The sequence below is a fragment of the Anopheles merus genome, chromosome 2R (genome assembly GCF_017562075.2).
Source record: "Anopheles merus strain MAF chromosome 2R, AmerM5.1, whole genome shotgun sequence".
In the NCBI taxonomy this organism is placed as follows: domain Eukaryota; kingdom Metazoa; phylum Arthropoda; class Insecta; order Diptera; family Culicidae; genus Anopheles; species Anopheles merus.
In genome coordinates, this window is record NC_054082.1 from 57,422,343 (window position 1) to 57,483,778 (window position 61,436).

Sequence of the window (61,436 nt, forward strand, 5' to 3'; positions counted from 1 at the left end):
AAAACATCTGCTACAGTCTCGACAAGTTGGTCATGAACATAACCGCAAAGTTTGGCAATAGTTGACACACGACGCACATATTTTAGGTCAGATTCGTCCTTATTCTGCGGCAACGATCGAAGTTTCTGCCGCTGGAATAGCAAATAATCCCTTGAACCAAAATACTCCTCAAGGCGATAAATTGCATTGGAATATGGCTGGGTAAGGGCATCAGGCCCGCCTTTATTAGATGTGTTGTCCAAGATGTCAAGCAATTTTGAGCCTGCTTTCATTTTAAAAATGTTTGCCTTCGTCGACTCTTCCTTTATGCCTGCTAATGCCATACCCGATTCGAGGATCTCACGCCATCTATTGAAGGAAATTTTGTCAATTTCCTCCTCTCCGTCTAAGGCTTTACATTCCCCAAATTGTAGCGAAGTAAATGAAAGCGAGGGAAATGCTGAAGCTTCCTCTATTCCTGGTTTGGACGAACACACGCTATGCTCGTCGTCATCCTCCACCAACCAACCGGAATCCCGCAAGTTTCTTGGCATAATTGCAACTTTTTAAATGTTATCTCCGTAGTTTAATTGTCAAGCCGTAATTAAACAATATGCAAGTAGATTAACAACGCGACTTTTGTGTAATCAGGAACCTTTGTTCAGTTAACACGTTGATTCACGTTGCCGCCATTTCATCGCGTCGCTTGACATTACTCACACCATCAAGTGTGATCTCCCTTCAGAAACGGTGGAAACTGCTGAACCGGTTCGCTGATGATAAACTTAACCCTTACCACCGTGTGTAACATGAACGTGGGCTAACCCTACACATTGTAACGATCATCATTATTTGATTATTTATTATTATAATTATAAACTGAAGTATTACTTATTTTTGTTGTATATATACATACATATATATATATATTATTTTTTTTATTAATTCCTATTGAAATGTGTCTTAATATTTACGATTGCATCAATCCTATTGAAGGATATGCTTTAACACTTATAATACTGTTGCATCGATTTTCGTTGAAATGTGCATTAATGTGGTCTATTCCATCGATCCTCACGAAGGATTGCTTCGATACGTATACTGTCACACTTTTTTTTAAATTTTTTTTAATTTGCATCGATTCTTGTTGGAATGTGCTTTAATGTGGTCTATTGCATCGATCCTCATGGAGGATGTGCCTTAACATTTAATTACATTTTTTTTTGTGCAACATCAATTCCTGGTGGAATGTGCTTTAATGTGGTCTATTGCATCGGTCCTCTTGAAGGATATGCCTTAACTCTTCATCTCCGTTTATTAATATTATTATTATTATTATTATTATTATTATTATTATTATTATTACTATTATTATTTTTATTTTTTTTTACATCGATTCCTGGTGGAATGTGCTTTAATGTGGTCTATTACATCGATCCTCTTGGAGGATGTGCCTTAACATTTAATTTCTTTTTTTTTTGTGTAACATCAATTCCTGGTGGAATGTGCTTTAATGTGGTCTATTGCATCGATCCTCTTGGAGGGTGTGCCTTAACATTCAATTTCATTTTTTTATTACATCGATTCCTGGTGGAATGTGCTTTAATATGGTCTATTGCATCAGTCCTCTTGAAGGATGTGCCTCAACATTTAATTTCCATTTTTTTGTTACATCGATTACTGGTGGATTGTGCTTTCATGTGGTCTATAGCATCAATTCATACAAGTATGAACGTTTTATAAGTAAGATTTTGCGTCAGCACTATAAGGCACTGAGTAGGAAAATTATTATGTAAATGCCTTTATTAATTTAATTTTTAAAATTATGCATGTTATAATTATTAATAATAAGTTAACTTATTGATTGATTTATTTATTTATAAATTTATTATTTAACTCATTTTATTTTATTTTGTTTTATTTTACATATCGTTTTATTTATTTTATTTCTTATAAACATTTTAAGAAATAATTTATTATTTTATTTATGAAGTATTTGTTGACGCTTCGCTTGGATGTCAAATGATAACTTGACGAAAGTGAGTTTCGTCAAGTGAGAATGAGCACGGTAGGAAATGATGAGTAGCGGGTGAGTTGCCACTCGCGTGAGTGGCAATCATAGAAAAATTATAAATAGGGCAACATAATGAATACACTTTCTCTTGCACTTTGGAAATTCAACACACAGCGGTAAATATTCAGCCCACGCAAAATCATCCGAAACATACGCGATTGTTCATGGTGCCGTGACCAGGATTGTGCGAATATCTGGTTTTTAAATCGCAAGTTTCGATAATTGCATCGGGGTTTCGTTTTACCGCTTGTGCCACACACTTTTTGGATTGCCGCAAACTTACAGCTGATTTTGCCGCATCACGCAAGTCACTGTAATCGCAAACACCCACATCCACTAACATAATGGCCACACCGCCCGTTGTTTTGGCGTCCCGGCGGACTGTTTTATTGGGAATTCTCTCGCGATACGAGAAATTCATTAAGGATTTCGTCCCTGAACGGGATCAAGTAGAGGTGGAAATACGCGTTAAAAGGTTCGATAAGCTGTGTGCGGATTTGGAAGCTGTGCAGCAACAATTGGAAGATTCTGCCGACACTCCGGAAGAAGTGTCGCAAAATGCTACACTCAGAGAAAGTTTTGAGGATAGATTAATTCTTGTGCAATCCCAGCTGCAAGCAAGGTTACCAAAAGAGCAGTTTCAAAATGCCCAATCGAGTACCGGAGCGAATCCGTTAAAGGGCATCAAACTTCCTACCATTGCGCTGCCTGAATTCACGGGGGACTATATGCAATGGTTGACATTCCGCGATACGTTTGAGTGCTTAATTCATAATAATATGGATTTACCGGCCATTCAAAAATTTCACTATTTGCGCGCCGCGGTTAAAGGAGAAGCTGCTCAAGTGATAGAATCAATCACCATAAGCGCAGCTAATTATGATTTAGCATGGAACACTCTAACGGAGCGATACTCGAATGAATACCTCCTGAAAAAACGCCATTTGCAAGCAATGTTTGCCATCCCAGCTGTACAGAAGGAAAGCGTTGCAACATTGCACCACCTTGTAGATGAATTTGAGAGACACACAAAGATTTTGCAACACTTAGGAGAAGAAACAAATACATGGGGTAGCATTCTCGAGCATTTGCTATGCACTAAACTTCCGATAATTACTTTACGCGATTGGGAGGAGCAAGCCTCAAGCAATAACGATCCCAGTTACGACAGTTTGATTTCGTTCTTGCACCGTCGTATGCGTGTATTGGAGACGTTGCTTGTCAACAACTGTCATACGTCTCAGGGTAACGACCTAGCTCCCGTACGGAGAATGACCGTTCTTCGCCAAGCCAGTTTTGCTTCCACATCGCATGAAATGCCGAATTGCATGCTATGCAACTCCGCGCACAACCTTCTGAAATGTCCGCGTTTCGAGCGGATGGACCCGAAGGAACGCCATCGGTTTGCTATGACCTCGCGTTTGTGCTTAAATTGTTTACGCGATAATCATATGGCTCGAGATTGTCCATCACAGTACAAATGCCGTTACTGTAATGCCGCACACCACACAAAATTGCACTACGCACATAACAGCCAAGCTTCCACTACACCACAGCATCACGCTCACCATAACCCAAATTTCACTGCACCTCAGCAACACACACACAACACCACTAGCGATCACACAGCCACAAACAATACACAACGCACATTTGCAGCAGCATTGCAGCATGCACCCGAACAAGTCATACTGCAAACTGCTATGATAAATATCATAGACGATTTCGGAATAGCACATCCTGCGCGGGCGCTGTTGGACAGCGCATCGCAACCGAATCTAATAAGCGATCGACTCGCTCATCGCTTACGGCTGAAGAAAAGTAATGTGAACATTACCGTCATTGGAGCAGGACAAGCTACAAAGACAGTACGGGAGTCCGTACAGGCACAGATTGTCTCTCGATCCAGTTCGTTCACTGTGAACACTGAGTTGTTGATTGTTGACAATTTGATTGCAAATCTACCAACGCGCGACATAGACATCAGCGATTGGAAGATACCACCTGGTTTCGCTTTAGCAGACCCTCTGTTCAACAAAGCTGCTCCTGTAGACCTCATTCTTGGTGCTCGTCATTACCACACTTTCTTTGAGAATGCAACTCAGTTCCGTCCTGCACCTCATCAGCCCGTGATGATAGACAGCGTTTTCGGCTGGGTAATGACTGGTCCAACTGGCAGTGACAATTCTTCACCTAAAACCGATCCCACCGCATCATATACAATCGTCTGTATGGCATCCTTGGAGGATTCGTTACAAAGATTTTGGCAATTAGAAAATTTAACCATGAATGATGGATACTCACCAGACGAACGACATTGTGAATCGTTCTATAAGCATACCACCAAACGTGACGATAGTGGTAGATATATTGTTCGCCTACCGAAACAGCCCGACTTTGATGCAAAGCTCGGCCTTTCTAGACCTCAGGCCATTCGTCGTTTTGAGCTTCTCGAGCGGAGATTGGAACGAGATCCAGCACTTCGAGAAGCGTACCAAGACTTTATGAAGGAGTACTTAGCACTGGGTCACATGTCTCCTATAAGCACTGATTGTGATGATACAGCTGCTTATTATTTACCACACCATCCAGTTTTTAAAGCGTCAAGTACCACCACAAAGGTCAGAGTAGTTTTTGATGGCTCGGCTAAAACGTCAACTGGCTTTTCGCTGAATGAAACTCTGCGGGTTGGACCCATAGTTCAGGATGAACTCATCGATATTATTTTGCGTTTCCGCACCTATAAGATTGCTGTCGTAGCTGATATCGCCAAAATGTATCGACAAATTGTGCTGCATCCGGATGATCGACGATTGGTTCGCATTTTCTTCCGTTTCTCACCGCAATCGCCGATTGAATTGTACGAGCTGAATACTGTGACATATGGTTTGTCTCCATCATCGTTCTTGGCCACTCGTACATTGCTGCAGCTTGCGGAAGATGAAGGTGCTGACTTTCCACTAGCTTCACCCGCACTGAGACACAATTTTTATGTAGACGACTTCATTGGCGGAGCTAACAGCGTGAGTGAAGCTCGCGAGCTTCGTCAGCAACTTTCCGAGTTACTCTCCAAGGGCGGGTTTGAACTCCGGAAGTGGACATCCAACTGTTTAGGCGTACTAAGTGGTTTACCAGCAGAGCATATCGGTACACAGTCATCACTGCAGTTTGTGCCGAACGAGACTGTGAAGGCACTTGGTATCGCATGGAAGCCCGAACTAGATGTTTTGTGCTTTGAGTCGACTGCAATAATGGAAACCGCCAACCTCACCATGCGATCCATATTGTCAAACATTGCTCGAATGTTTGATCCACTTGGATTGATCGCTCCAGTCATCATACGCGCGAAATTGCTAATGCAGGAGTTGTGGCTGCAGAAAATCGGATGGGACGATCCGGTCCCTGTACACATCTGTAACAAATGGAAATCGGTTACTGACGACTGGAAGGATTTGGAAAGCTTCAAAAGCAAACGGTATGTGCTCTTACCTAACTCTAAAATACAGTTCCATACATTTGCAGACGCGTCAGAAGTTGCTTATGGTGCCTGCATTTATGCGCGCTGTGAGGACCAGCAGGGACGAGTACGAGTCAGCCTGCTCGCGTCGAAATCGCGTGTAGCTCCACTAAAACGAGTTACATTACCAAGATTGGAGCTCTGCGCGGCCGTGTTAGGAGCACATCTTCATCATCGTGTTAGACGCGCTATGGGAATCGACACAACCGAATCGTTTTTCTGGTCGGATTCGACGGTAACGCTAAACTGGATAGCGTCTCCACCCAACACCTGGAAAACATTCGTGGCGAATCGTGTTGCTGAGATCCAGAACTATTCGCACCCTCGTCAATGGAAACACATTCCCGGTTCATCGAATCCCGCCGATCTGGTGTCTCGAGGGATGTCAGCAGCTGAAATGCTAAAAGGATCGATTTGGAGCTGTGGTCCTGAATGGTTGGCGCTATCCCCCTCCAAATGGCCAATGTCAAATCCATCACTGACTGCTGAAACGGATATGGAAATTCGTCAGGTGAGTGCTGTAGTTGCAAGTATACAAACCACTCACCATTGGTTCAATTTGTCGTCGTCCTACACCAAATTGGTACATATAATTGCATACTGCACACGTTTCATACACAACACAAAACACAAGACACGTACACTACAGTCATCACAAGTTACCTCAGCAGCATTACCGATCACCCCTGAGGCTATAGAAGCAGCTAAAATCGTGCTTTGTAAACTGGCACAAGAGCACGAGTTTTCATCAGAGATCCAACTGCTGAAAAAGGGAGAAATGGTACGAAAACAATCACCTCTACGGCGATTGAATCCGTTTCTCGACAACGATGGAATATTACGAGTAGGAGGCCGCTTGAAACTTGCACAGCTACCGTACCAGTTCAAGCATCCCATCCTGCTTCCCAAAAACCATCAGCTGGCTCATCTCATCGCGGTGCACATACATGAGAAGCTGATGCATGGCGGGGGAAGACTACTACTTTCCCGGATACGTGAGGAATATTGGCCACTCGATGGACGTCGGCTAGTAAAAAACGTAGTGAGGAATTGCTTTCGTTGCATTCGTCAGGATCCGCAGCTGACACAACAACAAACTGGTCAACTCCCGTATGAACGCATCACCCCGAGCCGGCCGTTTTCCATAACTGGAGTGGATTATGCCGGCCCGCTGTATCTGAAACCCGCACACAAGAGAGCCGCTGCCGCTAAATGCTACTTGTGTGTGTTTGTGTGTTTTTCAACGAAGGCAGTGCATTTGGAGCTGGTGGGCGATCTCTCCACGGCAGGCTTCTTGGCCGCATTACATCGCTTCACATCCCGGCGAGGATTACCATCGGACATATACTCCGATAACGGAAAAAACTTTGAAGGTGCGGCACACGAACTTAATGAATTGTTTGATATGTTACAGAACGAACAGCACCAAAACGTCATCGCATCCAACTGTTCGGACAGGGGCATAACTTGGCACTTTACCCCACCTAAGGCCCCACATTTTGGTGGATTGTGGGAAGCAGCGGTTAAGACGGCCAAACGACATCTCTACAGGCAGCTAGGCAGTTCGAGGCTGTCTTACGAGGGATACAGCACCATTCTGCAGCAAATAGAAGCGGCAATGAACTCGCGTCCTTTGTTGCCAATGACGGATGACCCCAATGATTTGGCAGCGCTTACGCCGGCGCACTTCCTGATCGGTTCTTCTATGCATGCTGTCCCGGTTCCCGACTACACACGACTGAAACCATACACGTTAGACGAATTGCAGAGCTGGCAATTGCTTGTGCAACGCTTTTGGAAGCATTGGACAACCGAATATCTGCAGGAAATGCAGAAGGATAATAAGGTAGTGAATCGTAGCGAAATAGTACCTGGCAGACTGGTCATCCTTGCGGACGATTCGCTCCCTATCACCCTCGCATCATCGATGTACACCCAGGAGAAGATCAGCTTACGCGTGTAGTGAAGTTGAAAACGGCAAAAGGAATAGTTACGCGTCCAGTAGCTAAAATTTGCTTGTTGCCTGTTGCGAAGCCTTCCGATTAGCAGCACGTGTAGTTTGTTTTTGTTCATGACATTCTGTCATGGGGGGGAGTATGTTGACGCTTCGCTTGGATGTCAAATGATAACTTGACGAAAGTGAGTTTCGTCAAGTGAGAATGAGCACGGTAGGAAATGATGAGTAGCGGGTGAGTTGCCACTCGCGTGAGTGGCAATCATAGAAAAATTATAAATAGGGCAACATAATGAATACACTTTCTCTTGCACTTTGGAAATTCAACACACAGCGGTAAATATTCAGCCCACGCAAAATCATCCGAAACATACGCGATTGTTCAGTATTATTTATTATTTTGTGTTTTATTTTGTTCATTGTTCCTAATTTATGTCTTGTTTTACTATGATAGTAAATACTACTTGTATTTAATGCTCATTAATCACTTACAACGTGTTCCTCAAGTATCTTTTTTTTATTTTTTTTTTATTTTTTTTTTTGTAACAGACCCCTTCAGGAACGTCTAAATCGTTTATATTGTTCAACACTTGCTAGTGTGCGTATCTTCTTCATTGATATAAACTATGTCACTGACACATACGCACCCGTTCATCCATATTCTCACTTGTTTTGGAAAATACGCAATACCCACAATAACCGACCAAATCCTTATATTTACCATGCGTAGATTCGTCCAACTGCGCCATTGTCGTGATCTGGCCAAGCAACCATCCTTTAAAGCAACCTTTCGGATTCAAGAAATTAAGGAACACACGGTGTCATGCTCTTCCGTTGATTAATCCAACACGACTGACGTTTATTCGCATTTCCTGTCATCTCGAATGATCTTTCACGCTCGTCCTATCTCTCTCTATCTATCACTTCCTTGTCTATCCTAAACCCTACAATATATATATATATATATATATATATATATATATATATATATATATATATATATATATATATATATATATAATATATATATATATATATATATATATATATATATATATATATATATATATATATATATATAACACAATAATAGTAGCAACAATAGTAATTAGAAGATAGCTTTGTTCTTGCAGCCACATTCGCGTTAAATGTTAGGTGCATCTTCGTGTGGAAGTACATGCAATAATAATAATAGGATTTAAGTGAATTAATTACTGGCGAGTTTATTTATGTTTTTAATCTTGTGATGTTCAATTTAACTTTTTTTTATCATGCTTATTTATACAATTTTAATGTGTTATCGTTAAGTAATTATTCTATAATTTTAGTACAGGCGGTCCCCGAGATACACGGTACCTCTTATACGCGGATTCGGAGATACGCGGTTTTCTAAATTTGACAATTCTTTGAGCAAATTGTACTGATTTGACACATCAAATGTAAATTGCCAAATAATTTCCGTTTTGATCGAATGTTAAAAATAATTTCAAATTGTTTAAAACTGTTATATTCAGTCAGAACCATATCAAATAATTCATAAAGTGACTAAAACCGCCTCCTACTTTCAAAATTACACGAAAATTAGTGATATTTTAGCTGGAAATCACGAGATTCGACTTACGCGGAAATTCGAGTTACGCGGTAATTTGCGGCCGTTTTTGGTCCCCATTAGCCGTGTATCTCGGGGACCGCCTGTATTTGGTCAATTTAATCATAGAGCGTCAATTTAATGTCTCAATCTTCCAGTAAATCAGAGTAAATGAACTGAGCCCGAGTGTTCAGCAGTCGTTAGTCTGAGAATATTCGATAGCCATTTATCAATAACGGCAACCGCCGTCGGCTAGTTTATTGTAACACCTCCTAGAGGAATTACGGGAGGGGGAATGTCGCGGACAGCGGTAATTAGGCTGCACCAAAAGGGTATGCAATCTGCATCACAACCAACAACAACAACAAATGTTAACAGCGTAGGACGTAGGATCAAGGGCCAAAGGCTTACCAACCAACAACAACAACAAATGTCAATAGCGTAGGGCGTAGGGCCAAAGGGCCAAGGGCTTAGCGATCGCTAGAGCAGCATGTACCAGCAGGATGCATACCTTTTTTAAAAATTTGTAAAAAACAAGGTTTTAAATCCCCACGGGTAAAAATAAATGAATTATATTAGTCCCGATTATTAAACACAAACGGAAATGACACAAGACAAGTGCGTCAAGACAAACGGAAAATAGGTATGCATTTTGAAACCGTTCTTGTGACAGACAAGTTTCGTTAAATTTTTTCTTTCGTTAAAGCTGTGTCGATATGTCAAAATGTTCAAAATCAAAACAAAAAACGTAAACAAGTTTATTTAAGACCCGATCGTTTATCAAGCTAACAATCCTTGTTTAAAACATCGGAATGATTTTATCCCACTTCGTAAGTGACGATAGCGGCAGTGAAGAAGAAACAACGGTAGATCTGGCAAAACAGCGCCGACTGCTTCGAAGTGTTTTCGACCCGTTACAGCTTTATAACCAAGCGTGAGTTAAGCATACGGATCATTTGTGCAAAACGTGTTATACATGTTTCATTTCGTGGTTGTTAATTTCAGATTTAAGAAAAAAATTCGTGTGTCGAAGGAAATTTTCCTTGACATTCTGGCGGAGATCGAGCCCTCCGAGTATTTGTTATTACTAAAAGTGTATGCAGTATTAGATGTGATAATTTCATGTGCGTATGCTGTTGGTTGTTGAAGCAGCCACTCACTGAAGAAGTTGCTGGAATCCAATGCTGTTGAACACACACCAGGTGCGTGAGCCCTTCATCTTTCGACTACCATCGAAGAACAACAGAGGAAGGAAATAACAGCAGCTTCTTAACCCAAAACAGCAGCACGTTACCAGTATCTCCAGCTTATCGCCATTTGATGGATATGGCAGTACACATATTTTTATTTAAAATGATAAAATTTGATTAATTCTGAAATAAAATACTTATATTTTGTCGTGAAAGCAACAGCAAAAACTCTGTTTTTGTATTTTGTCGGTCAAACAATCTGAGATTGGCGCCTTTCCGTGACAAAAAGCTGACGGAAAGCAATTTGACAATTATGGATTTCCGTTTGTGTTTCATAATACATATCTTGGCAGTATGCTTGTGAGTTTGTGTTTCGTCAAATTTTTTTTCCAACACACAACACAAACGGATGTCATAATACAAATCTTCCGATATTGACAACTTGTCTTTACAATTCGTGTTTAATAATCGGGGCTATTAACTGGAGAAAACACGAACAAAACAACAACACTGCAGCTACGCCCTGCAACGGCTGTGGTGGGCCGCATCCAAGAAGCCTTTGCCGCTTTCGCAACGCCCTATGCCATACATCATATATAAATTTTCGTTAACGCTGACGCTCGATGTCACACTTTGCGTTACGCTGTTTCTATCTCGCCCGTTCTGCCTTCGCTGCCGTATAACACCATCACGCTCGCACGACCGCACGACGAATACCCCTACCATCGTGAGCACGACCAACGCTGCAGGGGTGCTCAACCGTTTCCTCGCTTTCCGAACTCGACCGAGCAGTGCGCACACTATCGACTCGCCCTTGCGAGCCCCTGCCAGCGCATGCGCGTACGAGCGAGCGAGCGAGCGAGCGAACGATCGAGTTGGCTACGCGATATGATATATTTTTTGACAAAACGAATATCGTTTATTAATACGGTTATAGGTTTCGTACCCGCGTTTCGAGTGCGATTTACACTTTTTAAGTTGATTTCCAGTGTTTTTAGTTTAGTTTGAGTATTAGGTTAATTTCTTTAGGTGCGCATGGTGAAGTATAGTGTAGTGTAGTTTAGAAAAGTGTGTGTATTGTAGTGTAGTTTAGTACGCAGGGCAGTGTAGATTTAGTGTAAGGAGATTATTTTCGTAACGTACGTTTCGTGTACGTTTTGTGGTTCAATTTGTTGTTCCTGCGTGGAACGTGTGTTCCTGTGTTCCTGTGTTTCTGTGTTCCGGCGTTTTCTTGCAATTCTGTTTTTGCTACGATATGGAGCATAATGAGGAAAGTGTGGGCAACGGTTGCCCTATGATTGACATCATGTCAGGTATAATATTTCCTACTTTCTTTTATTCACAGCACTTATCTAAAATTCTTTTTTTTTGTTTTACAATTTTCAACAGCCCCAGTTACAGAACCCTATCCACAAACCATGCAGCCCTCCGTAAGTGATATAGTCTCACAGAATCTCACTCCACCGGAAGAAACTCCGAACGAAAAGAAAGCAAGGCTTCAAAGGAAGCGACAGGCGTTGTACAGGGCCAAGAAGCGCCTCCCGGGTGCAGCTCCTACGCTGGCAGCTGTACAGGACGACCAACAGGCTGTACCTTCAACTTTGGCCGGGTCATCCTTATCAGCAGCTTCTGCAATCCTGCAACAACAACAACGAAGGAATACAGACGACGAATTGCTCAATGAAATCGCTGGACGATACTCCACCCCACCGGATGAAACACCACCCGAGAAGAAGGCAAGGCTCGCCAGAAAGCGACAAGCGCTGTACAGGGCCAAGAAGCGCCTCGCGGGAGCAGCTCCTACGGCGGCAGCTGTACAGGACGACCAACAGGCTGTACCGTCTACTTCGGCCGGGACATCCTTATCAGGAGCTCCAGCAATCTTGCAACAACAACAACTACGAAGGAATATTGACGATGATTTGCTCAATGAAATCGCTGGACGGTACTCCACCCCACCGGATGAAACACCACCCGAGAAGAAGGCAAGGCTCGCCAGAAAGCGACAGGCACTGTACAATGCCAGGAAGCGCATGGTGCAAACTCCGAATGTCGCAACTGTGGTCAACCGCGCCCCAGCACCAGCATCAGCACCAGTACCAGCACCAGCACCAACACCAGCATTGGTAGACCCAACTGCAGCAGTTGCTATCCGAGTGCCAATACATCAGCAGCTACAAACATACGTGCGCCATCTTCGCGACCATGAAGCAGATCAGCAGCGACAATTCATAGCCCGGCGTCGTATGACCGGCCATCTGAGAGTAGCACATGGGAACCATGAGTCGTACAGTTGTCCCTCGCTTCATACGCTTGCACCACGCGTGCCTTGCAATTTCTGTTCCGCTCTCAAGTGGCCTGGAGAGCCGCCCAGTGTGTGCTGCAACAGTGGACAAGTTGTGCTTCCACCGTTTCCCGAACCGCCAGCAGAGTTGCGCCAACTATTTGACGTGCCGCAATTTCTGCTCAACATCCGGCGATACAATAATGCGTTTACCTTCACCTCTATCGGTGCCTCAATACGAGGAAATGACCCAGTACGCCAGGATCTACGAGTCGGTCACGGTGGAATTTACAACTATCGCATACAAGGTGCGCTTTGCCATCGAATCGGTTCGCTCGCTGTGCTTCCAGGACGTCCACCATGCTACGCACAGCTGTACTTTTATGATTCAAGCTCGGAGGGTCAGTACGACGAAATGCTGAACGCTCGCGTATACCAGGCATCGATCAACGGCGTTACAATGCACCGACTGCAGATGAAGTTGGTGGCGTGTTCGTGTGCGATGATACTACCGGAGCCACGGAACATACACGCGATATTGTGCTGCAGCATCGTGCCACAGGATACTTGCAGCCTGTGTTTGATACCAACCAGTTGGCAGATGCACTCCAATACCCGATTCTGTTTCCGCGGGGTGAAACCGGTTGGACTTACGGTATGCCAAAGGTACAGCGCCGAACCAGACAGCAGCAACAACCAAGCAGACCAACAAGTTCGAGCAACGGAGCGGCGCACATAGATGAAAATGATGATGCTGCTGAGGATCCTAATCCTGAGTTGGATGGAGCAGAGCGTTCAGCAAATCAAATAACGCCACGCGAATATGCCGCATATCGCATAGCCTGGCGGGAAAACGCTCAAACGCTTATGCATCGTGCCGGACGATTGTTTCAGCAGTACTGTGTAGACCAGTACTGTAAGATAGAGATGCAGCGGTTGAAATATTTGCGAGAGCACCAGGCACAACTTCGCACTGAGGCGTACACGGGCTTTATGGATCTTGCCGGCGCTGAAGGTACCCTCGCGGATCTTCATCCCGATAATTTGCCTAATGTGGCTGTGGAAATCCCTGTAGTGCAAGAACCACCTGTTGCACCCCGTCGTTCCATCATCGATCCGCCCTCGAACCTGTCGCGTACGGGCACGCGTGTTATTCTCGGACCATCATTTGTCGGTAGCAATCGATATATGCGAGCGCAATATCAAGACGCAATGGCTATTGTTCGAGCTTTGGGTAAACCGGACCTGTTTATCACCGTCACGTGCAATCCGAAGTGGCCGGAAATCACACAGTGCCTACTTCCACGTCAGCAGGCCCCGGATCGACCCGATGTTATCGTACGTGTCTTTCGGTTAAAGCTGAAAGCCATACTGAATGACCTGCAATGCCTGCAACCAAAACGATCACGTAAACGACGGGACAATCAATTGAACTTCCATGCTGGAAGGTGGAGCTTTACTTCATGCACCACGTTCCATGCGCACCTGACTTTGACTAAACACCCCACATTTCCAGGCTCTCCAGCAATCTTTCCTTGGAATGCCATGAGGCTTTCAATTTCCACGAGGAACGAGGTGGCATGCTCCAGTTGTTTCTGTGCAGCCTGGAGTTTCCGTGCGTAGCACTGTAACCGGGCCTCTTAAGCTAGTGTAACAAAAAAGGTCACATTTCGCAGGTTTGCCGAGTAGGAAACACACCACGCGAACGATCGAACATTGATCAGGTTGCGGATTTCAACATCGATTCCATACAATCCATTAACACGATACGCAACTCAGCTCCCGCCGCCAAATTGATGATCGATATAAAAATTGATGGAAAACGCACCAGCATGGAACTCGACACGGGAGCACCGTGTGGGATTATGGGGGAGACCACGTTACGGTCACTAAAAACAAACTATTCTTTTCTTCCTACAGATAGGCAGTTCACCAGCTACACCGGTCACCGCATCCATTGTCTGGGCCGATTGCCCGTAAACGTGTCTGTTGGCACGGTAACCCGTCGGTTAAACCTGTACATAGTAGCGGGACAAACAGACGCCCTCTTCGGTCGTGAGTGGATCGCCCAATTCGTTGATCAGATAGACCTTGGCAAAATGATACCTCCAAACACACATGTCAACGCTGTTACTAACTCGAAGCTCACGATAGAACACGAAACCCAGTTGAATTCGTTGCTCGACAGTTTCCGTTCCGTGTTTAGCGACGTTCCAGGTAAATTGACCGGACCACCAGCATCAGTGCATCTCAAACCTGATGCATCGCCAATTTTTGCTAAAGCCCGAGATGTGCCATTGGCGTTACGCGATAAGTACGCAGCAGAAATCGAAAAAAAACTCAAATTAGGGTTTTACGAAAAGGTGGAATTTTCCGAGTGGGCTTCGCCGACCCACGTTGTGGCTAAAAAAAATGGTAATATCCGAATTACTGGCAATTATAAACCCACAGTAAACCCATGAATGATTATTGACGAACATTCTATACCCAGAGTGGAAAACATTTTCAACCGTATGAAGGGAGCCACACTTTTCTGCCACTTAGACATAACCGATGCGTACACGCACTTGACAATCGATGAAGAGTTTCGTAAAATCCTCACCCTAAATACCACCACGCACGGACTCATACGTCCGACACGAGCTGTGTATGGCGCGGCAAATATCCCTGCTATTTGGTAGCGCCGAATGGAAACAGTAATACACGGCTTAACCAACGTAGTGAGTTTCTACGATGACATTATTGTTTTTCGCTGCCGATTTCGAAGCACTGCTAGTAGCCCTCGCTTCCACATTAAGTCGATTGCAACAGAGTGGTCTAAAACTAAATCGATCAAAATGCCTGTTTGCGGTACGATCCCTTGAGTGTTTGGGACACTGCATCGACCAAGAAGGTTTGCACAAGTCTACAAAACATGTTGAAGCCATACGAGATGCACCAAGACCATCGACACCAGAAAAATTTGCAACTTTTTGTAGGCAAAGCAACCTATTACTCGGCATTCATTCCGAATCTCTCTGCGAGAACACAACTGCTGCGTGACATGTTACAAACAAGCAACTTTGAATGGTCACCAGAAGCAGATGAATCATACCGAGATGTGAAAGAAACATTAACTTCGCCACAGGTCCTCATGCAATACGATCCAACCTTACCGCTAATTCTAGCTACAGATGCGAGCAAAATCGGATTAGGTGCAGTTCTTTCTCACCGTCTGAGTAACGGAACAGAACGTCCAATCGCCTACGCGAGCTGCAGTTTGTCATCAACCGAGCAACGCTATCCGGTCATTGATAAAGAAGCTTTGGCAATCGTGTGGGCCATTAAGATTTTTTTTCACTACTTTTACGCACGCAAGTTCATACTGATCACAGACCATAAACCGCTGACTCAAATTTTTCATCCGGAAAAATCATTACCAACCCTATGCATCAGTCGGATGGCGAATTATGCCGACTATTTGTCACACTTCAATTTTACAATTGAATACAGACCAACAAACCAAAATGAAAATGCCGACTATTGTTCCCGTATCCCAAGTACATCTACGCTATCTGATGTCAATTGCCTTTCTCTTCATGAAGGAGGAAATGCCCAAGATGAGTTTGAGAGCTTTGTCTTGCACCAGATCCAACAGCTGCCAGTACGAGCAGAACACATCGCGCACGAGACACGCATCTTACAGGAGCTCGAAATGGGCCGAAGTCTTGCACACACCGGATACAAAGCACCAGAAGCTAAGTATACCTTGGTAGCTGGCTGCCTGTTATTTGAACACCGGTTATTTGATAACCTGTTATTTGATGGATTTGATGTTTTGGCTGGCTGTTATTTGATAACCAATCCCAACCATCCTCCGCCCAGCGATCCTGAACGACCTACATACTGGGCATATTGGTATCGTAAAGATGAAATCGTTGGCACGTTCCTATGTCTACTGGCCAGGGATAGATATGGAAATCGAGCGAACCGCCAAATCGTGTGTACTATGCGCACAACAAGCGACAGCACCACCGAAGTTCAGTAGTCACCATTGGGAGTACCCATCCAACCCTTGGGAGAGAATACACATCGACTACGCTGGACCCGTATCAGGAGCGATGTTATTGCTGGTGGTTGACGCGTATAGCAAGTGGGTCGAAGTAAAAATAACGCACTCCACAACATCTTCCGCCACCATTGATCTGCTAGATGGACTGTTTGCTACGTATGGTGCGCCAGTAACAGTAGTGTCGGATAACGGAACCCAATTTACATCCGCCGAGTTTAAATCGTTCCTTCAAAGAAGTGGCGTAAAATTTCATAAACTATCCGCACCGTACCACCCGGCGACGAATGGACAAGCTGAACGCTACGTCCAGACAGTGAAGCGTGCATTGAAAGCGATGGGAACATCAAGCCATAACCTACAGGCAAACCTCAATCTCTTCTTACAACAATATCGCAAAGCACCTCATAACGAAACAGGAGAATCACCAGCGAATCTGTTCCTGGGTCGAAACATCAGAACACGCTTAGATCTAGTTCGACCGCAAAACACACACGCTAGACTCACTGAAAAGCAACATATGGAATTCAAAGCAAATTATCGCTCTTTCTTGCCGGGACAACAAATCTATTGCTTATCTGGTAACTCGCAAATGGATAAGTGGATACCGGCAACGGTGCATGCTCGCTTAGGAGACCTACATTACGATGTTTTATATCAAGGAAAACATCTGAAGCGACATGTAGACCAGATCAGATCTTTCCTGAGCAACAATCAGCCCACCAAAATGACGAACGAACCGGAGACAACCCGAGCAGGTAGAGAAAATCAACACAGGCACTACTACGGCAACACCCAACCGACACAACTACGATCCAGCGGAGAAGATTCACCAGACATGTCCACCGATGGAACCGAGTCATCCAGCACAGAGTACGCAACAGCGATTAGCAGCCCCGAACCAATTGCTAGAAAAACTCCACCAGTATTACGTCGCAGCGACAGAGCACGCCGCCCACCTCTGAGGTACTCGCCGTAGTTCTTCGTTAAGAAGGGAGGAAATGTTATGTATGGTCCAACCTGCTGTTGGGTTTTATTGCGCTACCTCGCCAACCGCGTTTTGACGTCTGTCAATTTCAGGCGCGCCTTCGGGTTAAGCTTCGCTTCCCGCTGCGCAAAATCGAGCAGTTTTTGAGCTCGGTTTTTGAATCGGATTTTGATCAAATTATACTCAAATTTGGATCCCGCTGCGCAAAGCGACGGAAGAAATTATGGCGTTTGGAGAATTTTATCATGCCTTCCTTTTCTCTCCAACGGCAAATTTGTCAAGCAGCTCGTCGAGCTGCCCGTCCCTGGCTCCGCCTCATACCCCTCGCCTGAGCGCGATATCGAAGGTTTGGAAGTGTTGGTGCGTCAGACGACCAATCGCTGTCAGCCGTCGTCCGTGCTTTTTCCCACCATAGCGCTATCTCTTTCTCGCGTGTGGTCAATGCTCATGAGTTGCTGTGGCGCTTAAAAAAGCCGTTAACAAACATTGCGGCGATGAAGTTGCATTTTCACAAATCAAACCAAAAAAGCGCAATAAGTTCAATTGCTGCAATGTAAAAATGACTACGGAATCGCTAGCGCACGATAGAGGGTTTGCTGTGAAACGCGCAGAACCCTAATTCGCATTAACACATTCAGCCCGGCGCTGATTTTCATCAACTTTTCATTCCGCCGATGTCTAGAACGCAAGCTGATTGTGAAACCGGCATATTGGAAAGTTTACTGGCAGTCCCTGGTGCCTGCCATCGAACTGAACGTGTTAAGCATTAAGCATAACTTTGTTACACTAAGCCTTTTTGCTTTCGTATGGTGTAGATTACACAGATATGCTGAGCCGTCTGCGCAAGGGTGTGAGTGAGCGTGTGTGTGTCAAAACTGTCGCCAAATGTGTTTTCTTCCGGAATGTTATGATCGATCGAAGGAAGGTGTTCATGACAGTGGCGGAGTGGGGGAATCGGGGGTGCCCTAGGCGGAAAGACGAGTTGAGGCCCCTGTAAATGGTAGCTGATGATCGGGAGGAGGGGGTACTGGCATACGGCTGTTATGAGATTGAACATTATACTTAAATTGCCGGCGGGGGGGGGGGGGGGATTGGCGATGGAACCCCTACGATCACCGGTCACATGTCCTAAAATTGTTGCCGGCGAAGGGGGGGGGGGGTGCAGAAGGTTTTCCATCGACGGGGCCCCAACGACCATCTTTCCGGGGGCCCTTGTCGCTAATACTCTGTCCACTTGTACACATACGGCATACTACAGCCTAGAGATCATCAGCGACCGCCTAGTCCGCCTACCGTTAGGTCCGACGCTGGTTCATGACGGTGTTTTTTTGTTGTGGAGGTGCATCCTTCCTCCTGCCTGCAGCGTATGCATCGAGCAGGAGGCAGTGTGGCAGTATGCAAGTTGCACGCTGGATAGGAGCGGGCCCGCGGCACCGCCGTCATTCCTCACATCTGCATGCCCGTCGTGGGTTCTAACCGCGTATGAACCGTCCGCCGTAGCAAGGGCTGACTATCCGGCTACGTGGTACTCAAGTCCTGAAAAGGCCGGCATGATCGCGTAGACTATTACGCCAATACAGGGTTTCGAATCAAATAATGGACTACTTGATCCACTCGATGGAATGTTTCAAATGGTTAGGGGATGTATGCAACGTTGCTATGGAGGTTTGCAAGCATATAGGGGAATATATCACATGCTTAGGAGAAGTGTACAAAACAGCTATGGAGATTTGCATCCAGCTATGGAGCGCTCGGTTGTAGCGTTGTAGAAATTAATCTCAATTTAAAAAAAAAGCACCGCGTGATGATTTAAATGTTTGGGGTGATTAAACACATGTTTTAGGATCATTATAAGGAAATAGTGGTTAATCCGTAATAATATTTATTTGGACTAAATTTTCACTACGTCCTATCCGATTCAACACCCTATTCTACTATTTCTTTACATCATCAACATTTTCATACGTATTTAACAGTAATAATTCTTGAGGGTATTGTCAAAGTTTTAAAAGAAATCGTTTGACATGGTCTTTACTATTTTCTGGAATTTCATGCTGGCTCTTAGTTGGTTCTAAATTTAACGCGTGTGATTAAAGAACGGGGTAATTTGATTACTAGGTAGGAGAACTCTGATGAACATTATTTAAATATTCATGTTTAAATATGAGGAAAAATGTTGCCGCAAAGAAGAAATAGTAGAGTGGAGAATGTAGCACAGAAGAATGTTTAAATAGCAAATTCAATTTAAAATTAATTGTTATGTTACATGACAATACCAGAAACATGTGTTTAATCTACAGCGCTAGTTTAATTTCTACAGCGCTACAACCGAGCGCTCCATAGTTGGATGTAAAACTCCATAGCTGTTTTTTACACTTCTCCTAAGCGTTTGACATATTCCCCTATATGCTTGCAAACCTCCATAGCAACGTTGCAAACATCCCCTAACCCTTTGAAAAATTCCACCGAGTAGATCAAGTAGTCCATTATATGATTCGAAACCCTATAATAATAATAATAAGAAGAAGTGCGTGCTTGCGCGACTTCGGGGGTGCGTGCTCGCGAGCGCGATTTCGTGGGTGCGTGCTGGCGTGCGCGCTTTCATGCTCGCGGGCGCGCGTACGTGCGTGTGTGTGCGTGCGTGCGTGCTGGCGAACGCGCGTTCATGCATGTGTGCGCGTGTGTGTGTGTGCGCGAGTTTGTGCGCGCGAGTTTGTGCGCGCGTATTTGTGTGTGAGTTTGCGCGCGCGTGTTTGTGTGTTTGTGTGCGTGCGTTTGGAAACCTCAAAACTATTTGATTCTGATGCGTACATTTTCATCCGCTGCGGTTACAAAGTCCATGCATTTTCGATCTCGCTACCTGAGAGACAACACAACCATTGGCATTGGCATCTTTGCGATCGGCTCTGCTGTTGGGGGTATTAAAAAGACGCACGATCTAAGCAAACGTGCGTGTGATATATTGCACATTTATTTCTAATTCAGCTAGCGGACGCAACTGGAAACAAAACTTGAATTGAATTCATACAAAAGAGGATTCTGGATTTGTTTATTACGGTGCGCATATGGTGCTGCACCAGTCCGTCCAGAATCGGGCGTCTTGTTGGCTTGTCGGTATCGTGACGCCGATTGATCAGCAATGCCTTGGAATGGGTTCGGATCGGTAGGTTCATGTTTTGGTCGAGTGCATTCCGTGTATTTGCCTCGTCACAGCGGTAGTCCGGCAGCAACAAAGTCAAGACAAACTCTTACCCGGGTGCGGACTGCTACGCTAAGTTCTTTTATTATTATTATTATTATTATTATTATTATTATTATTATTATTATTATTATTATTATTATTATTATTATTATTGGCGTAATAGCCAACGCGATCATGCCGGCCTTTTCAGGACTTGAGTACCACGTAGCCGGATAGTCAGCCCTTGCTACGGCGGACGGTTCATACGCGGTTAGAACCCACGACGGGCATGCAGATGTGCGGAATGATGGTGGTGTCGCGGGCCCGCTCCTATCCAGCGTGCAACTTGCATACTGCCACACTGTCTCCTGCTCGATGCATACGCTGCAGGCAGGGGGAAGGATGCACCTCCACGATAAAAAAAACACGGCCATGAACCAGCGGCAGACCTAACGATAGGCGGACTAGGCGGTCGCCGAAGATCTCTAGTCTGTAGTATGCCGTATGTCTACAAGTGGACAGATTATTAGCGACAAGGGCCCCCGGAAAGATGGTCTTTAGGGCTCCGTGGCTGGAGAAAACCATTTGCACCTCCCCTCCTCCCATGGCGACTACAATTTTAGGGCCTGTGACCCATGATCATAGGGGTCCCATGGCCACCCCCCTTCCCGCCGGCAATTTAAGTATACTGTTCAATCTCCCAACAGCTGTGTGCCACTACCCCCTCCTCCCTCTCATCAGTTACCATTGACAGGGGCCTCAATTCGTCTTTCGGCCTTTCATGAACACCTTCCTTTCTTTGACCGATGGATCATAAAATTTCGGAAAAAACACATTTGGCGACAGTTTTGCACACACACGCACGCTCATACCCTTGCGCAGACGGCTCAGCATATCTGTGTAATCTACAACATACGAAAGCAAAAAGGCTTAGTGTAATAAAGTTATGCTTAATGCTTAACACGTTCAGATCGATGGCAGGCCCCACTGCCTGCCAGTGAACTTTCCAGCCTGTGTTCTAGGTGCTAGTGGAAAGGAAAGTTGATGAAAATCAGCGCCGGGATGAACGTGTTAATGCGAATTAGGATTCAGCGCGTTTCACAGCAAACCCTCCAGCGTTAGCTAGCGATTCCGTAGTCATTTTTACATTGCAGCAATTGAACTTATTGCGCTTTTTTGGTTTGATTTGTGAAAATGCAACTTCATCGCCGCAATGTTTGTTAACGGCTTTTTTGATCGCCACAGCAACTCATGAGCATTGACCACACGCGAGAAAGAGATAGCGCTATGGTGGGAAAAAGCACGGACGACGGCTGACAGCGATTGGCCGTCTGACGCACCAACACATCCAAACCTTCGATATCGCGCTCAGGCGAGGGGTATGAGGCGGAGCCAGGGACGGGCAGCTCGACGAGCTGCTTGACAAATTTGCCGTTGGAGAGAAAAGGAAGGCATGATAAAATTCTCCGAACGCCATAATTTCTTCCGTCGCTTTGCGCAGCGGGAATCACTTAGGGGAGTTTTGCAATCGATTAGGGCAGGTATGTCAAACAGGCGGCCCGCGGGCCGCATGCGGCCCGCGTCGATTCTGAATGCGGCCCGAGAGAATATTTTGAGAAGTGCTGAAATCAAAACCAAAATCACTGCAAACCAAAAATCTGTTATTACTATTTGTCGAGGTGTATTAAATTTTCGAGAGAAGAACAATCAAACAAATTTGAAAACTTCGCAGCAACTAGTGATTGATTGTCGGAATAGCTCCACGGCTCAAAACCATTTCCGATCTTAGCTATTCCGGCTCCGATTCCGGCAAAATCCAACCAACAGTTCCACTCGGTAAGCAGCGGTCGGCAAACGTTTGATGCCAAGGGCCAAATTTAGTAAATGATCATAAGCCGCGGGCGAGGAAATGAAGTTTGTTTTGCACTTATCATCTTGCCACTCTCATCAAAATATTTTAGAAGAAAAAAAATTATATCGATTGTTGATATTGTTGTTTTTTTCTTTAATTATGGCATCAAAATAAAGTTGAAACTTGATATTTACAATTTTTGAATCAAATTGCAAAGATTCATCAGTTAAGTATCAGTAAAAGAGTGCGCAAAAGTGTGATCAGTCAAAACAAAAAAGCAAGAGTAATATATCTTATTGATAACCTCCGAAAAAGTAAATTAGCTAATTATCATAATACTCCACGAATAAGTAATTCTGAGTCAGAATAATTGATATCAGATCACTCACAAATAGATTATATCGTTGTTCTCGTAAAAAAGCAATAGTTTGTTTTCAATCGTGGAAAGTTTTTTCTTACTCCAACTGATTGTTAGCCAAAGATAAAGAATGCGAAAATTCCTTTTCGTTTCTTATTTATTAATTTGCTATCACCAGGGATGTGCCTGCAATGTTAATATTATATAGTAAAAATGTAACCTCGAATTCGACCATAATGATGATTCCTTTTATCCATATTATGATAATCGAAGTTGGAAGAGTTTGACGGTATGAAATGAGATACTCCTCAAAGATGATCATTAATATATGTACGGATAGGTTCTTCCCATGTTTCATAATTAGAAAACCAATTCGGGTGCCAGATTGAACGTTGTGGCGGGCCGGACTTTGCCGACCGCTGGTCTAGAGTCATTCGGAACCGTTGGAGAAATCGGTTGTCGCGGCTAGTCTGCAGTCAGAAATGGCTCCGGTCGGTCCTATCGATCTCAATGCCTCTGACTGCCGAGTAAAGGCTTTAGTCGGCTCCGAATTGCTCCGATCAGATCTGCTGTGTATGTTACATCTTTGATGTTCGATTGGAGCCACTTCTGTTTTTTTGTTTTTGATAAAAGGATTTAGATTAAGGATCAAAATAAACGAAATACCGTAGTCCTGTAATACATGGCTTATTAATAGATTAGCTCACACATTCCATACTGTAATTCGCGAATCATTTCCCTTCAAGTGTCAAAAAAATATTTGCCGATCTTTTTGGGATCACGCACCACGAATCTGCGTCTGATAAAATTATCGTAATTTAATAAGATTTTTCATAAAAAACGGGTTCTTGCTAAAAGAAATGAATATACCAAGCTCTTGATCTGTCGAAAAATTGCGGTCAAATATTTTCGTTATTCATCCAGCGATTAATAGCTCGGATTGCTTGAATAAGATTCGCTACACGATGCTAGACTTACCCTACCTCTGTGAAAAAGTGTGTTTGACAGATATTTTCTAGTAGAACTGCCGTGTGAGAACGATACTAATGAAAAATATCCTATTTTAATAATAAGAATAAAAAAAATTATATATGACTTTTAAAGTACATTAAACATTTTTTCACATCAAAAAGCACATAGAAAAATAACATCGCAAATTTGTTTATGACTAACGATTCCAGATTTGAAGCGAGGAGTACAAAAAGTCAATTTGTCTAATAATAATGATCTTATACAGTATTTTATATGAATGTTGGGGAATATTTTTTATTCTCAACTTTGCGGCCCGCGAATCACTGAAAATTTGTACTTGCGGCCCTCCGATGAAATGAGTTTGACACAGCTGGATTAGGGGAATGTTGCAAGCGTACTGTGGAGCTGTCATCAGACTGTGGGTGCCGCTAAAAAACCTTAAAAAATATTTTCGTCAATCTTACTAACTTATCACGTTTAATTATGGCTCCGCTGCAGGATTTATTTAGTTTATCATGTGTACAGCAGAATCCCACACGAAAACAACTCCAAACGATGTTTAAAAAAAACATCATCGGTACCAATTCGTAGCTTTTTACACCGGCACCCACAGTCTGATGACAGCTCCACAGTACGATTGCAACATTCCCCTAATCCAGGTATGTCAAACTGGCGGCCCGCGGGCCGCATGCGGCCCGCATCGATTCTGAATGCGGCCCACGAGAATATTTTGAGAATTACTAAAAGCACTGCAGACAATAAATCTGTTACTACTATTAGTTAAAGTGTATTTAATTTTCCAGAGCAGAACAATCCTTTTTTGGTATATTTTTCGAAACTAACATGAATGTACCGATAACATCTCATAAACTTAGTCTACACAATCGTACATATCAATCGAGACCCTTAAGAGTCATTGAATCGAATGCAAGCTCAATCGTATTATGTTTCGATTAAATTCTGAATATTGGGGCCCTTCACGATTCTAGTCAGTTTTTTGTATGGAGTTTGACAGTTGAAGGCTGAAATTATGTAATCACTCCATACAAAACCACAAACAAAAATAGCCTGCAATTTTCAGTCTAGAATATTCTAGCCTCAAAGCTAGAACTAGATTCGAGTACCTGCTCGAAAACACGGTGTTGTTTACATTTACCCCAAGGAGCATTAAAGAGATCACGTGGTGGAATCTAGAATCAAAGTGTATGTAGTCCAGGTGGTCTCATAGTATGTTTTTTAAAACCAAATTTGAATATCACTTTTTGACAGGATGGGTGAAATCTTTTGTTCAAACAAGCTTTCTTGAGGCTTTACGAATACTCAAAACACTCTTAATATTTTCATTCAGAAGCAGAAGCGATAAAAATCAGCCTTCTAAATTCATACACCTTGGGATAAGCCCACATATATATTATACTCACTTAGATAGCTGCTCGAAAACTGCTATACAATGCAAACAGCTGACAGGCTGAAATTTCAGGCAGAAATTTCGTGCGGTGCCGTTCGAAGCCAATAGAGCAGTTTAGAGCCATTCGAAACCGTTGGAGTCATCGGTTGTCCCACCGAATTTGACAATCTCCATGCCCCTGCCGAGTATAGGATTCATTCGGCTCCGAATTTTTTCCTACCTTAGAATGTTACATCATTGATGTTCGTTTGGAGCCACTTCTGTTTTTTGTCATAATCATGCCACCATAAATGTTAATAAAAGTGATTGTTGCCAAGTTGGAATTATTTGTAACCAACATTCTACAAGACGAATTAATGTACTTTCCAACCTCCCCAAAAATCAAAAACCAAAATTATATGATTACGCTTAAGCCTAAAGGATTTCGACCAAGGATAAAAACAATCGAAATGCCGAAGCCTTGCAATACAAAGCTTATTAATAGATAAGCTCACACAGTCCTCAATTCGCGAATCATCTCTCTTCAAGTGTCAAAAACAGATTTGCCGATCTGTATGGGATCACACACGAATCTTCGTCAGATAAAATTATCGTAATTTAAAAAAAGTTGTTCGTAAAATACGGGTTGTTATAAGAAATGAATATGTCACCAGAATACTTGGAACTTGGAAATTAGCGAAAAATAATGTTTAAACACGTTTCATTACAATTTTCTCTTGATCTGTCAATACATTGCAAGTGTAAACAGTTTAAAATTAGGTTACTTATACTTATCTCGGGTGCAATAATCTAATCTACAAGAACTGCAATAAAATAGGAATTACAGCGAACAGAACGGCACCTCCTACGACACACAAAAAACGATAGAAAGCCCTCGTGTACGATAAAAGCAACAATTGTGAAAAATAAAGCTGTTTACACAAGCAAATATTTTTGTTATTCATCCAGCGATGGATAGCTTGGATTGCTTGAAAAAGATTCACCACAGGCTGCTAGACTTCCCCTACTTCAGTGAAAAAGTGTGTTTGACAGATATTTTCTAGCAGAACTACCATAAGAGAACGCGAGTAATGAAAAATATCCTATTTTAATAATAATATTGAAAGTACATTAAATTTTTTTTCTAGTATAAAAAGAGCACATATAAAAATAACATCGCGAATTTGTACATAACAAACCATTCCAGATAAGAAGCGAAGAGTACAAAAAGTTAATTTGATTAACAATAAAAATCTAAAAAAGTATTTTACATAAATATTGGGGTATATTTTTCATTCTCAACATTGCGGCCCGCGAATCACTGAAAATTTGTACTTGCGGCCCTCTGATGAAATGAGTTTGACACAGCTGCCCTAATCGATTGCAAAACTCCCCTAAGTGATTGAAAACATCCACAGCTTGCTTGCAACATTCCCTTACCGATTTGCAACATTCCCCTAAGTGATTGAACTATTCCCTTATATGATTCGAAACCCTGTAATCAAAAAAGAGTGGTGTTTCCTACCCATCTACAACAGTACGTACCCTAGTCTCGAAGGGAGTACTGTAGCAGCCCACTGTGCAGTACGCGTGGCTCGTACGCAGAGTACGAGCTGTCATCAAGAGAGCTGTCAGAATTCCTTTGCGTGAACGACCATCTTGTTTGGCGCCCATTTGTAGAGCAGACCGATTTGTGAAAAGCAAAAATAAAGATAATTGAACTAAACGCTAAACGGTTAATACAAATTTCCTTCTTAATGTACTTTTAGACACGGCACCAATCTGCACCTCTGGGTTACCGTCTAGCCCTCTTCTGCAAATACCAGCATCGGTCAGCAGCCCGGATGCCACCACAGCCGAGCCTAGCCGCACTCCTGGCCTATCGTCTGACCATCCAATGCAAACATCAGCATCGGCCATTAATCCGGACGCCACCTCCAGCCGTGGCGCTGCCGCCTCGTACGTTGCGAATCCAGCAATCCCGGAGCAATTTTAATACAGGAACCACACCGGCCTTCTAGACTTAGAAGACCGCCCAGTAGGTTCGGTGTTTATAGATGTTGTTTTTAAAAAAGGGGAGATGTCGGATGCATTACAAAGCGGGGCACTCAGATTCGCTCTCCGCGAGAGCGATCTCTCGTCGGCTGACGAGCACGAGTGCCCACCGTCCCGGTACCGATGGAGATCGTTCTCTCGGTACCGATCGGCATAAGAGGGAACATACGGAGAGGTCGAGAGAGATTAGAGGAGATTAGGGGGCATTCGGGTCCGCGACGCGTTTGGAGCAACAGCTCACTATCCTCCCGCGTATCAATGTAATAGTCGAAATAGGAATAAATATATTATAATATAATAGAACACAAAAAACTTATTAAATGTTGTATAATTTTACAAGAAAATTAAAACACAAAAAACACTTTATATTTCGAAAATTACAACAAGAAACCCGGATTTGTTCATTTGTAAACTAACCACTATGATCAAAACGACAGTTGTCAACAAAGCATCCATAGCATACTACGATATTTGGTACACCGATGGTTAGTTGTACCAATTATGGACATACGGAAAAAAAGGCATATTTTCGATGAAATTTAGGTAGATTTTAATGTGTAGTCGTTAAATAACTAAGTAATTTGCACCAAAATGATGATTTTGAAATAAAATTTTGGTTAGGTGCTTGAAAATCGCTCTTAGCAAAATGGTGAAAGATACCAAAAATCTTGGAAAACACAATTAAAAAGGGTGATATTTAACAAACGGAAGTGAGCAGTATGGAACTAATAAAGCACAAATGTGTCAAAATGTTCATATTTGTAATGAAAAATCCTTCCGTGGTTTTAGAATGCACATAGACTGTTTTAGACCAAAAATAGTGTTCGTTATAGCCATAATTGATGCTATAGCCACAATTGGTACACCCTAAATTTACAAAATCGAATCTTTTGAAGCGGTGCTTATTACCATTATTGTGGGGATAAATAAAACACCAAAGCCTCACCAAGCACCATATGTCCAAAGCATCTGCCCATTTTGCCCCAAGCGTAACTGCCCATTTTGCCCCACGTGAAGCATTTTTGTATTTTTGTTATATTAGTAAAAAAACGCATCAATCGCCTTGCATTCTTTAGACAAATTGTAAAGAAATATCATATCTTTGAAAATATATCATGAAAAACTTCAACGCATCTCTGTGACACTGGTTTAAGCTTATTTTCGAGGTGACTAAACCTTTTTTTGCATTTATCTTTGTTATTTGTTATGTAAGGGTTATGAAACTTACATGGTGTTCATAAAACACTCTAATGAATACATTTTGAGCATTAGAGTGAAATAGAGTGGAAAAATGATAAAATTCACCTATGACCAGGAACGCCGTACCGAGTTCATGCTTTTCACCACCGCTCTGGTAGATCATGCAATCACTGCGATACGGGCGCTCCATCACTCCTTTCCACCGCACCTCTTGAAGTGCTACTATTCCGAAGCCACGGGCCCTCACCTCGTCCGCAAGAATGCGGGTACTTCCAGGTGCTGTGAGGGACCTGCAGTTCCATGTTCCGAGTTTCCAATCGTTAGCCTTGTTCGGTTGCGTGGGTCGGTATCGTTTAGTCCGGTTCGACATCTCTTGCTTACTTTTCGTTGCATTTGGGGTTTTCTAGGGTTGGCTTGCAAGGCCTCTCCTCCAACCTCCTGTATCGTCGGAGGGCCTGCGCATCCTTGATTAATTTCCCTTATGATGCCAGGACAGAAAACTGTAAAGCCACTTCAAACCCACGTGGGTTAGTGGTGGTCGATTCAGTCGTTAATTCACCAAATTTTAGAACAATCGAAGCTGTCAGATCCGATCATATGTATTGACCTTGCCCGCGCTTGGCCCACCTTTTCCAAACATGTTGACGAGGAAAAGATGGATCAAAGGCTGGTTAGGGTAAATATGCTTAATAGGATTTTAACGCATCAATTAACACATCATAACATTTTAACTCATTCACTTACATCACAGCATAACGTCGGCAATATTATAAATCTATAAACTGTGCACTGACCAGCGAAATTAATGAGTCCATTTGCAAGTAAACAAACACACACAAATATGTTTTACAACAAACGAACTTTAACCCACACGTTTAATTGCTTCCTTTACACAATTAAACACATTTTGGAGTGAAACATGTGGAGCAAATGAATTACCCGTGTATAAAAACTAATTTCAACAACATTGAAGTGAGCGCTGCTGTGACCGTGTGGCTTAACCCACCAAACTGACAGTGGTTTGGATTTGTTGCATGTAACTGAATTTTTAGAACAGGAAATTGATGGCGTTTTTGGTATCTTGGTTATTTGGGAAGCCACTACAATTACAAAAAAGTGCAATAATAATAATAATGATTATAAATATACTGCTTGATCAAGGAAGGGTTGTTGTTATACTTAGTTGGTATAATGCAATTTCGAAATAATCTAACGATGCGTTTTTCAATGCAGCTTAAACATGTTGTATTCATTATTATTCTCATAAAGTTCGCAAAAACCATACACATTGTTGTTGGGATTGATATTTACTCTAAGCATAACACATTTATTGAATATAGTGTCTTCTGTCTAACGTAATGTTTAAATTTCAGCGAGAAGTTTCAAACTGTTCTTCATGTGATAAAATATAGATGGTCCGTAAATAGGCAATGTTTTGAGCTATTATTGATATAAATAGGTTTATTTTGTTCTCTCTTGTCCTGTTTTTTGTTCATTTTCGATAGTTGCTCCACATTAAGGGATTCGTTGAAGTGACTGTAGGTGAATTTAGTTTTTTTTATCTAGAAAAATCGCAAGGTTACCTAATGCTGTATACATAATGTAACTCCATCCTAAACGAGATTAAGTCCAGCAGTTTTATCGAACGAAAACTGGTTAAACTGTTAAGATTACTGGATTATTGGCTTTAATTGATGATTTCAATAACACAATATCTTCAATGCAAAAAGATACAGAAAAGCAGTAAATAGATCAGGATCATATCGTAGGCAGTATTTTTGTAGTTTAACTGGATGAGATAAACATGATGCTGCGGGTTGCTTTTGACCAATCTCAGGACTTCATGTCTAAATATTTGTTGGTAGCTGTTCATCTCGAAAATGTTGAATCCTGCCAATCAACCTGTAAAGATTCTGTTGTGTTTATTCAAACAAACTTGATAACAATATCGACTATAATTTAAAATGGGAAGTTTGGTAGATGTATATTACCTCCTGTTCATCCTGCCCAAATATTGCCGGGTTAAGATATCCACCACGCTTTCCGAATCTGCAAGACAAAGATGACAAAGGTAGTTTAAGTTATTAAACACCGATTTGCCTTGGTGATGGGTAAGCTAATAATTTCGAATGGTGTAATTTGAGCAGATCTTAAATGTTTGTCAGTTGTCATTGGTGTGCCTAGCAGGCCGCATAAAATTATATCCAAACTAGCAGCGATAAAAATGAGTTTAGTTAAAGGACATTACAAAGAAAAGAACATTTTTGTATGGTTCGGGCTTGGTGACAGCGGCTCACCTGGGTCTAGCGTCAGTCGAGTGTGCTCTGTCGATAGCTTCTAAGATGAAATATCCAATAATTTTATCAAGTCCCGAGTGAACACCATTAATATTGGGAGGGAGTTCACTTCGTATTAACCTACAAGAAAACACAAAGACACACACAGAAATTTGAGAGAAAAACTGGCACGAGCTTAACAGAACATGGAACCCGGAATGAAACATAGAAATATAAATTAACAAGTGTGCTCATTTTAGAAATAAAACAGATTCAGATTTGAAAGTGAATCAAACGAACATATCTCAGGAAATACAGGCGGCTCCCGAGATACACGGTAAATGGGGACCGTAAACGGCCGCAAAATACCGCGTATCTCGAATTTCCGCGTCAGTCGAGTTTCATGATTTCCAGGCTAAATATAACTAATTTTCGTGTAACTTTGCAAGCAGGGGATTAATTAATTATTTAATATGATTCTGTCTGAATTTAACAGTTTTAAACCTTTTGAATTAGTTTTAAACATTCCATTAAAAGCGAAATTATATGGTAGGGTAACTGTACCAGTTTTCGGCAGGCTAGTGCAGCAGTTTCACAAAAATTGCTCACACATCAATATTTTTCATTATTTTTCTTGAAAGTGTTGTTATTCTGGTTGATAAAATATCATAGTATGTTACAATATTTTTATTTGCCGTTTCAAAGCCCTTTTTCATAAATATTCGTGAAAATGCAAACATTGATTTTGCTCCTATTTTCGGCAGTTTGTTCCTATTTTCGGCAGGCTGTGTTCCTATTTTCGGCAGCGCGAACACGGGTCAGAAAATGGTTGTATCAATGTGAATATGTACATAAAAATGTTTAAAGCAATTTAACAATCTTACTTTCCTAAGATTGGTGTTAAAAAGCACTTTAATTATCAATTTTATGTGGCTTATTTTGGCCCGTTTTGACAGCCATTTTGATGCGTTGTTTAAACAGAGCAGCCATTGACAGTTTGATGGTTATAGCGTACGGTGCGAACTGGCTTACAAATATTTATTTTTCTCTTAAGTTAGTGCATTGTTTGTCGTAAAATTGGTGATATTTGGTACAAGAAAGGTCATATTATGTGTCGTCATACGCATTGTAGTGTTCTGATCAATTTTAAAAGGAATATTCAGCCAAATTCAAAGTGTGTTATTGTTCCGAGTTTCGGCAGGAGCCCACAACATTGAGCTGTCAAAAATGAACATTTACTGTGTACCTATTTTCGGCAGCATTTAAAGTGAAAAATAACCTGTTTATCGTGATTTTAAAATTCCGAACAAGTTAGAATAAATTAAATAAGCATAAAATCTTAAATATACACCACTTTTTCATTGTTTTACTGTTCTGATTCTCTTAATCACAAAACCTGCCGAACGATTGGCTGACAGCAAAGCTGCCGAGAAAAGCACAATTTATTTGATATTTTGGAAAATACGTAATGAAATGGTGTGAAACTTCGTATGTGAATATCAAATAAGTACACTTTCACTACAAAATTATATTTTGTGAAATTTTTTACCGCATTTGTGCAGAATTTCACGTTTTTAGTTACCCTGCCGAAAATAGGTACACTGCCGAAAACTGGTACAGTTACCCTATTTGACAATTGATGTGTCAAATCAGTACAATTTGCTCAAAGAACTGTCAAATTTAGAAAACCACGTATAAGAGGTATCGTGTATCTCGGGGACTATCTGTACACAGGATTACCTTTAAATTTACGCCAGGATAGATTTATTTCATTAGCGCAATAAGCATTGACTTATTATTAACATCGATTTATTTAACTGTATCTGAAATTTATTACTTTTGATAAACCAGATTTTCTCCAAACATTTCCTATGGAAAAAATCAAGTTCCCTAAATACATACTATTGCATGTGAATGTGCATAAGCATGTTTGTAGTTTAAAGCGCGTGTTTAAGTTGATATTAACATTTATAATCAAGTGTACATTCGTACTGTTCCAACGACAAACATTACTAACGTGCGTTACAGGAAGTTGACGACATGCTTCCGTATTCCGTTTTGTGTTTTCTAGAGATTAAGCTAAGTAACTACTGTCTTTCTTATCGCATCAGTCAGCAACAAGCGGTACACACATGGCCTATTATTTGATCTTAAGAAACTTAATTTAAGTTACTGGATAAGATCGTTTGGTCTTTAGATATCTTGGAAACCCTGTGCTGTGTAGTCGACGTATACTCGTGTAGTGCGCTGCATTTTGTGAATGTAGTATTGTGCTCTCTGATTACTGTACCTATTTTAGTTAGGCCAAATCTCGAACCATCGCAGTTGAGGCAGTGACTGAATGCCATACTATAATCAACAATCAGAAAGATGGGTCTTGAAGATATCTCTTCCCCGGTGTTTACCATCGATAGCAACAAAGTATCAATGCCGGATATTGCATTAAAGACTTATACTTTTGACGAAGTGATAGATATTATAGGTTGGTAGTTTGAGGTAGAATAAAATTTCTAAAAATAAAAACTGTTGTTTCTTCTTTTGATGGAATGACAGGTTTTGGTAAAACCACATTGCAGATCTTTATAGCCTCTTCAATAATAATGATGGCAGTCTTGAATGAAACAATGGGTATTTCAATAGTAATTCCGGCGGCACAGTGCGATCTTAATCTATCGGCCACTGATAAAGGCATATTGACTGGAGTAAGTTTTGCTGGTAAGTATTCGACTGTTAATCGAATGAATGCGTTTTACAATCCGTTGTTAAACAATCCGTGTTTATGTGAAGGCTTATTTATGTTTATGGTTTTTATTAAGGCGAGGATAGCTGAAGGAGTGAAGGATAGCTAATTTCTACTTGAGTTTGGTTTTAATTTTTAATTATGTGCATTTGCCTAATACTGATACGAGCACTTGTCTAGTTAGCCCTTTTTTATTCAGAAGGAACGGTTCAAAAAGGAATAATTGTTTAAGCAGTGGCGGGTTTAACGGTGGGCGGACTGGACGGCCGCCAAGGGCCCCGGCGGTTTAGGGGGTCCGGTTAGTGTAAACTTTCGACATTGGCTCAATTACACCCTGACTGACTGACTACTGACTGATATAGCTAATGTTCCTATCGTTATAGTTGTGCATATAGCCTTTTTATACTTAAATAATACTGATTTTTTAATGTTACACAAAATTAGCTTTTGTTTTTCATCATAAACCAAAGCTCTGAATGAAAAATGAGCTCGATGGCATCGTCCATCGATATAAGAAAGTCTATTTTACGAACACATCAAATCTTGGCACTTTCAACACACTTGTTCGAACACAAATTCACAATTTCAAGCGTATCGAGTACTAATCGCGCGACTTTTTAGTCGATTTCTTATAGATTCACCTGGAAATGATGTTTCCTATCGTTATAAATGTTGATGTTGCCATTTTATACTTAAAAATACCTACATTTTTCAAAATTACGTTATAAAAAATTTGCCTTTATTTTTCAACAAAACAAAGCATTGAATGTAAAATGGGTTCGACACCATCGTCCATCGATAGAAGAACGCCTAATTTACGAACAGACAGATTCTTGACGCATTCAACACACTTGGCCATACACAAATGCACAATTTAAGGCGTATCGAGTACTAGTCGAGCAGATATGGAAAAATAATTTCGAGTAAATGTCACTTTGGTTGGGACATGTTGTACAAAAGTCCTACACTGCGCTTAACTTAACTCGTTTAACGCTCAACGAGCTGTTGATTTGTTCGAGCATATAATTGACTCTTTCAGCAAGATATTGAATTGTTTGGATGTATGTGTTGACATGTTCGGAGATGCTATTGTGCAGTCAATTGTTTCGTTTTCGCTCAGTGCCGAAACGTGTAATTTTCATAAAATTCTTAAAAGTAGTAAATAATCAGTTCTGTTGGCAGTATTGTAGCAATACCTTGCTGATACGGGTGTGGATCCGAAGCCTCTACACCCCCTACTCCTACTCAATACGTCCCCGTCGTATAGAACGGTAACATGTCTCCCAATTTTCCAAGCTTGGGTATACGGGGAAACCCAACCCCTTGGGCGGATAGGTTGCATGGCTAAATTGAGAGAGGGGGTAGATGATTGATCTTCATGACTGGGAGCGTCTGTTTTCCATGTCAGGCTTCCCACCAGCGTATGCCTTTTCCCGAAGGGCTGCGCTGGCTCCTTCCATCTTGGCTCGCTCCAGGACTCTAAAAGCCAGCGAGCGTAGGCCCTACGACGAGACTGGAGGTTAGCGGAGCGGCCTTGCAAGCCAACCTCGTAAAAACTTCACTGCAACGAATAATCGACAAGAAAAAGTACTGTATCGGACCAATCGATCAAGACCCACGCTAGGAAAAAGGACTTACGATTGGAAGCTCGGGACATGGAACTGCAAAACCCTCTCATCGGATGTAAAGACCCGAATTACGTTCGATGAGGTTTGGGCATGCGGTTTCGAAACAGTAGCACTGCATGAGGTGTGCTGGAAAGGCGTGACGGTGCGCCAGTACCACTCGCACTCCATCTTGCTAGCGAAACTTGACTTGCTTGGTCTCTCAAACCCTATGATAATGTGACATAGCTCGTAACTTACAGATTGTCAATATTCTGTGAAGTTAGGCCCGTACATGTCAAGTCCAGTGCATGCATCTTCTGGAGTTCCGCAGGGCAGCAACCTGGATCCTTTGCTGTTCCTTCTTTTCATCAATGACGCGACGTTGATCTTTCCGGCTGATAATCATCTACTGTACGCAGATGACGCGAATTTTTTTCATATTATTCGTGAACCAGAAGACCACGCCCGACTGCAAACTTCTTTGCATGAGTTCCAGTGTTGGTGCAACCGTAATGCTTTATCCCTTTGCACAGATAAATGCGAAGTTATCACTTTCAGTCGTTCTCGCTGCCCATCATTGTATGAATATGCGCTTGATGGACAGTCTTTGGCGCGAAAACAATGTGTTAAAGATCTAGGCGTTTTGCTCGATACAAAACTATCATTTAGGGATCAGCTGGATCACGTAGTAGCCAGCAGCAATAAAGTGCTAGGACTAGTTATCAATATGACTCGCGAGCTTAACGATATACCTTGCACTTATCCGGTCGTTGATGGAATATGCAAATATCGTATGGTGCAGCGCAAAATTACACGATTTGCACTTCGCTCATGGAACCAAAGGCTCGATTACCGGACTGGGTGTTTATTACTCGGGGTACCTACCCTAAGTGAGCGAATACGAAAAGCCAGGTTGTCGTTCATCACGGGACTTCTCGACGGCCGTATTGAGTCTCCGTCACTACTGGCTGCCATCAACCTGTACGTTCCTGCCAGGCCGCTCCAAACTCGGGCAATGGTGGCCCTCGACGACCATAGAACACAATTTGGCTCCTCTGATCCGTTCCTTCTCATGTGCCGTGCTTTCAACGCCGTCAGCGACGCTTTTGACCCGAGGATTTCGCCAACTGAGTTTAATGATCGTGTTTCTGTGTTAAATTTTGTTCCATAGTGCACATTTTTATGTTCTATGTTATTGTAATCCATTATAAAACACACATTGTAAAACATTGCTAGAATGGTTCGAGAGGTCCATCGATAGACTGTACTATACTGTCCATCGATAGACAAATAAACATAAACCTAAATTACACGATCTACCAGATCGGTGAAAAGATGCGCGAGCTCGGTACCGCGTTCATGGTGCTGGGTGCGATGCAACAGAAAGTGATCGAGTGGTGACCGATCAGCGAACGCATGTGCAGGCTAAAGATTCGTGGCAGATTCTTCGACCTGAGCATTATAAATGTGCACAGTCCGCGCCTTGGGAGTATCGATGACGAGAAGGAGGTCTTCTATACGCAGTTGGAGAGGGAGTACGACCGCTGCCCTAAACATGACGTGAAGGTCGTCATCGGAGATTTTAATGCTCAGGTCGGACAGGAGAAGGCATATAAACCAACAATCGGAAGTTTCAGCGTCCAACAGCTGACAAACGACAACGGCCGCAGGCTGATAAACTTTGCCTCTTCCAAGCACATGAGCATCCGCTGCACCTTCAGCATGCACTCCGTCTTATTTACACCTGGAGACACCCGAGGGGTGATCCAAAGTCCCAAATCGACCACGTTCTGATTGACGGAAGGCACTTCTCGAATATTATCGACGTTAAAACGTATAGAGGCGCAAACGTCGACTCGGACCATTTCCTGGTCATGGTAAAGCTGCGTCAGAAACTCTCCGTGGTTAACAACCGACGGAGTCAGCCCACCCTAATTCTCAACCCGGACCGGTTGAAGTGTGCTGATGTGGTGGAGGGATATACGACAGCACTCGGGGAAGCGCTATCGGCCGACAACAACATCGCTGCGATGCCCCTCGCAGGGGCGTAGAGAGAAAAAGGAATGGTTCGACGAAGAGTGCAGACGAGCACCATCCCAGAAGAATGCAGCGCGCGCCCGCGTGCTACGACACGAAACCCGTCAGAACATGGAGATCTACAGACGACTGAGGAAACAGCAAACCCTACTCTTCCAGGCCAAACAGTGCCGTTTTGAAGAGTCAGATGAACAGCTGATGGAGCAGCTTTCTCAGTCGGGGGACACCCGCTTGTTTTATAGGAGATTGAAGGAGGCACGGAGCGGGTTTGCTCCTAAATCCGCAATGTGCCGGGATGCGGAAGGAAATCTCCTGACGGACGAGCGAAGGGTGATCCAATGGTGGAAACGCTACTACGAAGGACACCTGAATGGATCAGAGACCAGAGAGGCTGGCGCAAGTGGCAGAACAAGACAACCACCAAAGTCATTCACCCAGTAAACAAAAAGGGCAACAGGCTGGACTGCTCGAACTTTCGAGCCATCACAGTTCTTAATGCCGCCTACAAGATACTGTCCCAGATCCTGTTCTGTAGACTTGCGCCCGTTGCTACAAATTTTGTCGGCAGCTACCAAGCTGGGATTGTTGGAGGCAAATCGACCACGGACCAAATTTTTACTCTACGGCAGATCCACCAAAAGTGCCGAAAGCGACAGATCCAGTTCATCGACTTCAAGCCGGCCTACGCCACCATAGACCGGAACGAGCTATGGAGCGTAATGCAGAGGTACCACTTCCCTTGGAAGTTGATCCGGCTGTTAGAGACCACCATGAATGGGGTGCAGTGCGGAACGTCGGAATCGTTCGAATCTCACAGGGGTCTGAGGCAAGGTGACGGACTCTCCTGTCTGCTCTAGAACATCGCTCTAGAAGGTGTCATTCGAAGCGCGGGGCTAGACAACGACATCCGTGGCACGATCCTCTACCGGTCTCTCCAATTTCTGGGCTTCGCGTATGACATCGACATCATCTGCAGGACAACAGCGAAGGTGTGTGAGGCGTTCACCCGACTCAAACGTGAAGCAGCAAGTATTGGATTGAAAATCAATGCGACAAAGACGAAGTACCTGCTTGCCAGAGACTCAGATCATCTGGGAAGCAATGTATTAGTTGTCGACGACAATCTCGAGATAGTAAAGGAGTTCTGCTATCTTGGAAAGGTCGTTACTTCGGACAACGACAATAGCAGCAAAATCCGGAGACAAATTGTGCAGGGGAATCGTGCATACTATGAGCTTCACCGACTGCTGAGTTCAAGAAGACTTCGAGCCCCCACGAAATGAGAGATTTATCGCACATTGTTTTGCCCGGTGGTCTTCACTTCCCAGTGGACACTAATCCTGGACCATCCGAGCGAAGGATGCAAACGCTCTGGGCGTGTTTGAGTGACACATCCTTCGGACCATCTTTGGCGGTGTATTCGAGCAGTGTATTGGAGCGTGGAGGAGAAGGATGAACCAAGATCTTGCTGAGCTGTACGGCGAACCGAACATCCTGACGGTGGTGAAGGCTGGCAGGATACGATGGCTGGAGCCATTGGCTTTCCTTCATTTGTGAAAATAACCTGAATGGTTTCATAATATTTCCCATTTGTTGGTTCTGCCTGAATATTATTTGGATCTGGATGGCTTATATGAAAAATATTTTTGTTTTCTATGGGAACACTAGGGGTTTTAGTAGCAATATCTAGTGTTCCATGACTTAGTTTTTTTTGCTGTTGGTTCTGGTATAATTGTTGCTGTATTTTATCGTTGTGATATAGGTTATGCTGTGGTATTTGCTGAGTGTTATTGTTTTGGTATTGACTACGTTGTGGTTTTTGCAAATAATTACTTTGATGGTGATTACGTTGGAAGGATGGATTATTTGGGTAGTTTATGTGTTGTGATGAGTGTTGATTATATGAGGTGCCATATGAAGTGAATCGTTTAACCGGTTGAGAAAAGTTTCTTGAATTGTTAGGATAATAAGTAGTACTGTTGTGTTGAGGATGGAAATTACCCTTATCTACCCGTAAATTGTTAAATCTAGTTTCATCGCAGCGTGTTACTCTATCTCTTTTGTAAAAACTACCATGTTGACTATTTCTACTTTGCATCGGTTGTTGAACGTTATTATCTATAAAACTTTCCTCCCAGTTGGGTTGATAATTGGTGTGTATATCATGTGTGAGGAAGCTATGTGAGGAAATTTGATTTCGGTTTAATCTTTCCTCAATCTTCCGAATGTGCTCAATTTGCACCATCTCCTCTTCGAGGTAATCTAACAACTCGTCAAATTCGAGATGCTTGTTGGTTCGAGCCAGTGTTTTAAGTTCCTGATTAGTAAGCCCAGCTAAGAAATGAATTTTTAAACTTTTAATAGCATATGAATCTTCTGCGTTTTTTGTATAGTTGTTCATGATATGCTCTTTTAATTTTAGAACTCTTTCCTTATATGCTGTGAAAGGTTCATTGAACTCTTGCTGCAGCGTTTCCACTTGTTGGAAAATGGCCTCCACGTTAACTTTTTCACCGAATTGCTTTATCAAATTTGTCTTCACATTATCCCAACTTTCATCAACAATGCGATTCAACAAACTTGCAGCCTTTCCTTTAAGTTTAAACATTACCACTTGAATAAGCTCTTCCTCTGACTCCCCCTCAAGGATTCGCTTCGCAAAAAAGTCGATTTTAAATAAAAATCCTTCCAAATCTTTCGCTTCCCCGTGGAAGTCCGGAATGCACATCATTGCTCTTTCTGTTGGGAACGCGTACTCCATATTTGTTAATGTGTTATTCAAAGCTTTTTCAATCTCAATACTTTGATTAAAAAATTCTGCCTTGAGTATTTGAAGTCGTTGCTTGTAACAATAATCTTTATTTATGTTTGATTCACTTATGGCAGTTGAATTGAAATTGTGCAAAGTGCGAATTTTGTTAATATTATCCGAACTATTGTTAATTCGAACAGCTCTATTCCTTAGTGCCAGCACCCTGTCGTTCATTCCCGTGCCAATACTCTTATAAAAATGCTCTATACGCTACAATTATTTAACTTATTTAAACTACTTTTAAATTTATTGTAAACATAAAAATAACGTGAATATTTAAAATAAACAAAAAAATATGTTTAATAAAAAAATTTGAAAATCCAAATAAAATTTCACTATGTGTTAATCACTATTTTAATCACTAACTAATCAATCACTAAATTTAACCATAACTACGCTGCGATTTACCTTTCACCAATTTACCACCTAGCCACTTGAATTTTAGCACCAGCCAGAAAATCACCATGCAAATTTTTGCTTTACCGCTGTCACCAGATGAACTAAACTACATCTTATATTAATAAAAGAAACTAGATTTTAAATGTTACACCGTGTTATTGCCAACTTTTATTCAACTTTCTAGCTTCCCGTCTACAGAGTTAATGATCTTCGTCTTCCAAATTTGCCACCACTTGACCTCTCTCCCGAGGAGGAATGACCGGACGACCCCCCTTCTTCTGCTTCTTCACAATTGCTCTATTTTGACAAGCTTTCGTCGATCCTAGCGTTGTCCTCCGCGCGATCACTAACGCGCCGCTATGCCTTATCCTAGCGTTGCGCTTTATAGCGTGAGCGGAACCAGTGGCGCGTTAAACGGTGGGCGGACTGGGCGGCCGCCAGGGGCCTCGGCGATCTAGGGGGCCCCGTCATTCTGGATGTTCGACTTCGTATCGATTCTATGGTATTCACATCTCAAGCCTGAGATCGTGGAGCGTGCCTGCTTTTAACGAAAAACCTTAAATTTTCACGCGGGGTCCTACTCAACTTTTGTGGACATCTGACAAATAGGGGAAATCGGGAAGGGGTGGTATTCATATGTCCGAAAAGGAACTGGATCATGTTAATATTAAAATGATGTTTTATCACTATTTACATACAACTTTTTGCGTGAAGACAAAATAAAAAACCGTTACAGCTATACTGAAGCCAAAACTCAAAGGTGGTTTACGGGGCCCCAACGATTATGTGGACTCTTCGATGAAGGGACCCCGTCGGTAAGGGCCCCGTCGGTAAGGAGGCCCCATCAATAAGGGGCCCCGTCTATAAGGGGCCCCGTCCATTTGGTGTCTTGGTGTGGATGGTCCGTGCACGAGCTCACCAAAAAAAAAAAAACGCGGAGACACTTGCTGCTAAAATCCAATGCACGGAACACAGAACAGCGCTGCGTTTAACCACAAAGAAAACCCGTTGATACAGCCACAATCACAAATCATACACAGACAAAAATTTAAAGGCCCCTAAATAAAATTTCAATACACCGGCTCGTAGCCGGAGAAATTAGCAGGAAAAATTGACACCAAGCTCGCGTTGCTTTAAAAAGTCTAGGAAGGTCGTTTGGTCAACGGTGCTTCAGTGGGTTGAGGTTTCATTCGAGAAATGGTTAAATCGATGTCATGTGTGCGCTCTTGGCTGGGATGAACCGTCTTGTTCTTGTAAACGGGGCTCCTGCTACCGCTTTGCGATTGTGTGCCGAAAGCAGACAGCTGTTTCACACGAAAAATGGTATTCACATTCCTGGCCTGGGATAGTGGATTGTGTGTGTCTTTTAATGCAAAAACTAAAATTTTCATTCTTGGCCCTAATCGAACACATCAAGTTTGTGGACCGAAGAGAAGGGGAAATGGGAAAGGTTTCAGTTAGAAGGAAGGGGGGAAGGGTATAAAAATACTCAAGGAACCTATGGACCATATTCATTTATACATGGTTTTTATCGACTATTTCAATTTTTGCGAATACAACAAGACCAAAAACCGTTACAGGTGCATCTACATACAGCCATAATACGAAGAACAATCTCCATTGCCTCGGCCATTTGGGGGCCCCGTTGATGATTCGGTCGATTGAGGGGCCCCTTCCATTTGATGTTGTCAACCTAATATACCCCCATTTTCCCCCCGGGGGTTATGTTTACAATCAGATTTACTATTACTACCAGACCTATCAGAGGCATATTTATTTTACTTATCAGAAGCATTTTACTATGAGAAGCAGAAAACATTTGCCTTTTTAACATGTGCAATATTTTTGTTTAACATGTGCACCTTAGTTGGAAGCGTAGAACGCTGCGATACATGCTCACAGCTCAAAGCAATATCATTTCATCATCGTTGGCCCAAAGCGTTGGATCAAATGCATTGAACGCTACGCGCGAGTTGGGTAAAGCGAAATCCGTTACAAGAGATGCCTCACGCAAACTACATGCACATACGTCATTAAAAGGCTCCGAATCCGATCTCAACACAACGGTTCGTAGCCGTAGAAATAAGCAAGAAAAATTGGCTGACACCAAGCACGCTCTTTTTATCTGTTGAGGTTTCATTCAAGAATCGATTCCGATGTCGATGTGTGAGTTTTTTAATTTGGCCTGTGTCTATGTTATCGCGCAAAAACTAAGAACTCGTGCCCCGGCTAACCTTAGGGGCCCCAGTTAATATTGTGGATTGGACGAAGTAATGGTGGAAAGGCAAGCTGTTGAAGGGTTTGGGTCAAATTTGGAAGGGTCGACGGAAAGGAAATATCGATATGAATGATCGCGTAAAATTTGAACTAATTAAGCTGTCGGCAAAGTTCGGCCCGCCACAATATGCAGTCAGGCCCGAGAAAATATTTGCGCGATTTTGAAGGAAGATCCTATTCATTAAAAATTAACTGAACATATTTTAATATGGAAATTCATATCGTAGAACTCTTCCGAATTTTATCACCATAAAATGGGTTGTGGGACCAATCAATATTGTCAATTTGAGGAGAAATTAGAAAATAGAAACGAATAATTCCATAAAAACCTGACTGTTGATTTTACGAGAACAATGGTTACACTCTATTGCTTTTTAAGAATGCAACGATTTTCTTGGAGCTTTTTTTTAAAGAAATGCACTATCAATTCGTCTGACCTGGCCTTACTTGTCCGTGGCCTCATAATAGTACTGAACGATTGTACGTTTGTCTCGATAATTTTTCAGCTGTTAACTATTTTGTACCATCTTCAGATATATCCTAGAAAACAATTTGAAACATGGAAGGAAGGGTACATTAAGAAGCGATATTGCGATTTTGCTTTATTGTTTTGTTCTTTTTATGACTTTTGCACACTATGCTGCAGACTCTTAATTGAAGAATCTTTACAATCAATTTTAGTTATTGTAATTTAATAAAATGAATTTGAAACTTGCTTGGATGATGTAATAATTTAAGAAAACCAATAACCAATCGCATTGTTTAATAACATAAATATCATATCATTTTGTGTATTAACTGTAATAATATAATAATGTATGTGTAAAACAAATGCATTCTCCTGGCCCTCACCGCTCGATCATTTAGAAAGCAGCTGATCTAAAGCAGTGGTCTCCAACCTGTGGTCCGTGGATTACTTGAGACAAACATACTGCAATACAAGGTATTTCCAGTTACTTTCGAATGAAAATATTGTTTTTCCTGCGTGCAAGAAGTTATCGCTCTGACCGATTGAAAATGAAGTGGCCGTAATTCGAAGAAAGACGGTACTTCAGTATTCATTGTAAAAAAAGGTAAACCAACGTAAAAGCAAAATATTGTTTTCATGTTATGCTCACGATGACAATTTTAAATCAAATCGTCCGTATTATGAAACACGAGCTGGAAACTGTAAAGTACGAAAGAAAATATCGTTTAGAACCATCGTTCTTGTCCATGAAAGACAAACGTAAATAGCTTAGCGAAAACGATAGCTTTCCGACCTTTAACTTCTTTTGAGTATAGATAAAACCAACAACAACGATTATGGCAGGTCAGATTTGTTCGGATTGTCAGGATAGGACTAATTCCATCCATCATCTATCGACTTCTCACTTAAGGAGTTTACTTATGTCCTCCTACCCACTTACTTATGTCCTCCTTTTTATGATCGCCTAGACGATCAGGTGTCGAAAGACCGCTTCGAAACAGTATCCACAGTACCCAAAATTTGAACATACCACAAAGCCTTTCTGATATTACTGATTGTTTAGTCATTGATATCGATAAAAAATTGGCGAAGTATTGAAATTGGGGTTTTTATTGATGCGCGGGTGGCAGTCCATTCTGCTCATGTTCATCTCTGTTTCATAAAGTTTTATACAGATGTGAACTGTATTTTGTCGAAACAAGTTTGTTGATTTGGTATGCACTCACGGTTATCATGAAATTTCAGCAAGAACAGCAAAGTGGTGTGAAGATTTTTCTCAACCAAAACGTTAATCCCGCAAGCCGAATACGCACCTAAAATTTATCGGGGTGTCTGTAAGCGGTTACCAAATCAATTTTTTGTTCATCACGAGCAAGTGGGCATCGCATTATGTTTTCTTTTGAAGCTCAGATGCTCAGCTCAGTCGTTTTGGCAGAATAAATAGCTGCATTTTCAGTAATTTGTTTTACTGATATTCAGTGCCATGTATTACTCAATAGCTTTCAGTAAAAAATATAACTGCAGCAAACTTATAAAATTTGCAGTGTATGATTCGTACACGAACCCCCCCCCCCCCCGCGATGGATTTGGTGAAGCTTCGGAGAGGCTTGACCCGCCACTGAGCGGAACGCTTCACATGTCATGAGGATGCCGGACTCATGCCCCACCAATAAGGTGTTCGACAGCGATCCCCAGTTCGGCATAAGGCGCAGGGGAGCATAGTGAACTCGATGGCTGGATCAGGTGAAGCGAGACCTGTATCATAATTTCATATTTTATTTTATACGTCTCATTTGTCCTTTGTTTTGTAACATTTTTTACACGTGGCTCGTTTAACAATTGGTACAATATCCATTGTAACATGGAATTTGTACTACTTTATTCAAAGTGTTCTCCTATCTCTGATAAACTTTTGCTAATGCTGAGTTTTAATGGTTAGAACCGTACAAACAAAATTCAGTGTTATTTCAATAAATTATTACGAATCACGTCGCACCTCTTCTTCTTCTTCTTCTTCTTCTTCTTCTTCTTCTTCTTCTTCTTCTTCTTCTTCTTCTTCTTCTTCTTCTTCTTCTTCTTCTTCTTCTTTTTCTTCTTCTTCTTCTTCTGTGGTTCGCGGATTGAAAATGATTTTTAAATAGAAAAGCTCATTACGATACATATCGTGCAATTAAATTAAATTATGCATCAGACCAAATTAATTCAAAAAGATTAAATTTGCAATAGCCACGTCTATAATAAGATTTAACATACTTTGGATTACAGGGTTTTAAAGTTCAGCGAGTTGTAGTTTATTCCAGGCATATAATAAACTCTTTCAGCGAGATGTAGAATTGTTCGTAAGTAGGGGTTGACAAGATCAGCGATTCTGATGAACGATTTAAGCTTTGTGAGCTGGAGTCGAATCCTGTTTCAAAAACTGTTTTTAGCTTAAGCCTACAAATGACTATTGATAATGAAAAACAATGGCAATTTCTCTTTTGTCGATATAACTCCCATGCCATTTTGTAAACGGTCACGTGGGCGCGGGGCCAGTCACCCAGTCCCATGAAGCAACCGACTACCGAAAGCCAGAGAAATTTTCGAAACGGATTCAGCGATACCGACCCTACGCAATGCCCCAGGACCTCTCTCAAAATGGGCTCATGGGACGTACGCACTCTAAGCGAAACCGGAGCCTTGAAAAAACTTGATGATGCCCTAGCCACACTGAGCATGGACCTCGTAGCTCTACAAGAGATTCGGTGGCTAGGGAACGGTGTGCACAACAGGCGTGGTAAGCAATACTACGACATTTACTACAGCTGCCACGACCACCACCGCGTGCTCGGAACGGGTTTCGCCGTAGGTCCCCGGTTGAAACCCGCAATCATGGACTTCAAGGCTATAAACGATAGGCTATGCACCCTGCGCATGCGAGGCAAATTCTTCAATATAAGCCTCATAAACGTTCACGCCCCTACCGAAGGTAAAGAGAAAGAGGAGAAGGACCTGTTTTACGGCCGCCTCGCTAGAATCGTAGATGCGTGCACAAGATCTCATAATCATCTGGGGGACTTTAACGCAAAAGTCGGTACCGCCAATACACTGGCTGTCACAGTCTGCATGAGCACAGTAACGATAATGGTAGTAGATTGGTCCAGTTCGCCGCAGCGAACAATCTGGTTGTTGGAAGTACCAAACCTGCGCGCAAAAAAATCCATAAGGTTACATGGGCGCACCCGGATGGAGTAACCCTCAACCAGATCGACCACGTGTTAGTAAGCCGCCGACGACAGTCGAGTCTGTTAAATGTCAGAACATATCGAGGAGCCAATATCGATTCCGATCACTACTTGGTTGGCTTAGTGATACGTTGTAGAATCGCCCGCCCCCGTGCCAATGGGGGCGGAGAAAACACGCAGCCTCGGCTCAACACGGACTCTCTAAGGGACATTACTATCCAACAGGAATTCAAAGCCACTTTAGACGAGTCTCTACTACCAGAAAAAATATATAAAACTACGAGCGATAGGTGGAACGCTCTAAAAACAAAAATATTAAACTGTGCAAGAAATATACTCCCACCACGTCGTGGCAACACCAAATCTGGCTGGTTCGACGATGAATGCAGACAAGTGACCGAACTTAAGAATACTGCATACCGAGCAATGCAGCAACAGCATAGAACGCGGGCATGCGCAGAGGAATATTCACGGCTCAGACGCGAAGAGAAACGAGTTCACCGCTCCAAGAAGCATGCTTTGGGGGAACAATACATGCGGGAACTCGAGCAAACCACAGAGGCGTATCTACACGAAAGTTTTACCAAGCGATAGCAGGTAACCGAAACAACGTTACACCTAAGATAACCTGTTGTCGCAACAAGGATGGAGATCTGGTTAGTAACCAGCCAGAGGTCCTCTCGCGGTGGGCTCAGTACTTTGATGAATTACTCAACGACCAGTTTAACGAACAGCTAGAAGAGCCACTAGTAGATAGTGTCGTGCTACTGCCACCTAGCATAGAAGAAACACAAAAGGCTATCCGTCGGCTGCAAAATAAACAAGGCAACCGGAACCGACGGAATTGCAGTTGAACTGGTCAAGAATGGAGGTACAAGACTAGAAAACGAGATTCATCAAATCGTTACTGAGGTGTGGGATAGTGAATCGATGCCTTGTGATTGGAATCTCGGCATCATCTACCCCATATACAAGAAGGGAGACAGGTTGGACTGCAACAACTACAGGGGTATTACGGTGTTGAATACCGCCTATAAAATATTCTCCCTGATCCTTCAGGATCGCCTTGTCCCGCACGCCGAAGAGATAGTCGGAAACTATCAAAGAGGATTCCGAAACGGAAAATCAACCACTGATCAGATCTTCACGATGCGGCAGATCTTGGAAAAGATGGCTGAATACAGACACGACACATACCATCTCTTCATTGACTTCAAAGCCGCATATGATAGCATAGCCAGGGTAAAACTGTATGACGCTATGAGCTCTTTTGGAATCCCGGCCAAACTGATAAGGCTAGTTAGAATGGCTATGACCAACGTCACATGCCAGGTGAGGGTGGATGGAAAACTCTCAGGACCTTTTGCTACCACCAAGGGTCTGCGCCAGGGGGACGGGCTTGCTTGTTTCTTATTCAACCTGGCGCTAGAGAGGGCCATCCGTGACTCGAGGGTAGAGACTACGGGAACCATCTTCTATAAGTCAAGCCAGATCCTGGCATACGCTGATGATATAGACATCATTGGTCTGCGGCTCTCCTATGTAGCAAAAGCCTACCAAGGGATCGAGCAGGCGGCAGAGAGCCTCTGATTGCAGATAAACGAGGCAAAGACCAAACTGATGGTGGCAACATAAGCGGCAATAAATAATCAGAATCTACGTAGGCGTGACGTGCAGATAGGTGAACGCACTTTTGAAGTCGTCCCACAATTCACCTATCTTGGGTCAAAGGTCAGCAACGACAATAGCATGGAAGCTGAGTTGCGCGCAAGGATGCTGGCTGCCAACCGGTCATTCTACAGCCTGAAAAATCATTACACCTCAAAGAACCTGCCGCGACGGACGAAGTTGGGACTATATAGTACCTATATAGTTCCGGTACTCATATACGCTGGACACTGTCCAAATCTGACGAAACCCTCTTAGCCGCGTTCGAGAGGAAGATGCTCAGAAGGATACTTGGCCCCGTATGTGTGGAAGGACAATGGAGGAGCCGCTATAATGACGAGCTATACGAGATGTACGGCGACCTCACTGTCGTACAGCTTATCAAGCTCGCCAGGCTCCGGTGGGCTGGCCATGTTGTACGCATGGAAACGGACGACCCAGCCCGTAAAGTCTTTTTAGGCCGTCCTTAAGGACAGAAGAGGCCTGGTAGACGAAGGCGCGAGACCGTGAGCGGTTTCGGACACTCCTGAGGCAGGCCAAGACCGCAAAGCGGTTGTAGCGCTGGATAAGTAAGTCAGTAAGTGCCTATTTTGTAACCTCGCTTCGAGAAGGCCACATACGTCCCGTTGAAATTAATAAATATCAAATATCAAATTGGTACCATTATGATTCAAATTACGGAATGATTCCAAATCTGGACATTAATTTAATTGCATTTCTTCTTCTGTTCCTGACCATCTGCTTGACCCTAGTTGAACTTTCTTCGTAACCGCTCATGAACTTTCTTCTGACTATCTTCGTCCTCATTTCGGCGATCCATTTGTCTCGCAATTGTATCTATTTCTCCCTTTCTCTCTATCCATGGTGCCGTGTGGTGCATTTACGGACGTCTTTTCAAGCAGTCCTTGACAGCTTGTTATTGTGTAAACATTGTGCTGCTTTATCTCGACGAGGATGGTATCGTGCCAACACTCCTAGTAAAATCTGATGTCACGAAAAATGAATATTTTTTGTTGGTCAGTTTACCACCAGAGAAATTCTTCGTAGTTTTGCATAGAATTGTAAGTTTTTCAACAATTCATCTTAAAATGATCAAAATGTATTGAGGTTCTTACACCGGTAGGGTAAGGTAGGTAAAGACAGACACGTTAAGGTAAAACGTAAATGGTAAAACACGTAAATGGTAAAAATCTAGGGATATAAATATAAGTATATAACCATGAAAATGTGCATATATTATCTTACACTCATGTTATATCAGAAAATGTGTTGAAACTTTTAAGTTTCCATCGATTTTTGCGTTTGAACATGAATGAAAAACATGATTTTTTTCGTGCGGTTTTGAAATGTTCGGGTAAGACGGACACCTGATATGGGAAAGATGGACACCATGAAGGGTAAGATGGAGACATATAAAAAAAACTTGGAAATTGAAGAGGTTTATAGTATTTTAACGTATTCTATTGCCTTCCACATCATGGTACGTACATAAACCAATTATAGGCCAATTGCAACGACGGTTCATTCAGCCATGAATTTAGAAATTGTAGGCGGCGCTGCTAATATATCGTAGAATGCAGCATCTACAGCATTATTGAAACATCGCGCACTAACAGCTGACGTTGCTCCAGCTTACAGAACAACAGTCTAGAACTTCCTTTAAGGAAATTACTCCGCGAAAAGACCACGACTCCAGTATTTGTTGAGGGACTTGTTAATAGTTTAATCTATTTTCCACTATGTCAAAATTCAGCATATGATTTTTGTAATCCCATAGAATTTCTCATCTATTCCTGAATAATGTCGTATCAATTCCTCATCTTTGTATTGCTTAAAGTTGTCCAAGTCGTGACAATATATTGGATTTCGTTAAGCGCCTCATCAGCGTGGAGCGAGTAATAGCATAACGAATGGCTACTATTTTCACCGATGTTTAATTTCTCGCTTTTTTCAATATTTTCTCTAGTTGCTGATTGGTTTATAGCTTCGGAATACCCTTATTTAAGGTATTTGAAGAAATCTATTCATCACCAATTGATATAAGAAGTTAAATAAATCAATAAATTCGGTGTCCATCTTTCCCTACAACAAAGTGTCCGTCTTTTCCACTTTGGTGTCAGAATGTTTAAACCACCAGAAAACATTATTTCGTGTTACTTTCATTCTCATTCTGTCGCCAGTTTTTTCATTCATGATCACGACAACATTCATGAAATAAAACATCCGGAAATATAAACAATACAAGTTGTAGAGCTTAAGATCCGCAGTAGTTAAATTAGATGCACAAGGGTGCACACGGTTGAAATGTTTTTTTTCGTGGATTTATACAGTTTTGCATATATTATGCCTAAAATGTTCTATATTATGTTGTTTAACTTTAAGTTAGGATGATGCATTGTTGGTTTTTTCGAAAATTACCATTTTGATGCATTTATGAGAATTGTCCATCTTACCCGCAGTGTCCGTCTTTACCTACCTTCCCCTATTCATTGTAAAGGTAAACAAAAAAGTAAAAACGTTTTTTTCATGTTGTGCTCATATTCTCAACGAGAAAAAAACCTTTAAAATTATGCCGAGAATTCGAAGAAAACCTGTTTATGTAGTAGTCAATTTCGGAAAAAAAATTGATTTGTTCCTGTCAGAATTTACAATCAAAACGTCCGTAAGAGCTATAAAGTGTGAAATATGAATGAAAATATCGTTAAAATATGATGGGTATTTCTTGGAATGGTGGAAGAAAAACTGTTGAAAATATTTTTTTTCCTATTAAGAAAGATTGCAAAAAATGCCTGAATGGTCCAGAATTCAAAACAATTCAGTAGTTTATAAAAAAAGCATGTTAAAGTGAGGGAGCATATTCAAGTTGTGTAGAAATTAATTTAATTGCACCCTATGATTCATACACCCCCCCTCCCCCCCCCCCTCTCGTCCTTGAAGGATTTTGTTTTGGGGCCCCGTCTACCACAACGCCTAGGGCCGCTACTGGCCTTAAGGAACGAAAATTATGTAATAAAGAAATTTTCGTAACTCGACTGAAAATGAGACACAGGTTTTTAAAGGTTTAAATTTACTAGCTCTGAGCTATTCTATATGTTGGGAATTAATTGTTAATAGCGGACCGGAGGCAATAGAGTATTCGAATATAAGCGTAAGTCGAATTTCGAGGTCGAATTATAACTAATTTTCGTATAATCTTGCTTGATGTGGTAGGTTTTAGTCACAAATAAGTTATTTGATCTGATTTCAAACGTAGATTACAATTTTGCACCTTTTAAAATTCGATTTTATTTTGCATTTGACTATTGATGTGCCAAATCAGTACAATTTGCTCGAAAAACTGTCAAATTTAGAAAATAGCGTAAAGCGAAATCGCGTGTATAGAGTATGGCGTTTATCGGGAAATATCTGTATAGTGAAATCGCGTATATCGAGTACTGAGGATATCGGGGAATACATGTATATTATTAAGCGAAACATTCACAAATTGGAAGAGACTTTGAAATTATTTTGGTTCCAATGGAGAACATTCGTGTAAAGGGTTTTAGTGATTTCTAAACGGTAAAAACAAGTGTTAATGACGAAACCGGTCTCGTGGTACAGTCTTCAACTCGTACGACTTCACAACATCTCCGTAATGGGTTCAATCCCCAATATACCGTGCCGCCATGCGTAGGACTGACTCTTCTGCTATGAGGGGTAATCCATAAGTCCCCATAACGCCAAGCCCACTAGTGGTACAGGCAGATCTTGTCCGACAACGGTTGTTTAGCCGAAGAAGAAGAATGTGTATATGTTCATAAAATCGCCATTTTCGAATCTTATGAAGAATCGTGCTATGGAAAAGTAAAACTGTTCGCGAATCTTTTTTTGACAGTGGAAGAGCAAATATTCGACATCAAACAATCGTTACAATCGTGGAGACCAACTATGTAATACAATGCCTGCCAACTATGTAATACAATCTGAACTCATTGGTTTAACCCTATTCCAGGCAACCGGCTACCCGGGTAGCCAAATCGAATTTGATTGTTCATTTCTCTAACTCTAGGAATCCGATTGACTTGTGTGTAATCCACAGCCATCTTTCAATGGAATTTTTCGTAGAATTTTTGAATATAATTAACCTGATTATTAGAATTAAATTTTATCGATCGATCATAAAGTAACGGTTTTTATTCAAATGGAAACTCATTTACAGGCGGTCCCCGAGATACACGGTACCTCTTATACGCGGATTCGGAGATACGCGGTTTTCCAAATTTGACAGTTCTTTGAGCAAATTGTACTGATTTGACTCATCCATTGTGAAATACCAAATAATTTACGTATTGAACGAATGTAAAATACTATTTAAAAAGGTTTAAAATTGTTCAATTCAGTAGAAACATATCAAGTAATTAATATGATGGCGAAAACCACCCCCTACTTGCAAAATTGCTCGAAAATTAGTGATATTTTGGCTGGAAATTACGAGATTTGACTTACGCGGAAATTCGAGATTCGCGGTATTTTGCGGCCGTTTTCGGTCCCCATTACCCGTGTATCTCGGAGACCGCCTGTATATTTTTAATTCCTAGTAAAAAAATCTAAAAAAATTATAAGAGACGAGCAACATACAGTTCTCCAAACTACTAGAGCAATTTTGCTGTGAAAATTTTATGCCGAAAAAATATTTACATTTTGTAAATCTTTTCAGAAAAATCCTGTCAACTTTGAAAAGCTATAACTAAAAAACGGTAGTGAGTTGAACCAATCTATGCACAGCTATAGAAACTGCATTAGTTTGTTAAATTTTCATCCCGGTATTGCATCGATATTGGATTGCGCATTCAAAAATTATAAGCTTCCAAAGTCGCCTGGAATATGATGTTTTTTTGGATGTCAGTGACAGGGTTAACTTTGATTTCCTGACAACTATTGAATATGTGCTTTTTAGTTGGAATGTTTTTCCGTACAAAAAAATTATTAAATTAAAAAAAATTGTGCTCATCCCGAGTACCTAATACTTGAATGATACTATAACAATAAAGGGTTTCACATTTCATCTCAAGACTGCAGAACCCCTTCCCGAATCAGTCTTAGCCAATGCCAAGCAGCGGCGGATCTAACGGTAGGCGGACTAGATGGTCGTCTGGAGCTCCGCCGATTTAGGGGCCCCGAAAATCTCTAGTCTGTAGTATCTGCAAGTGAACAGAGTGGTCATTGGGGCCCCGTGGCTGGAGAACCATTTGCACCCCTCACCTCATGTCGGCAAAAAATTTAGGGCCTGTGACCGATTTCCCGCCTAGGGCCCCCGATTCCCCTAATCCGTCACTGATGCCAAGACTACGGTATGATGCTTGAAAACGTTGACGATACCGGAATTCATCGGATGCAATGCTGAATCTTCGGCACAATTCTCGAACACACCGAGGACATGCAGTCGAATAAATTGTTCACACGTATAACCTTTTTGTGCATCAGTGTACTGGAAACACAATTATTCTTTTTGTAACAATGAGTATTATCGTAGTGTTGCTGTTGCTTTTATACATAGCTTATCACATTCTTCTTTTTTTGTTAAATTGATTGGTTCTAGTGAGAAAATGTAAAGGAACTTTTAAGATACAAAATCGTTTAATGTATATTGCTCTAGAGCACATAAACTACATACAACTTCAGAACCAATTTCATGCTGCGTTAATTTTGACTGTTTAATGCAGTCAACGTTGCTAGATGTTCACACCTTTTGCCGTTGAATGCCACTAAGCTATTTGCGGGATAAAGGAACCAAACTCATTCTATTTTTTTGTATTCTTCCTTCCTTTACAACCAGGCATTATCGTTTCGTCACACTTCTGGGGTTATATTGCAGACACAAAAGGTCGCCGTAGGACGCTAATCGTGTCACTGCTGTTAACCGCAGTCTGTTCTCTGGTGTCCAGTTTATCCATCAACTACACAATGATGGTGGTTATGCGCTTTCTAGTGGGAGTTTTGTAAGTGTATATCGAATATCGTCGGATCGTCACTCACATGGTGTGTTTTTGTTCTTTCTAATTTTAGCATTTCCGCACCGTCGGCTACCATATTCGCTTATCTGGGAGAATTTTTCAAAACAGCAAACCGTACACTGGTAATAACTTATGCAAGCACTGCAGTGGGACTGTCTGCCGTTTTTACAGCAAGTTAGTTTTCACAATAACACGTATGAGTTATTAAGGATTTTGACCGAATTTATTTTTGACTTGATGATTTCTTATACTATACATCGTGCTCTTCTTACAACAGCTGCTGGATGGTATGTGCTATCGTTGCACTGGATGCTAGATATTCCCGGGACGGAACTCACTATAAAACCGTGGCGTCTCTTGTTTTTTGTGTACACCATACCTACGTTGATAGGAGCATTTTGGTTAATGATTCTTCCTGAAAGTCCAAAGTTTTACCTTTCGCGCGGACGAGAATCGGAAGCATTCGAGATTTTGTTGCGGTTGTATCTAGAGAATCACCCACATGCAGCCGTGGATGATTTTGCCGTTAAACATATAACGCCCGAAGCGGGACAAAAAGATCGCAGTACGTCACTGAAAAGGACCGGTAGTTGCTGGAAAGTTGCGTGTAGCGTATGGAACCAAACGGTTCCACTCTTTCAGAAACAGAACGTTATTAACTTCGTCATTTGTTGCGTGGTGCAATTTGGACTGTTTGTAGTGTAAGTACATTTAAGACGACGGCTAATAAAATCTAAAAATAATTTGTTTGATTTGTATTTCAGTTCAGCTGGAATGGGGCTTTGGTTTCCAGATATAATTAATCGACTAACTACAACAAACGTTTCAGATATTTCTGTCTGCGAAGCACTTGAAGTATCAGCAAACCCTGGCTACATATTGAATGTTGAGACAATCATCGATGAAGCGTGCAAAGACAATATCAATGAACGTGTGTTCATCTACGCTATTAGTTTGGGTATATTGTATACAGTGGTGTATCTAGCTATGTCGGTACTAATGCGCAAGCTAGGACGTAAGTGTTTGGTAGCATTCAATTTATTCTTTTCGGGATGTTCTGGGATTGTGTTGCAGTTTGTAGCCAACCCATACATCACTATTGCACTGTTTTGTTCGTTTTTGGTATTTGCTGGTACATCAATTTCTATTCTTAACGGCGCAACTGTATCAATATTTCCAACGAATGTTCGTGCGATGGCCGTTTGTTTGAGCCTGATGATGGGACGGCTAGGCAGTGTTTTCGGAAGTAACCTAGTGGGACTTATCTTGGAGGAAAACTGTACGCTAACATTTTATCTCTTTGCCAGCGGTTCAATTATCTGCGCCGTTCTAACATTATTTTTGCCCAGTTAATAGACACGTTAGCTTTAAGCAACGAACAATCTAATATGTTTGTCAATTGGAGCACTAAAAGTAATGAAAAATATTGCACCTTAGTGTTAATTTTATTTTCAGAAGGAACGGCTTCGGCCCTATTGGTTAGTGACAAATTTGTGTAGTAGAACAACCCAATTTAAATAGACGGTACACACATATGAGTACACAAATAAAATATAAGAATAACTTGATTATGCCTCATTCATTCGTACTCAATGATAAAAAAGCTGCATTTTACAATCAATTTTGATGATGGCTTTATAACATGGAAGTAGTTTGAGTAGGTTCGGTTGACATTATCAAACGGAGTTGGAACGACATCAAACGGTACAGCAGACAATGGATTTGTTTTGATTTTGCGCGAGATCAGTATCGTTTATTTCCCAAATACTGCGATTCTTTTACTTTTTGCTTTTGTGGCCACTTGTTCGAATATCATATAACACTGTTGGTGGGACGTCACATCATCCGATGTCGTTATGCGTACGCGTTCTTGCATGACATGAAGTTCGTATTGATTTATTTTTTTATCCATTCAAAGGAAAGCCGAGTTTGTGATACAACAGGCACACAGAACAGAACAGACAAGGGCGATCAAAAGTTTTGTTGTAGAATGTTATTTCAAAAATGTGCTTTATGAGATAAGTTCTATTTAATAATCTTATGATTAGAAACGGAAATATCTGATCCCTAAAAAAATATATGAGAAAATAATAAAAATTCTTGAAAGCTTGTTTTTATTGTTGTTAAAAATATAGTTTTACTTCATATTATTTAACATTGAATGCACATGAATTGGCATACAGTTTTCATTTGCGTCGAATGTATGAGATCATAAGTATTGTTTTAATTACTCTTTCTAATGATACAAGATCAGGGCAACCCAAACTGCGGTATGCTGCTTAAATGTAGGCTTCAAATGCAAACAATGCGCTGCAAATAACCAATTAGTTATATTCCATATTAAAAAAAATAAAATTTAGCATATATAAATAAAAAAATATTCGCTAGTAGTATTATCATTGTTCAAGTAAATTTATATATCTTCAGTACTTTACTGTAATGTCATACAATATTTTATTGTTTTAAAATAAAAAAAATATTTCTTTTCAATTTGTGTTTTTATTATCTATTTAATAAAAAAACAATTTAAACACAAATTCTTCATATTACCACGGGTAAAAACGAGAAAGATAAGAGTTTTTCTCGTGTTATAATCATCAACAACATGCAATCTTGGGTGCAATCCCTGAATGGACCGTGCTCCCATACGTACGACTAACTATGTAATCAATAAGTCACTGAAAGCATAGTCAGTGAATTTCACTAGTGTCACAGGCAGGCCAAGAAACACTAAAAGGGTTTCAATTCGGTAAACCACCCCCTCCCCCCCTCCCCCAAAACACTATCATATGTCTCATCGTTTCATTAGTTTTACTTAAAAAATAATTTAGTCGCAGTCTTCAGATATGTTTTTAATTTTTTTGAAATGATTTCATACTCATATATTTAATCGAAATTACGATGAAAAAAATTACGTAAAGTTATAAGTAGTGAGAAAAATGTTAGAGAATAGAAAACCATGATGAAACTCTATGATTACAACATCAATGAAAGATTACCGCCGAACTTGCTAAAGAGCCAGTAATTTGATTTTGTATGAAAAGGTTACAACAACAACAATAATAGCTAGAGGTGATCGACATATCATCAACACTTCTAGCAGCGCGGAGAATGTGGTGTAGCAACTTAAAGACAGTGCAATCTTGTAGGTCAGACACTGCAATCTTCTTCCGATACGAGTAGGAACGGACAGCAGCATTGTAAATATTTTTTAACTTGGCCGATGACCGGTTTGTGGGTTACTTAGCCTTCCGTAATCGCTCATCCCAGAATGTGCAATGAGTAAATGTTTCGATTCGCTGTTTTTGGACCTTTCGTAAGATGTTTCAATCAACGTAGGTCAGAGTAAAGTAAACCGATGTAAATAAAAAAGAAAAATGAGTGAATCTGCCGCTGCAAAGAATGCCAGCACTTTCATGAAAAAGGAACAAATATACTGATAGTACGTAATCGTTGCCACGACGCGATTCTTCAATAGTGAGAGCAAAAGGTCAACGAATTGGAAAGAATTTAAAACCCCAGGAAAACTAGTATTCGTATGCCTCCGCTGGTTGAATTCGAGACAACCTATTACACTTGTGTACAATTGCCTGTTTATTACGTGTGTGTAAGAAGGACAACCATCTCTAAATGGAAGAAGAAGGTTAAGCGACATTATGTACTCCGGAAGCACCGAATCAACAAAAAAGGCAAACGAGTAGAAAGATCGCATGTAAATGTTATTTCCTTCGTTGTTACGGAGGATCCCGCGAAGCACACGCACCCTGACCTGTCATCGTTATTAATGTGAGTGAGTTTATTTACGGCTTGCCAGCCTTGACCAGACTCAAGGATGATTGCGGATGCTTTAAGGCAACGCCCTATGAACAACTGACAATACGGTTGGTGGGGATTATTAAGCGACATATTGTAGCCGGCCTCACGAAGAAAGCAGTAGGTGGTGCATAATTTCAACTTTTCGAGCACTAACCTGGGTCTAGCATGTTGGGCATGCTTAGTTTCAAGCTCCTGGAGGTATCTAATTGCGGCAGCTACAGAGGCAGCGTCACTATCTTGCGGTCGGGCTGCAACTAGTGTGCTAAGGTCGGCAATCAGGGCGAATATCATAAGAGCCACCAGCAAACGCTGAGTAAAAGTGCCTGACGCCATCGTCGAGATCTAGTGTATGAATGATCGCTCAGAAACCTATAATATCTGTAAGAGATAGAAAAGCAAGTCCTGTTAGAGCCAAGCCCATGGGATGGATAAAAAAGGAATGTACAAAGAAAAAGATTCTACGACGTAACACCAATGAAATAGCAATCAAACAAGAAAGCAAATATAATCACCACACTTTATATTAATGCCTTTCATAAATTGTGAATTTCCCTGAAGCATGAACATAAATCGTAATCGAAGTTCTTGCTTTTTATTATTTAGAAGGAACGGTTGGAAAATGCTGTATGTGCCTTAGGTTCTTGGTTTTTGAATCTAATTAAATTTGTTTTTGAATCTAATTAAAAATGTTTAACTAAAAACATTACTGACAGTTTTATGATATTAAATTTATAACTGAGATAGTTCATTAGATGGAGATGGAGTTATGGCGATTGGACGATGTGCTGCCCTATGTTATGTATGGAATTAATTATTTGACGGGGTCTTTTACTCGTATCACACTTTGTGCTCTGTGTATGTTTAATGTTTAATATTTAGTAAATGAAAAAGACGTGTCTTATCTAAGATTTAAATGTTGCAACCAAGGATACGTCATGTTACTCATATTTTGAACTACCGGGAGCTTTCACACGGCTAGAAAACACAATTCTTGCATAATACTGTCGAGGTCAAACACGAAGCTTGTGGTCAATTGTTCAGCCTTCAGGGCATACATATGGTACACTGTTTGGGAGTGTTTAATGTTTTACGAACCAAAACTGGTCCACTAAATTAGTTGAAATATAAATGTGGTAAATTAACATATTTGTACATAAATTAGTAAAGTTATATTTAACTTCATATATCATAACATTATTTTTAAGAAGCCATACATATGGTACACTATAAATTGTGTACCACTATAAATGCATATCATTACTAATTATTATTGTCATAATAATCAGAGGTGAAAAAAATGACTGATTGTTTTTCAGTCTTGTATTTTTTGTGATTTTTCACCCACATTTTTAGATGCTAACGTCGTGAAACTTTTGCATCAATGTTTTGTGATTTTTCATAAACTAGTGTTGAATATGTTTTCATATAATGACGTCATGATCGTAGAGTGATGTAATTACAGCCAAACAATTGTTACGCGTTTGCCGTGCATGACTTATTGTTGAATACCATTTGATAGCCTTCTTGTGCGATTGTATTTGGGCAATGTATGCAGGTATTCAGAGAGAAACTAGTGAAACATTTAATTAGCTATTACTCATCAAGTTTGGCAATGACCTTCCTTTCCACTGGCGAAGGGAAATTCTGTTTACCATTTTTGGGGGCATGACCAAGGTTTGTAAACAAATATGGACTGTTTATGCGTAATATTAAGTTATGATTAGCACTTCATGAATTGTAAACACTTTGAAGACTCGTATTGCTTAAAAAACTATCGTTTGCAGAAGATTTAGCATGAAGGAGAATCTCGATGAATCGTTACCAAATGAAACGTAAAATTCTACTATGTGAATTCGGTGGAAGTTTAACAGCGTTATTAACGTCATCGACCAACAAGACCAAAACTAATATTGTTGAGACCGGAGCTGGACAGAGTTGCAATCGTGAAGAATGTATATGATGTGGTATACATGGGTAAGGATTGTGTAAAAACGTACATGCATGAATATAAATATGCGTGCATGTAGGCTTGAACAAATGTTATCATCAAATTTATCATGACAATCGATGTGTTTGTATTATTTATCAATATTTGCTTAACAACGTAGCGCAAGCTCGAACCACCAGACTATTAGAAGAGCAAAAAACAAAAACAGATGGTTATCATTTAATAATGATACCTTGCATTTACTTTTACAAAAGAGAACAACAAAATATTTGTATATTTATGATGAAATCTATTATGATAAAATACTCGAGTGCGCTAAAGCACACTCAAGAGAATCTTTTATTTTTTGCTAGATAAAAATATGTAGCCACAAATGAACATCACTATATTATTCACAAAAACACAATACATTCAATAAATAGTGATATAAAACACTTCAAAATTTGTTTTGAGCATGGAGAATGATAAATACTATCTGCACGTCAACTTGTCATTATTTGCAAACATGCAGTAAAACCAAACTATTATTTCAAATAAAATGTTTTGGTTAACTTCACATTGAATTTATGGTAAAATATTTAATGTAAAGAATCACCTTTTAACTGTCACGTAAGTGGATTGCGATGAATGAATGCAACGCAGAATGTACGCTTTCACTATTTAGACAAGCACTATTAGCACCGAATGTTTTCTTCAAACGAATATTTCGATCTAACGCCGGAACCGCATGCAGACCAGCTTTTTATACGCGATTTATTCTCACCGGAAGTGTCATCGGCGGTGTGATCCTGTTGGGAGTGTAAGCAACACAAACTCTCTCCAAACCGTTTTTAGAAAGTTTTTTTTGCCCTAACTGTGAACGAGTTGATGAGAAATCATTCTCTCTCCATGTCCTTATGTTGAGGTAAAAGCAGTGTGCTATGTTTTTAGCAGGTCCAGTGTAAAATACTCACTAGTTGAGCTATCGAGAGGAAAAGAGCTTCCGCGCAGGGTTTCACGCGCTGATAAATAACTTTTCCTCTGTTGCGCGTACTAGGACGACCCAACCCAATGCCCTTTGACGGTGAAAAGAGATTACAGATTCAAGAAATTTGAAGCCTAGGTTGAGAAACGAAAAGAGAAAGAATATTGGTTGGTATGAAATGCTCTTGTGAGTGCCTGAAATAGTGAGTACTAACTTGTTGATCGGTTGCGTGCTATCGGATTTCTTAGCGCACTGGCATCGATTTGGAAAGTTAATTAATTCGTGAAAAGGCGAACGCTGTCCTATCAGCGATCTCGAGGAGCTAATGGGATGGACTTCGGTAGAGGCAACTCGGTTAACTAAACGGTTTGAAACGTCGAGCACAAAATGTATAATCAGACATCATCAGATTTAACCAAGCATTTCTATAAGTAAACTTGACTAAACTCAAAAGTGATACAAATTGAAATGAAATCAACTAATGATTCCACTTTCGAAACATAATTTGTGATATTTTCAGTACGTAACAACAGGTTCAATCAAGTTTTTCCAACGGTGGCTTATCAGTTTTAACCAGGT

The 61,436-nt window shown here is 41.4% G+C and overlaps 3 protein-coding genes across 5 annotated transcripts; 2 read left to right on the forward strand and 1 right to left on the reverse strand.

Moving 5' to 3' along the window:
* The first annotated feature begins 5,548 nt into the window (after positions 1-5,548).
* Positions 5,549-7,902, forward strand: LOC121603591. Its single transcript, XM_041932564.1, has 2 exons — positions 5,549-6,081; positions 6,205-7,902. Exons 1-2 carry the CDS (start codon positions 5,761-5,763, stop codon positions 7,531-7,533), a joined length of 1,650 nt encoding a protein of 549 aa, XP_041788498.1. The 5' UTR covers positions 5,549-5,760; the 3' UTR covers positions 7,534-7,902.
* Positions 7,903-29,849: 21,947 nt separating this feature from the next.
* Positions 29,850-60,623, reverse strand: LOC121603593 (neuropeptide F). Of its 3 annotated transcripts, none has more exons than XM_041932566.1 (5): positions 60,489-60,623; positions 58,100-58,323; positions 30,925-31,044; positions 30,619-30,676; positions 29,850-30,540 (listed from the first exon to the last, which is right to left on the reverse strand). In XM_041932566.1, exons 2-5 carry the CDS (start codon positions 58,276-58,278, stop codon positions 30,475-30,477), a joined length of 423 nt encoding a protein of 140 aa, XP_041788500.1. In that variant the 5' UTR covers positions 58,279-58,323; positions 60,489-60,623; the 3' UTR covers positions 29,850-30,474. The 3 variants fall into 3 exon arrangements, with proteins under 3 accessions (XP_041788500.1, XP_041788501.1, XP_041788502.1); XM_041932567.1 differs by having other exon boundaries at positions 29,850-30,529; positions 60,489-60,622; XM_041932568.1 differs by lacking the exon at positions 30,925-31,044 and having other exon boundaries at positions 29,853-30,529; positions 60,489-60,617.
* LOC121603592 (putative transporter svop-1) lies at positions 32,853-56,554 on the forward strand. Its single transcript, XM_041932565.1, has 6 exons — positions 32,853-33,385; positions 33,457-33,618; positions 53,952-54,114; positions 54,182-54,303; positions 54,407-54,830; positions 54,894-56,554. The coding sequence occupies exons 1-6, from the start codon at positions 33,274-33,276 to the stop codon at positions 55,480-55,482; spliced, it is 1,572 nt and encodes a 523-aa protein (XP_041788499.1). The 5' UTR covers positions 32,853-33,273; the 3' UTR covers positions 55,483-56,554.
* Positions 60,624-61,436: the final 813 nt, after the last annotated feature.

Bases quoted from the DNA above. Each gene is read 5' to 3' on its own strand.
- LOC121603592 (XM_041932565.1), top strand. From the start codon at position 33,274: ATGGGTCTTGAAGATATCTCTTCCCCGGTGTTTACCATCGATAGCAAC. The intron at 54,115-54,181 runs GTAAGTGTATAT...TTCTAATTTTAG, and splicing joins CGCTTTCTAGTGGGAGTTTT to CATTTCCGCACCGTCGGCTA. The intron at 54,304-54,406 runs GTTAGTTTTCAC...TTCTTACAACAG, and splicing joins GTCTGCCGTTTTTACAGCAA to CTGCTGGATGGTATGTGCTA.
- LOC121603591 (XM_041932564.1), top strand. From the start codon at position 5,761: ATGGGAATCGACACAACCGAATCGTTTTTCTGGTCGGATTCGACGGTA. The intron at 6,082-6,204 runs GTGAGTGCTGTA...ACAAAACACAAG, and splicing joins CGGATATGGAAATTCGTCAG to ACACGTACACTACAGTCATC.
- LOC121603593 (XM_041932566.1), bottom strand. From the start codon at position 58,278: ATGGCGTCAGGCACTTTTACTCAGCGTTTGCTGGTGGCTCTTATGATA. The intron at 31,045-58,099 runs GTTAGTGCTCGA...GTTTTCTTGTAG, and splicing joins GCCCAACATGCTAGACCCAG to GTTAATACGAAGTGAACTCC. The intron at 30,677-30,924 runs GTGAGCCGCTGT...TTTGTCTTGCAG, and splicing joins TCGACTGACGCTAGACCCAG to ATTCGGAAAGCGTGGTGGAT.